Genomic DNA, 62,500 nt, shown 5'->3' on the forward strand with positions numbered 1-62,500 from the left:
TTTCTCTAATTTGGGAGGAAGACTTTCATGTGGAAGATGGGTGCAGGAAATGGCTGGTGTCATCTGTTAGGTCTAATGAGGATTATGGTCATCCGAAAATCTCAGGGCAAGAAGAGCTGACGTTTACACCACACTTGAAAATGGATGAAATAAACGGGTAGAGGGTTGTTTTTTTGAATTACATTTTTTTTTTCATCTTCTTCTCTTGCTTGGTCTCTTCTGAGGAACATCTGCCGAGTCACTCTGAGGCAACGCCAACCCCCTCTGGCACCTACACAATGAGCGAATGATCATGCCATCTTGGTGCCCAAATGGGCATTTCTCCTTTAACAGAGAAAGACGCCCTGAGAGGATGCAATGTGGATGTAATCATCTGTAGGACCTTCCCGGATGGAGCTGCCCAAGTTCGTAACGAGGCATCCCTTGCCAGCGGCTGCGAGGTGGCATCGCGCCCAGCGTCTATGGCGACGTGGCGGGTCTGGGGCGCTGCCAGTCTGGGCACTGCGGCACTCCCGCGCCCGCGCCTATACGCTCACGCAGACAAAAGGACGCCGGAATCGAACAAATCCACCAGAAAGCGCTCAAACAAAAGCAGCGGCAGCCAAAGCAAACAGCCTGCTGTCTGCCTGCCTGCCACCATTTAAGCCAAGACAAAGCCCATGTGTTGGGCTAATTAGCGTTAATTAGCGCGACAGCTGGCTAAGATGGAGGGCGACAGCGTTGGGGATAACATTCGCGCAAAACAAAAGCGGCACGATGCCAGCTTGGCAGCCGAAGGGGGAAGAGCGAACGGGCACGGGCACGTGCCTGCTGCGCTGGCAGAGACTTCCCCCCACAGCGCCAGGCGAGCAGCACCTACTATGCCAACCTCCAGCAGAACGCACTGCGCACCCAGCAGAGCGGCAGCGCCAGTGCAGCGGAGCTCCGCGGAGATGCCAACCCCGCTGGGCATCGCCATGGCATACAAGACCAGCATCCTACACCAGTCTGAGATGGGAGTGATGGCACGAGAGGACGAAGGGGGGGGGGGCAGGGAGAGCAAGGCAGAGAGAGAACGAGGCGAAGGAAGAGGAAGAGGAAGAGGAGGAGGGAGTGTGGGTGACTCAGCAGAAGAGAGGAAGTTGAGGACGACTCCGCAGTGCTCGGGGATTGACTTCTTTTCCTTTCACATTCACAGGGTCGCCACAGGAGGATGTTACATTTACAACTGTGGATCTCATATAGAGCTACGCGCCAACATGCACATGGTATGGCACACACATATATATATTCAATATATATATATATGTATTAGCCACAGACATTATACAGACACACGTACGCACACACACATATACGGGAACAAGCACAAACATATGGAAACATTTACTAATTCGTTATCCACAACAGATGGTGAAATGGATCGTTTTGATCTGTAAGAGATCGCAATCGCGACATCTCACTATCGGACATAGCGACAATGGGCATCAGCTGTTACAACACACACTTGGACGCGCACATACAACACATTCCTTTTGTTTTACCCACACACACACACGCACACACTGCGCCAGACAGGATTACACAGCTGAGGTCGTTATCACTCAGAGGATTAGCGCTGGCATCATCAGGGGGCGTGGGGGTTGGGGGATGGCATCACGCCGCCCCTCGCCCCCCTCTATCGCCACCCTCGTACCCGCCTCTCGCCGGCCCCGCCGCAGACGCGGCTATCCAGAGAGCGGGGCACCCAGCGGGCATCGGCATCAGCATGTTTTGGGTTCAGGACTCAACCCAACCCAACCGGACCGGACCACAGCGGATTACTCAGTTGGCACCTCTGGAGGAGCACCGGGGGGGCAACACTGCCCCTTCAGCCCAACCATACCCCCCACCACCCACCCCCCCGACCCCAGCCGTACCCCCCGCACAGAACCGGCTGTGTTTGACATGGCATCGTCGCCACGGCCACGACTGCTCCCGCTGACGCATAAATAATGCAGGGAAGGAGGGAGGGAGGGATCTGCGGACCGGTGGTCTCCCCCCCCCCCCTCCGCCCCCGACTGCGTTGGCATCCCTCAGCATCGCCCTGGCAGCGCAGGCGGAGACGGCAGCGGCAACCTCGCTCGCGGACCTCGCCAGGCTGGCTAGCCCACACCACAACACCACTGGCTGGACTGTGCAAGCTGGGCTGGGCTCTCTCTTCTGCCTTAAACACAGACACTGTTTGCGCCGCCGTCCTCTGAGGGAGGATTTTTTTTACCCCTCGCCCCTTCATTATTTTTGGGAGGTGAGAGGCGGGCGCGATGCAATTACCGCTACTTAAAAATGCGAACGACCTTCTGAGATGAGAAGCCGGGAGAAATTAGCGATTTAATTTGTCGCCGCGGATTGAACGTGTGTGTGTGCGGATGTGTGTGTGTGTGTGATGGCGGATTGATTTGAAGGAGAATATGTGCGGATATGCTAATGACGGTGTGTTAACGAGATCTGGAGAGCCCGCCTCCTCCAGGGATCTTAATTTCACCCCGTCTTCATTATGCAAATGGATTACAAAAAAGAAAATGGCCACCAGCCAGAGGGCTAAGGCAATTGGAAGGGGTGTGGGGGGGGGGGGGGGGGGCAAGATGGAGGACAGAGAGAGAGAGAGAGAAAGAGAGAGAGAGAGAGAGAGAGAGAGAGAGAGATGATAGTGGATATGACAGGATTCTTCCACTCAAAACCATTCATGAAGATTCTGCTCAAGCCGGAGGCAACGACTGGAGACAGTTCAGGAATTCCATATTACTGGTCTCTCCCTTCTCTGTTCTCTCTCTCTCTCATTTCCAACAGCCCTCGCTACTCCTCACTATGCCCCCCACCACCTGCCCTCATCTCTCCCCTGTGGAACACACCTCGCATCCCCTCTGCCCGCACACCTTCAGACCCTCTGCTCTGGATGTACAGTCGTGAGGAGTATAAGGAGGAAGATGGGCAGAAGGAGAAGGAGCACCACTGTGGGATTTATCGCTCCTCACCGGCAAGATCTGCAACTTATTAAAAGATGGCTAAAGACAACGCCAGTGAGGAGATGGAGATGTGCATGGAGGCTGCACTGGACTGAGGAGCGAGAGACGTTAGAGAGAAGGGAGAGGGGTGGGCAGGTGTGTGTGCGGGGGGAGGGGGGTGGAGGGGGGGCGTAGCTGGGGGGAGCAGGACGGCAGCTAATATCCTGTATGCTTAATCATCAGCCAGCAGGATTGCTATATGCATATTTCATTTGCATCTCATTAAAGTGCCCAGGACCATTTGCACTTGACAGAAGAGGGAGTGAAACAGAGAGAGAGAGAGAGAGAGAGAGAGAGAGAGAGGGTAAAGACAGCAAAAGGAAGGGCGAGGGGAGGAGAGAAGAGACAGTAAGAGGAGAGGGGAGAAAGAGAGGGGGAAATAAAAATAAATGGATAAACACAGACAAGCAGGTGGTTATGAAATAGCGATTGATATGGTGATTGCGCGTCAACATGGCAATGCATCAGCCCAGAATGAGAACATGCAAATAAACACTCCATCCGTCTCCTTCATGCTTGTGCCACGCTCCTCACTCACTCTCTCTCTCTCCCTCTCTCTGTCTCTCTCCCTCTCTCTCTCTCTCTCTCACAGTCGTGCTTGTTGCATGCTTGGAGCACACATACACTTCAAAGTCACCCACTGTGCCAATGCCTGTTTATTTTAGCACCACACAACTGCTTTTTATAGACTGTGTTTAATGAAATGTATGTGTTTGCTAGCCTCCAGTGATTTCTATGCATTGTTTTTTCCTCCTCCTCCTCCTCCCTCTGCTCTGCTCTGCGCGGTGCAGTGTGCACGCTCACACACAGGCTGAGTGTTTGCGTGAGTGCTGGCCCCCGGCTCTGCATTGTGTGTGTGTGTGTGTGTGTGTGTGTGTGTGTGTGTGTGTAGCGGTGATATATGAGAAAATTAGTATGCAGCTCCTGATTTGGGCGGGCTGCTGAGCAGGTTCTAGCCCATTGTCTCTGCATTCTAGAATGTGCCATCTGCCCTCGCGGGGGAACCCACGGCTCTTTTGTGGATAAACAATAGTGGCGTTCCAAACCCCCCAGACACACAAAATCCCCTAAAATCATTAAAATCATTAATCATGGGGGGCGAGATTTAACGCAAACAAAGGGAAACAAAACGCCAAACCCCACTGCAAACACTGCCGTGGTCCTCCGGCCTCACAAAGACCAAAGCAGAGATCGTCCTGTGAGTCCTCTCTCTGCTCCGAAACCCCCAGGAGTCCTGGGTAGCACTTGGACTCCTGATTACCCTGATATCACGCTTTTCTTTCTCCTTTCTTAGAAAAAGAGAGAGAAAGGGAGAGATAGAAATAAAGAGAGAGAGAGAGAGAGAGAGAGAGAGAGGATGGTTGTATAGATAGCTGCTGATGGGGTGGTGGGAGGCCACAATTGTGGGAATAAAGTAGTTGTTTGAGAGAGGGAAGAGTGTGAAAGAAAGACAGAGGAAGAGAGAGCGAGAAGGGGTGAGTGGATTGTTGCTGTTCAGGAGGGAGTGAATATGAGAGGTAGTGAAAGAGAAGATTGTGGCCTGGATACTGTATGTCATGGTCAAACCTTTCCACCTTTTCGACGGTGAGGAGGTAAAGGAGCGTATGAGAAAGAAACAGACGAAGACCTGGGTCAATCGTGAGATTTTGGATGGATGTGTATGTGTGTGTGTGTGTGTGTGTGTGTGTGTGTGTGTGTTTGTGTGAGAGCGAGAGAGCGAGAGAGGTCATCTTGAGCAGTGAGGAGTTGGATGAATATGTACGTGTGTGCATGAGAGAGAGAGAGAGAGAGAGAGAGAGAGAGAGAGAGAGATGAGTGTATGCCCACAAGATGAGGAAGTGTTTGGCATCCTGCCATCTCTCAGCTGATCCTGTGCCTGCCAGCCCCCGCCCACACACACTCAACCTGACAGAGGCATGTAATACACACAGACACACACACACACACACACACTCAACCTGCCATAGGCATGTTACACACACACACATACACACACACACAGTCATTCTGACAGAGGCTTGTTACAAACATAGGAAAGAGAGGGAGGGAGAGAGAGAGAGAGAGAGAGAGAGAGAGAGAGAGAGAGAGAGAGAGAGAGAAAGAGTAATGTTCTTTTCAGAGAAGAGGCCAAAAGTACTTCAGTCAAAAAAAAGTGTGGAGTCCTACCAACTCATGCAGCTCAAGTCTGGGGCAGTTGTGCTTTAATGGTTTCTTAACACACATACAAACAGACACACTGTTGAATCGAATATAAAGTTATTTATCTGTTCTGTTTTGTTTGCGGAGATGAAGAATCTATTAAACCACAACTGCCCAAGTGTGTGTGTGTGTGTAACTGCAGGGGTGGGGGTTGGTTGGTAGTTAGGAAACATGAATATGAGGCGAAACAATATTATACTTTTATGAAAAGTAATTTTTAAATTAACAATTTATACATGACCTTCCACCATCGCAAGCACAATGCACTTACCATATTACAGCGCGATGGGGAAGCCTAATCAAAACGGGCCAAAGCGGCCCGCCGAATATAATAGAACTGTCTGCATCGATTATAGGAGCTGAAAGTGAGATGGCTAATCTCGTTAAAAATCTCAGCCTTAAATTAGAACCCTCAGCAGATTTTTAAAATTGGGCAATCCATCATTCATAATGAGCTCATGACAGAGTGTGTGTGTGTGTGTGTGTGTGTGAGGTAGAGAACGAGTGTGTATGTGTGTGTGTGTGTGTGTGTGTGTGTGTGTGTGGGGGGGGGGGGGTTCCTTCATTATTAGCATACTGCTTTATTTTATGGCTACCTTCCTGTTCAGAGCTGAGCCCTCTCTTCTTTAGTCCTACTGCTTGCTGGACTCCTTTCGTCAGGTTACCTCGGTAACCCAACCATCCTGCTGCTCCCAAGTGGCTTTGGACCTTGTGAAGAATCAGGCAGGTGTCCAGACTGTACTCACCTGATTCTCGTAGGACTGTCTACATCCTTTGAAACCGAACGCAGGTGACTCTCACCCAACTTCACGTTCACATTTCTCTCCACAAATCTGTAGAGAGCCAACAGTGACTAAGAGCCTTCCTCCTCTTGCTGTAGAAATATGGCTGATGCTGACTCTCAAAGCTTTGGGCCTTAGTTTTCTAGCTGTCTCCTTACACCACTGAACTCTAACCCAGAATCCCAGCATAATCCAGCATAACCCAGCATCTTCTTCCTCTCTCCAAATCTGCAGATGGTTCACTAACACACTACTTCATGTCCTCCAGTGTTCTTCTGTGTTAAACTGGAGATGCTCGACTGTCTGTAACTCAGCGAAAGTCCTTCCTTTCTTTCTTTCTCTCTCTGGTGCAGTAGGTAGTAGACTCTGTGAGACTGTAAACGGTTGACCCAGCTAATTTCCCTTCAATTCCCCCAGTGCTGTCTACAGCACCTACACTGAGTTTGTCTTTAGAGCTGCCAATTTCCTGTCCCTCCGTCCGTTACTCTGCCCACTGCACAGTCTATTACAGCTAAATGGACAAAATGGAAGCCATTGCTTCTTCATTTACAGAGAAGATTCTTGTGGCGTGGCGTGGCGTTTTTTTTTCTTCTCCCTCTCCCTCTTTCTCCCTCTCTTCTGTGTTCAGAGTGATTTGTCCAGGAAACTCAAGGTCAACAGACAAAGAGAATAAAAAGAAAATACTCAAGGAATACTCTCTAAAGGCTGACTAAAGATAGTCTTTGATTTGATATTTCTACATGGAAGTTACAAGCATCATGGTATGTAAATGTAAATATATAAAGGGACGGGAAGATAACATAGGGACTTAAATGAGCACGAGTGGTTGAAACCACCTGGTAGGAAGGCACATTTAAATGAAGCATGTGTTTTTGTCTGATGCGCTGGCAAGAATCATCGAGACAGATAAGCTAAGCGAAGCCATTACATTTAAGTCTTTTTTCATGCAAATGAGTTTTGAAAGCATTACATTCACTGCCTCCCTCAACCCACTCGCCTTTTAACGTCTGGCTGGCGTGCTTGTGCGAACACACACACACACACACACACACACACACACACACACTTACCCCTCACTCTTCGCCACCCTGTGTCTCTTTTTGAAAGGGCAGGGGGTCAAAGATTTAGCATAATTTATCATATCTGTGTAAAATATTCGCCAAGGCGACGCGTGGCTCTTTCACGCTCCTGCTGGTCGTCATTAGCATCTCATTACACATGTTACAGCAGAGAGAAGGAGAGGAGCGGAGAGGAGAGGAGGGGGGAGAGGAGGAAAGGGAGGAGAGAGAAGAGAGGACAGCAGAGAGGAGAAGAGAGAGGAGAGGATGAGGAGAAGAAGTGAGGAGAAGAGAGAGAGAAGAGAGGACAGCAGAGAGGAGGATGGGAAAAGAGGAAACGGTGAAAAGGGACAGTGAGAAGAGAGGAGATTTCCCTGGAGATGTTTATCATTCTGTTTGTAAACACAAAACACAACACTGTGGTTGGACTTCAGATTGCTTTAGAGACACTAATATAGCCAAGAGCCAAGATTATTAATGAACAAACACTACAACATGTCATACACACATATATAGGAATGGTATGAGAGTGGATTTCATCTAAAAATCTTGACAGATATGTTTAAGTGTTTCACATGTTGTTTTATCCACTGTGGCTAATAATTCAGGTTCTACCAGGTGCATATAAGGAAAAATAACTATTCTCTATATATTAATGTGATGGCAGCTCCGGTCGAGATTCTGTGTTTTATAAACAAATGAGAGGAGCTGTGAAAAACATGCTGCAGCTGCAGTGCCAGCCTGTTCCATGTTAAATCATGTAAAACCCCCAGGCAGCCATGTTTGTGTGTGTGTGTGTGTGTGTGTGTCTGTGTGTGTGTGTGTGTGTGTGTGTGTGTGTGTGAGTAAAGAGATGTTCGCCTGCTGTGACATGACGCGGCACGACATGTCGTCCCCCAACGCGGACTCGGCTCTCACGATGCCCAGGCGTGCAGGTGGAGCGGGCATTCGCTGAGTGGCGGCCTCTGGCCGGCCCGGCAGTAATAAATATAGACAGCTGTTGGGGTGGCATTTGCACGTGAGGAGAGTGTGTGTGTGTGTGTGTGTGTGTGTGTACGTATGCAGAAGAGGGGCGAGAGAGGTGCGGGAGGGAGAGGAGCGAGAGGGAGAGAGAGAGAGAGAGAGAGGCAAGAGAGGGAGAGAGAGAGAGAGAGGCGAAAGAGGGAGAGAGAGGCGAAAGAGGGAGGCGATGGGCTCTGCACTGATAGATGAGGTAGGCGTTCGGCCATTAAAAAGTCGTTTTGGAGAGAGCGATGGCTGCAAGGAGTGGGTCGCTCTCGGTCCCCCCAGCACACCACATGGGAGAGATGGCCTCCCACACAGAGAGAGAGAGAGAGAGAGAGAGAGAGGCAGGGAGAAAGAGAAAGAGAGAAACCGAGGAGGAAAGAGAGAGAGGGAGAATGAGGGAAAAATAGAGGGGGAGAGAGAGAGGAAGCTGGGGTATAAGAGATGAGAGGTGAGATAGAGCGAAGACTGATATGATGGAGGCTAAAAAAGGAGTGAGGCAAGGAGGGGAGAGAGAGGGAGAGAGACATGCGAATGACTGAGATGGAGGGAAGAAGGGAGTGAGGGAGGGAAAATGAAAAAAGGAGAGAAATGAAGGTGGAGGTGAACGGAGAGGAATGTGAGGAGCGGAGAGGTGAGAGGAGGGAGGAGTGGTGATGAAGCGTTGGAGACAGAAATGGCGCGTGGTATTAGGGGAGAGGGGGACAGAGGCATGACGGAGGAGGAGAGAGTTGATTAGAGGTTTGGATGTCTGTTAGGCTGCTTGTATTTCAGTGTGTGTGTGTGTGTATGTGAGTACACAAATGTCCACAAACAAATGCTGAACCTCTGCACACACACACACACACACACACACACACACACACACACACTGTCTATCCTCTGTTCACAGCATGGCTTTGCAGCAGTGTTTTCGTGAGTGAGATTACGAGTGTAAGAGTGACTGTGTGTGTGTGTGTGTGTGTGTGTGTGTGTGTGTGTGTGTGTGTGTGTGTGTGTGTGTGTGTGTGTAGAGGAAACTGGAAGGTCATTGGTGAAGTGCTCCACTGCATATTATTCACTGCAGTCACAAAAGAAGAGCACAGGCTGCTGGACCAGTTCAGCACTGTGGTACTGTTCCAACAGCAAAACACACAGGCAGAAATACGTGTACATGTGCATATTTCATACACACACAAAGCAAAAAAAAAATGCTTTTGTGACATTTCAAAAACCTGAAAAACACTATTTATCATAAACTACTATTTATCATAAATATATACGAACACATTAGCATTCATATTTGACTGCAGATGATAGCAGGGAGTATGTAATCAAGAGAAAAACAAGACATTATCCAGAAATATTATTATATTGTTGTTAATCCATTTATTAAGGGATTAATCTTGTGCCTTACTCTTTAATTAACGTATGGGAACGCAGCGCACACAAGCACACGAGCAAACACACAAACAAACACACAGACACAAAGGCAGGCTTCCCTGAGTCTGCAGTACGCGTGAGCCACTGAGATGCTGCGTGGAAACGGGGCGCGTGTTCCTTTAAGAGCGGAATGGAGTGGAGCGTCGCCGAGGAGCTCATGAATAAAGATGAGAGTGGGCCTGTGCGCATACATCATAGATCACACATCAGCACAGCCCATCTATCAGGCAGACCTGTCTGCAGACGCGCGGCACACAGCTGAAATTACCTTCTCTAGCCCACCAAATATCATTACCCAACACCCCCCCCCCACACCCCCAAACACACACACACACACACACACACACACAAAACCACACACACACACACACACACACACACACACACTCACCCTCCATCACTCCTCCCATCCCTCCTGAATACTATTACCCCCCCCTAGAACCCCCCCTCGCCCTCTCTTCTGCACTGCAGAATATTAATACTGATGGGGGGGCTGGGGGCTGGGAGGGGGCTGGGGGAGCACAGATGAGAATGAGTCTCCTCTTTCTTTTTTTTCCTCCTCTGCAGCCTTCTGCCTCCTGAATTCAGCCATTTATTCAGCACCTTCTGCTTTGCAGAATAAAACAGGCCCTCTGCCTCTCAGCTTCTTCCTTCCCCTCTTTCTCTCTCTCTCCTTCACTTCCACTCCCCCAGCTCTCCCCCTCCCCTGTTCCAGGATTCTGGCCTGGGTGAAGGGGTTTCTCTAATGGGAATCTGGGCCTGGAAGGTGGCTGTGGAAGCGATAGAGTTAGAAAAAAAAGGGGAAAAGTCAGAAAAAGGAAAAATGGATCGTGCTTGCAGGCGATCAAGGACGAGCGGGCCGGCGATGTGAGGAGAGTAGAGAGTGGGAGAATCTTCTGGAAGCTCCGTATGTATGAAACGCACCACAGCCTTCCTCCTCCTTCTCTCCCTCTCCCCATTTACAGCACAATAAAACCCATTTCATCTCCTGAAGGTCAGGGGAGCTTTGTGTGTGTGTGTGTGTGTGTGCGAGAGAGAGAGCGAGGGTGTGTGTGTGTGTGTGTGTGTGTGTGTGAGAGAGAGAGTGTGTGATTGTGTGTGCGTGTGTGTGTCTCAGCCCTGTGGGTCGCCCCCTTGTCCCCCTCATCCCCCCTCCCCACACACACACCCATATTCCTGGTCCCTGTTCTCCCTCCAAACCTGCTGGCTAAGGAAGATTGTATCTCTCTGATCACATTAAAATAATAAGGTGTACGAAAGAGTGAGAAAGGAGGGGAAAAATCCCTTCCATAATCAAACCGAGTCTCTATCCGCAGGAGAGGGGTAATGTTAATAATATCATCTCCCCTCAAAGGAAACTCATCTCGCTAAATGTCACCGGTTTAATTAATGAGCCCAGGCCGGGTCAGCCCTCAATTCCCTTAATGCCATGCAGCCATGCTGGAATAATTTAGCATGTTAAACGGGGGGAGTCACTTTATACACCAGTACCAACACCAACGCCAGCATCACATCAAACACCCCCCCCACCCACCCACCCACACACGCATCAGCTGATGAGGAAGGGGTGGGGGGCAGTGGCAGCAAGTTCATTCCGTCTTAGAGGTGGACACAAGCATATGTGACATCTAGGAAATGAGAGAGAGAGCGAGAGAGAGAGAAATGAGAGAAAAGAGAGAGAGAGAGAGAAGGAGAGGAAGGGGAAGAGGGACAATGAAGGAGACGGACAGTGAACGGACAAAAAAAGAAAAATGGTGGAGAGAGAAACTGAGAAAATGAATGATAGACTGAGAGAGATGGACAGGAGAGGGAGAAGAAGCGCAGAGACACACCTGTGGGCGATATGGGCCCAGCAGTGAATCTGCTCCTGTTAAATAAAACAGAAGCTCACCAGAGAGCTAACACTCCACGCTTGGTCTCGCCATTCCATGGAGCAATGATACCCCCGCAGAGGCACAACACGTAAGTGTGTGTGTGTGTGTGTGTGAGTGTGTGTGTGTGTGTGTCAGCTTTGATATGGTATAACACATTCCCCGTAATTACTTTCACTCATTAATGGACTCATCAATAAATCATGTTCAGGTGCAAATAAACACAGACACACACACACACACACGCACACACACACACACACCTTACCTAGTCGTAATAAACAGTGTAATCAGCACGTCACTAAATAAATCATAAACAGTCTTACACAAGCTCATACACACACACACACACACACACACACTCTCTTCATGATACAGTAATACACCAACTAATCAGCCACTAAATAAATCAGAAACACGATCGCCCTGACATTCTCCACGTTCCCCCAAAAAACACAACACAACACAAACACACACACACACACACACACACACACACACACACGATGAAGGGTGTGTCATGTGTGTGTGATTAATTCCCTCGGCAGTCCTCGCCTCTGCTGTCTCCTCTCTGACTGATATATGAGCAGTGGCCCTCCACATTTCACCTGGCTTTTATTAAGCACTGATTAAGATGGGGGAATAAGATAAGGGTGTGTGTGTGTGTGTTTATGTGTTAGCGTGTGTCTGAGAGTGTGTGTGAGAGAGAGAGATTTTGTTTCAAAGTAAATTACTTCGCAAGTAAATATCTGCTTTCAATCACACACACCTTCTCTACCTTTCCTATTCTCCCCATTTTCATTTCTGTCTGTCCATCTGTCTTTTTCTTTCCCTCCTCTCCCTCCCCCTCCCTTCGTTCCGGCACACTCTCGATCAGAGGAACAGCCTGATCAAATGGAAGACTGTAGGAAACCAAAGCCATGTTGGAAGGTGAAGCAGCACAGGTAAAACGACTGTGACAGGCCTAACTCAACCTCCGCTCATCAGCACTACCAACAACTGCAACACCCAGGAAGCGAGCCAGAGAAAGAAAGAGAGAGAGAAATAATAGTTAACGAGAGAGAAGAGAGAACACACAGTCCATGAGAGATGGAGAAAAGGAGAGGGAGATAGAGACCCTGGCAGTGAGAAGTGGATAAGAAAAGAACTAAAGAATATGGAAAGGAAGAAAGAGTTAAGACAGGTAAAAGAATCGACAGATAAATAGAGAAAGACGATGAAAGGAAAGAAATGGCATGACATGATTGGTTTAAGTGAGAAGGGAAGAAAAGAAAAGGAAAAAATAGAACTCTGGTTATTTTACAAGTAATGTTACAAGAGTGAGCAAAACAGCCTTGATGAAGGGAACAAACTTCTCACTTATCAAAGACATGTACAGAAACAGTTCATCTCTCTCACACACACACACACACACACACACACACACAAATATAAAATGGTCCCGCATTACTATTGTAAAACTGCCAAGATAAGATTTTTGGATGGATCCCACCTTACATTGAAGAGAAAAAGCACCTCAGTAAACATCAACCAACCTCAGCAGCTTTTCCCACTCACAGAGCCTGCCATACTGTATGAAGGCTACACAGAACCCTTCACACTTCAGGTTACCCTGAGCCTACAAAAACAAGACAACAGCCCATCATCTGCAACAAAACAGACTTTATTGACTAGGGTGTGTTCTTGTGTTATGGTCAGTATGATGGCAAAAAAACCTCAAAAACAAACAAAAAAACAAAAAAATAAACAGAAAGTCACATGTCACAAAGAGGTGTGCATTTACAACATTATTTGGCTATCGCTATGGTTACAGTAACAACCTTTTTTTTCCAGGAATTTTCAGACAGGAGTTGCACATAATGTAGCCCAGGTCGTTAATGCGACATAGGCCTGGGGTGTACCCCCCCTCCCCTCATACACACACAAACACCCCTCACAGCAGAATCAAACATTTAACACTGATTTTCAAACAAACAGACGAGTCATCAAATAAAAATACAATACATCTATGAAAACTGTATTAGTGTGGTATTTGGAATGCAGTCTTCTGTATAAACAATATTTATCATTGGTATTCAACATTGGCTAGTTTCAAAGAAAAACAAACAAACCCAAAAAATAATAGTTATTATTATTTGGAAGGTACATGTCTATTCACAGTCTTTATGCTCTTTTTTTTTTCTTTAAAGATAGCAACGATGGGGGAGGAAAGCAGGTGTGATCACTGTTTTGGAAATGGCATTAAGCTTACTGTTTGTTGTCATTAAAGCTTAGAGAAAAAGCAAATTTCAGCATGCATCTTAGTATCAATACAAAACTACATTAGCAGCAAGTCGTATGTCTTCAAAGATCAGACCTGGAAACCAACCAAATTAAAGAAAGACAGACAGACAGACAGACTGACCGACCAAGAAAATAACTGTTGGTCACAGCAAAGTTAACAAAGAGTTTTTTTTTTTTTAATCTATCTTACAAACTGCAATGGCTCTACACTGGTGCTACCCCATACCACAAGCACTAGGGCTCTTTTGGTTTTTGGTTTTCATGTTATTTCGCAAATGAAGACACTGCTTTTCCTTATAAATAAGCATAAAACAGTGAACTAGCGCAGACTGAGTCATCTAAAATCGTGTTTTCTATTTTGTTAAAAGCAATAACATATCAAGTATAAAGAAGTGTTTTATTTGTTTGCACCATTGGTTAAAGTATTTCGTCTTTGGATCTTCCTTTAAAGCAATACTGTTGTTGTTATCATTATTATCATTATTATTATTATTATTATTATTATTGAAATGATAACTGTATAAACTAATTGGAAATGAGCTACTGATCTGTAACACAGGAGGAGATGTAACTATTTCTTTAAGGGTCAACAACAACAATGACAAATAAAAAGACAAACAAAATCAATAAACATTAGATGGGTGATGAGGCAGTGGACCAAAGAGCTGTAGAGGAAACGTTTCTTTTGTCTTTCAGTCAAGACCTCCTCCTCTCTATCCACCTTTCCCTATCCACCCAGCTAATTGATGGGCCAGTCTTGTGGGGACTCCGAATCCCATCATGCCCTTTTCTGTGGTCCCATCATGCTGAGTGTGACTTTACCTCATCCCCTATTAAAAACACGGTGAAAATTAAATGGCGATGCGTTGAGCTCTAATGTGGCAAAGAGTGACGCTCTGAGCTGCCAAAAGGTGACAGAGCAAGGCTTCAACTAAGTGCATAATTGTAAAATAATCGTGGGAATGTCCCCCGTTCTCCCCTGCCTCATGATGACTAAGTGGAGGCGCACCCTCTCCGCTACACCGTTAGGGAGTAGGTAGTTCTGGCTGTGGCTTTCTAAAGAGCTCTGAGCTGGCTGGAAAAGTGCTACACAAATCAGAGTCGAGTAGCGGCTGGCAAGACGAGGTGAGGGGCAGAAAAGAAAAGGGGGCTGCAGAATGAGTTTTTTTTTTTTTAAAGAAGAGACACTCCTCCCCCTCCTCAGAGTGAGCTAAACGACATCCACTGAAGTGCCTTTTGGAGTTGGACAGTACAAAAGCTAAATATACGGGTTTTCCTTCCTACCAAACAGTTAAAATTCAACAATCTACGCAACACCAAAAATGTTCATACATGTAGCTATCATAAAACACAGAGGCTTTCTTTAAAAAAAAAAAAAAATCAACCATTCAAGTCTGCATTTCTCTTTGTTTTTAGGGTAAAGTTTAAGTCCTACGTCAAAATAAAACCAAAATGCGCACATTTATAAGACTAGTAATGCTTTTCCAACTTTAAGAAAAAATAGGACTTAATATTTCCCTTCTTTTTAACACTTACATTTTAGGCTTAAAACATTTTCTCTTTGTATTTTCAAGAACAGAATTTATACAATGAGTTCCGTACGAGAACCAAGTTACCAGCCGTTGACCTGAGAGGAGACACCATTACAATACATCATTATTTTAGCAAGCCATTGGTACAGTTTTCAAACACTTGGAGGGAGACTGCTTCGTCATGAGTCTGTATGTGTGTGTATGTGTGTGTGTATGTGTGTGTGTATGTGTGTATGTGTGCGTGTGTCTGTATGTATGTGTGTCATCTGTGTGAATGTATGTATGTGTGTCATCTGTGTGAATGTATGTGTATGGATAAGAGTTCTCTCATTCTGAATTATGGCATTAAGTTAATGTGCTATTACATGTACGCTACTCAAAAATTAAGAACACGCTTTGAATCAATTGTTCGTTTGGTGGGGATCCGCTCAGGGAGAGCAGGTTTTTTTTTTTATACAACACTCCAATTTCACTTTAAAAACGTAACTGCATAAGTCTTTGTAGTGTTCATACTGTTAACGGTAGATGGATGATACTCAGCATGTTAAATGGCAAAGAAAAACATTCGACTGACGCATATTATTTTTTGGTTACGAGCATTGGAATTGCAGTTAGTTTTCTTCAGATATCAGTCAGTTTAAACATTTTTTTTTCCTCTTACTGTTAAGTGAACTCGTTCATCTCTTTGTGTTCCTCAAACATCCACTCTCAAAAAGCTTTTACTTCTTTGCAGTAGTTCTTTTTGTCTTCCTTTGTGTCCTTTCCTTGTCTCTCTTTCACATTCCCAGCGAGTCTGTTCCAACACAAGTGAAGTCGCTGCCGTTGCCATTGCCGTCCTGCCGGGAGTTTCCCCCCAGTGGGTCCTCCTCTGGCAGGGTGGGACTCTGTCTCTCCAGGGGCTTCTCCATGGCAGGGGCAGGGGGCATCCCACCATTGGGGTCTGTTGGCATCGAGGAGCGAGCGCTAGAGGGTCTCGCCAAGCTTGAGGTAACCGTTGAAGGCGAGGAGGGAGTTTGGTTGCAGAAGGAGGCCAGGGTACAAGTGGTGTCTGGCGACCCCGATAAAGCTGTCAAGAGGTTGGGCGGGGAACATAGTCTGTCTATGGTGGAGGGGTGGGAGGAGGATGAGGAGGAGGATGGAGGAGTCAGCGTGGACAGAGGGGCAGGCTGTGAGGTAGATGCCATGGCGGAGTCGGGAGCGCAGGTTGCGGTGTGAGGTAACACGTGAGTGGCGTGCTCTTTGGCGTTAAGTCGCTCCGCCGCGCTGCGCTTGTGCTGTGGGGACTCCAAGTGGCGGCAGAGGGCTTCACCGTCATCTGCGTTGAGCGTGACGTCGCAAGCCAAGCAGTCATACAGCCGACCACCTTTCCCCTGCTCTCCACCTTTCACTTTGGGGACGACACCCTCCCGCAGGAGAAGATGCTCATCCATGTTTCTGACTTTAGAAGGTTTGTTACCCAAAGGGGATGACAACCGATCAGATGAAGTGGAGGGGGATGCTTTGCCACAGGAAGGATCTTTGCGCTCCCTAGCTTTCAATGTGTCTTGGGAAGGATGTTTGGAGTCAGCTTTGGCCTGGGATTGGGCTTTTGGTTTCTGCGTCTGCTGCTGCTGGAGCTGCAGGTGCTTCTGCTGTAGGGCCCCTTGGAGGCTCTGTTGGTATTGCTGGTATTGCTGGAGAATGGAGCCTTGGGACAAGCCCATCAGGGCTTGGGACAGGGCAGCTGGACCATAAGGAAACAGGCCCTCCATGCCATATATGGGCTGCAGGTAACCTCCAGGAAGAGCCGCTGGGATCTGAGGGGGGAAGTATGAGGGAAAACCAGGCATGAAGCAAGGCAGGAAAGGGTTAGACAGGAAAGCTGCTGGATCTGCACCACCCCTGGCTGCCTGAAGGGCTTGAAGCTGCGCTGGATCCATCACAAACTCCATGCCAGGTTTTGGAGTGGAGGTTGTTGGGGCGGACGGGTCTTGTTTGTCGGACTTTCGGGGGGTGGATGAGGTGGAGGGGGCAGGGGGTACGGAGGACTTCTCCTTGGCCTTCTCCTTCACACTCTTTTCAGTAGCATTCTCTTTGGGGCGCTCAGGCTGTAGTTCTGGCTGTTTGGTCTTTGCAGTAGAGGTGGCCATGCTGACTTTGGAGTTGGATGGAGTCGATGAAGAGGAAGAGGTGATGGTTGGCTTGGTGGGTAATCCATTGGAGGACACGCTGGGAGACAGACTGCTGGGACCTGCTGCTTGAAAAGATGATGAAAGAGAAAAGAGAGAAATACAACACAGCAAGTTAGATCACAGCATTAAACATAACATAGAAATGGGATTAATATAAACTGTGACATACCTAAATGAGGCGAGTTCAAGCTGCTGGTACTGCAGACTCCTGGCATATTTTGAAGACCAGTGTACATGGATGAGAGGTTTAGAGCCTGGAGTGTGGTGGGGTCAAATCTTTGATGTGGAGCCATACCCAGGACCTCGTTGGCCTTCTTCAGATGGTCCATCTCCTGCTGAGCCATCAGCTGGCGAACCGTACTCGGATCGAAGTAGTCTCGCTCCTTGTCCATTTGACTACCCACTGCTTCTTTCACCTTGGCTACATGCGCGTGGGAAAATACATGGTCACGAACAGAGAGGCAGCTGGTGTACTTGACAGCGCAAAGGGTGCATTCAGTCTTTGGCGCCTCACTCTGGGATAGCTCACCACCAAACTGCTTTGCCAAATTCAGTTTTGCTTTCTTCTCCTTGGCACGGGCATTCTGGAACCACACCTGGACTACCCTCTTGGCCAGCCCAATGTGATTGCCCAGGGCTTCACACTCCAGCATGGTGGGAGTCTTGTAGTCAGTAAAGCTGGCCTTGAGCACCTTCACCTGAAGGTTACTCAGCTGGGTACGGTAACGCTTGGGACCAGATCGCTCAATGTTGTCCCCACACTGGCTCCCAGAGGTTCCAGGGCAGGGGGAAGAGGGGTCTGCAAGGCTGGAACTCTCACTGTAATCCACCATCATCTCGTTGTCATTGAAACTCATGGCAGGACTCACTAAGTCTGAGGACATCAGGTCATCATGGTCATAGGAAAGGGCCCGGTCAGCCATTTGCGCCAGGATGTCACTATTTCTGTGTTTGGACTCAGAGGTGTCTCCACCTTCCTCACCCATGGTAGCATCAGTAATTGATGTGTTTACTGAGGAACAGTCATCGTTGTCGAATTTACTTTGATCATAGGACTGACTGAGAGAGGAACTTGATGGACCATCAAAGTCATCAGATCCTTCCATCTTGATGAACCTCGGGCTGGAGCTGTGATGATGGGACGAATCAGTGCTCTTGTTAGCAGGAGACAGGGCAGCTAGTTGACTGCTCCAGGAGCTAGACAGCTGTAAATTGCCAGACATTTCTGACACATCCATCTTCATTCCTCCTTGATCCGAAAGCATGCCGGACATAGCGAAACTGTAGCCTACGCTTTTGGCCTCATGCCAGTGGCGAGAGCGAATATGGGCATCAAGAGCAGTCTGTGCTTTGAAGAGAGCTCTGCAGAATGGGCATCGACGATGAGCCTGGGCTGGACCCAGTGCTCGAAATTGGCCTTTCCTCTCTCGAGCTCTTGTGTTTTGGAACCACACCTGGACCACCCTCTTTTTGAGGCCCACCTCATTGGATATCTGGTCTAGCATCTTTCGGGTGGGATTGGAGTCCAGCAAGTACTTCTGGTAGAGGACCTCAAGCTGCTCTGGAGTAATGGTTGTCCTCATACGTTTGTCGCGATGCTGTTCATCAACACTGCTCTCCCAGTCCACACTCTCCATGGGGCTGGTGCTGGCCTTCTCCTCAAGCTTCCTCTTCAGGGAATTTATAGTGGCACTGGGCATGGGTGAGGAGGAAATCGAGCTGGTTGGGATCTGTGGGAAGGCGCTGGAGAGAAGCTGACTGGCCAGAAGTGTGTTGCTGGGATCGAACAGCATGAAGGGCATGTCTGTTGGTCGATCGAGGAACTGGGGATGGACAAACTGGTTCTGATTGGCCAGGAGGTGCAGCTGCTGGTGCTCCTGCCAGTGTTCAAATGAGGGGAAACCGAGTTTGCACTGGCCACAGTGGAAGGGAGTAACAGGCTGGGTCAGTCTTGTTTGCTGTGGGGTCTGAGGGCTTGACACAGTGTTGAGACTGGTGCGGGTGCTCTCTGAAGAAGCTGGGCTCGTCTGGGGAACAGAGGGGGAGAGCTGCTGCTGCTGTTTCATGGAGGAGGAGGGTTTGGGACTGCTTGCATGTCCTTTCTCTTTTTCCTCTGCCAACAGCTTGTGATGGTGAGTCTCCAGCTGTGGCTCTTTCTGGTGCAAGGTGGCAGAGCTGCTCTGGTGGGGTTGGGAATGGGAAGGTGCTTCTGCAGTATGAGAAGGCCTCTCTCTGGGGGGTTCAGAGATGCTAGCAGCACTAGCATCATTACTATCAGCAGGTTTCACATTGTGGGTAGAGGTAGACTCAGCAGTGAGGGTTGAACTTGAACAGGACAGGGTTGGGGTATGAGAGGTTGAGGATGCAGAGGAGCTGTAGTATTCATTCCTGAAGTCGTTCGAATCATCATGACTGTCATATCGGGTATCATCATCTTCATCCTTGTAGCACATTTTCTTCTGATGCTTGATGAGGTCAAATATGCGCTGAAAGACCAGGCTGCACTTCTTACACTGGTAGCTAAGGTTGGGAGTCCGAATGTAGCGGTCGTTAGACATCTCTCGTCTTTCGCTGCTCTCTTTGGCACCCTCACCTTGGTTCTCATAGTTCTTGCGAGCCTTTTGGCGAGCATTTTGGAACCACACCACAATGACGCGAGTAGGAAGGCCCAGCAGGTTGGAGAGCTGCTCAAATTCATCATCTTTTGGGTAGGCATTGGCATCAAAGAAATCCTGCAGGACCCTCAGCTGGTAGTCAGTGAAGCGAGTCCTTGAGGACCTCTTGCTACCATAGCATTCATACCTCTGAGGCTCAGGGCTTGGAGGCCTGGAGTCCACCTTAACATCTTCCAGAGTGGTGGTTGGTGGGTTGTTGAAGTTGTAAGGTGAGTCCTTGTTGCGCTGACGTTCTTTAAACAGTGTATTTCGGAACCAGTGCTTGATCACTTTCTGAGGCAGGCCAGACTTGTCCGCCATCTCTTTGATCTGGTCTTCGTTTGGAGAGTTGTTGATGTCAAAGTACTGGCGGAGCACGCCCAGCTGCTCATCAGTGATGCGTGTTCTAGGACGCTTGCCTTGCTGCTGCAACAGGGCCGGACTGAGCTGTTGCTGATAGAGCTGAGCCAGGTCATGGTGGAGACCAACGTCCATGGCTGACATGGAGCCAGGAACCGGGGGAAGTGTTTGTAAGGACATGGGCTGCATCATGAGAGGAGGGAAAAGTGGAAGGTCCACAGGCAAGGAGAGAGGGGGTGGATGTGGGAGGGTGGGTGCTTTTGGCAAAGGTGCAGTGACTGTTGGAGGAGAAACAGTTGGAGTTGAGGGAGCAGAACTTGTGGTTGGTGGCTGCTGTGTTGGCTGGGAGCTGGGAGGTGTGGGTGGCTTTGGGGGAGGTGGTGGTGGTGGAGGAGGTGGAGGAGTAGGGGAAGACTCCGGAGTGAGAGACCTCAAGGGGTACTGCTTGTCATACTGATCCCTGTAGTCTTTGGCAAACTTCTCCAGTGATTCAATAGGAAAAACAGTCTGGTGGACATGCTCTTGATGGCTCTTCAGTATCAGGTTGTTTGAGAACAGCTTTTGACAAGCCACACACTTCAGTTTTCCCTGCAGGGGATCTTCTTCCTTTGAATCAGACTCATTAAGCGTCATAGCTATGTTTTCAGAAAACTTCCTCTGTACCCTCTGCTTGCTCTCATTAAACTGCATGACTAGCTCAAAACCAATGTTCTCCAGCAAAGCCCTCGAGGCATTATCAGAGGCATCATGGGAAATCCTTGGTGGCAGGAAACCTACTTTGAACTCTTTCCCAGAATTCTTTGCCTCTTGACTCTCCCCAGTGTTGCATTTACCACCATCTTGCTTTTCTGTGGGCTTGATATTTGTGCTCTCAGCCTCTTCCTTCCTGTGCTGCTCAGGCACACCAGTCTCATTATGAATTTTAGGTGTCTGAGCATTTCCATCATCCTGATGAGAGATAACGTTGCTGATAGAGTGGGACACAGTTGGAGTCTGTTGCAGAAGAGGTCTTATGAGGTCCTGCTGAGAGGTGCTTGTGCTCGGCTTTTCTTTCTGTGCCACCAACGCCTCACTTGGGCTTGGCCCAAACTGGGAAGCTAAACCTAGACTGGCAGAGTTAGCAAGGTTCAGAGCGGCATTTTTCAGTTCTGCACTCAGCTGGAAGTCCCCACCAGGTATGTAAAAGGGGAATAGCAGCTGCTGTTGCTGCTGGAGTGGGAGGAGAGCTTCCGGTGTCATGGGGAAGTGCTGGAGGAGCGCTGGGTTGAACAGGTGGGACTGGAGGAGTGCTGCCTTCTGCTGCAGCTCCTGCTGGAGATGTACTTGGGCTTGGGCTAGCTGCTGCTGCTGAAGAAGCTTCTGCTGCTGCTGCTGTGCTGTGGAAGCAATGATATCTGCTAACCTCTTCCTCTTAGCCTCGTGACTCTCAGAGACGGAAGAGTGGCTGGCAGTCTGGCCTGCAGCAGCAGAAAGGGCATCACTGCTCTGTTGACCCCCCAAATGAGCATGAGCTGTTGCGCTAAAGGCCGAACTTGTGGCTGTGGCGTATTTCATAGCTGTAGCAGAACTCAGGGAAAAGCTGCTAGAGGATGAGCTAGTGCTAACTGAAGGAGTGTTAGGACTGACAGAAGGGTCTGCTTTGGCTGCACGGGCTTTGGTCTGGTGCAGGACTGACCTCATGTGGATCTCCAGAGTGGAGCTCTGGCTGTAGGCCACATTACAGGTGGAACACTTGAAAGGTTTGTGATCAGTGCTGCTGATGGACTCAGGGACTCCTGCTGTGGAGTCCTGGAGTGAGCGTTTGACTTTGTGGAGGTGAGACACAGAGTTGTAGTGTACCAGCAAGATGTTCTTCTGGGTGAAGGACTCTTTGCACACTGTGCACTTGAAAGGTCGCTGCGGGTCCAGAAACTTCTCCATGGTGAGGTTGGTGGCTTTCCTAAATGGCAGATTCGCACGCTTCATCTCACTCGCCGCATCCTCCTGCTGCACCAGCCCAGAATCACCACCGCTACCGTTGGAGCTCTGTTTTTCCTCCAGGTCAATCTCATCTCCGTCCTTCATGCAATCATCTCCGAACAATGCCTGCTCTTCTCCGAGTGTTGGGTCGCCCATAGCCATGGCGTCCCCGTTCATGAGGAGCCCCCCATAGAGCTGCTGCAACTGGGCCTCACTAAGCTCCAGGTGGCTGGTCTCCAGGTGCTTGCGCAAGGCCTGCAGGCTGCGGAAGCTGCGCTGGCACAGACAGCACATGGTGGCGGCACGAATGGCGTGGTACTGTGAGTGCAGCTGAAGCTTCTCGGGGGTCTTGAACGCCAGACTGCACTGGCCGCATCGGTACTTGTAGACATGGCGGTCCGACACTGGTCCTGGGCTCTTCTGGTTGTTGTGAACCTCGCTGATGTGAGCCTGCAGGGAGGCGGAGGACTTGAGGACTTTGCTGCAACCCTTCTGCCAGCATGGGTAGGCGGCGGTGTTTTCCTTGGTAGACTCTGCATCCTCCAGGGGTGATCTGTGAGGTTTGGGGACCTCAGAGTTTGGCGATTTCCCTTTATCAGGGTCTGCCTTTGAGTCTTCTGTAAAAGAACCAGACATAACCATTTAGACGTAATTTATTTTTACATTTGTAATAGAAAATCATAACAATATTGATTCATATATTGATATAAATATGATACAATATCTTAAACATTTTATTAGTATTATATGAAATAACATCTGTTTTGTTGAAACATTACTCTCTGTGAAAAACATAAATAGCACTATGTAATTATAAGAATGAAAGACAAACCATGTAGTTTCTTTGTGTTATCCGTGCTCGAGTTGGAACCCTCCTTCTCTGGGTTGGGGACTGGCGTAAACATACTGGTGGGTAGCACGTCTGAGGCAATCACCTGACCAGAGAGACCATAAAGGGCTGGTGAGCATTAATTAAACGGCAGTACCTTACAGATGCCATTAGCCCGACGGTAGTAATGTCTGATTTACGGGCTTGTCTCCTGTGCCCTTAGATAGAGAGAAGTCGACGTGCATTAAGCCCGAGCCGGGGCAGGGAAGAGGACCCCTCACAGCCCCTCCAAGATGGGGGTCTCATCTCGGGAGAGGCCCTTCATCAGGGTCAGGGGTCAAGTGTGACAGGAAGCTCTCCACAGTCAATCACAACACGTTTAGTGAAATAAGGATCAAAAAGCCACATCATTTTCACTCTCCTCTCATCCAAGGGGGCTTTTTAAAAAAAAATGGCAAATCAATAAAACCTGCATCCGGTTGCTGAGGGTGACAAAGGGAAGATAGAAAGAGAGAAAATAAAAGAGAGATAGGTAGACAGTGGGAAAGGTAGAGGTACAGATTTTGAACGAGACACAAGACGGGGGTAAAAAGGAGTGGAGTGTGGGGGGGCAGGGGGGTGGCGAGACACACAACAGACTAAAATGGCCGACATTTCCATTACAAAGGGGAGCGTTTCCAGAAGAGGGTTTCATTATGCGTCAGGAGGCAAACACAGGGAGCATCTCAAGGTCAGTTTTAATTTAGAGCACATAATTGGCAAGCACAGTTCATAACGGCAATCACCTAGTCCAGGCTCAGAATTAATGAAGCACAATTATTTTCATGACCCTATCACAGAGAGGAGGAGGCAAGGAGAGGGGGAGAAGAGAGAGAGAGAACAATGTAGAGTGACAGGAGAGAGGGAGTAAGAGAGGGAGGGAAGAGAGAGAGAGAGAGAGGTTGATAGGGGTGAATGAATAGAACAGTCAAGAGGAGGGGATAAAAGAATACTACAATGATGGAAGGAAATAAGAGGTTTTACTTTCAGTACGGTCTGCGGTCGCAATAAAAATACTAGCAATTTAATTTATTCTGTTTTTTTTCCTACTCATTTTTAAAGCCTCTTTGCTTTTTAATTATTTTTTTCTGTCTTGTCTTGTTTGGTTGCTCAATCAAACTTTGAACTTTCGAATTTTGCTTTGCTCTCTGACCAGCATACATCTAACCACAACAAAGTGTCTTAATACAGACTCTGACAGAGAGACAGACACCTTATTACACAGAGTACACATGTACTTGAGCTCTGTGAAAAGTGATGCAAATCCAAACACAAGCAAACGCACACACACAAATACACGAGTACCCCCACACACACACCTGCATGGTTGGTCTTCCAAACCAATTGGAAAAATGATAATGTTCAAAGGAAACAGGAAACACACACACACACACACACACACACACACACACACACACACACACACACACACACTGACCGTGTTGATGAGCTTGTTGGTGCAGTCAGAGGTGACGTTGTGCACCTGCGTCAGGTGTGTGCGCAGCAGTGAGACGCTGCCCAGCGTCTCGCGGCACAGTGGACATCTCAGTGTGGGCTGCAGGGAATGCTGAGTCATCACGTGACCCCGCAGGACGCTTAGGTCCGAGTGGCTGAACCGACAGAATGGGCACTGCAGCATCTGAGCCAAGGGAGAGTCCGAGGAAACAGGACACGTTAAAGTAAATTGCACGCATGGGTCATACTTAACTTAGGGTCTCCTACAGGTAGATCTACAGATGTTCAGGTCACATACAGAATTTCTACTGACACTTTGTTAATAACAATTTATGGTTAAAGTTGTGTGTAGGTGTTGAGTTTGGTTTAAGATGATGTTCATTAGTTCATTTCAGTTCATTTTAAAGACTGAACTTGAATGTCAACAAAGCATGCCTCTGTAAAGTTTCTGTAGGTGGCAGGTAAAGTGTTACAAATGAATGACTAACAGAGAGAGAGAGAGAGAGAGAGAGAGAGAGAGAGAGAGAGAGAGAGGGTGTGTGTGGGTGTGCATGTGCTCTTCAGCAGGCCCTCACTTGTTCAGTGGACGCTGGCTCAGTCCGTGGCTTCTTTGAGGAAGGTGGGCTGTCAGTCACGCTGGCCCGAGAGCTGGGGCGTTTGGGTGGGGGAGAGCCGTCATTATGGTCCCATTCCCCATCCAAGGAGCCTGCAAAGAACAACACAAACTCTTTACTGTGTCTGCAATTTTTCTGAGCACATACACATACTCAGACCCCCCTGCGCACACACACACACACACACACACACACACACACACACACACACACACACACTTATTTTGGTTTGCCACTTTGATACGGGCAGTACTCTGTGAAGGAGCTCACAGTGTGTTAGGTGTGGCAAAACATGTGAAATCATGGAACAAAGCAAATCAAATCAAATGTGAAATTATCTACATACAGTAGGCCACAGTCTCCATCATAACCATCAGGCCTTTACGTTAATGCTTTACTTGTATTATAGCGTACAAGAACAATAGAAGACACACTGAGGGGCTTGATGGATCATACTTTGAGAATAAATAAGATAATCCGCTTTAGACAAATTTATTCTACCAAACAAGTTTAGCTTTAGGGAATTCAGACATACTAATCTTGTGCCAGTCTAACTGCCATACCTAAGACCTTGCCACACAAAGGGTCTCTTTCCCAGAAGCAATAAAACCATATGATATTCATTGTTGTACATAATTTATAACCAGCTGACAAAAACAACATTAAAATGTTAAGACTATTGATGCATTATTCTTCATGTGATAAGACATTGTTTCTGTTTTTTGTTTCACAATGTAAATGGTTGTAACTATGTGATTGTGAAATGTCAAGATCGTGGAAGATTAGAACCATCAGAAAAAACAAACTGAAGGAAGGGATTCCATCCGGTTTACCTCTGAATGGCTAACAGAGAATGCAAGAGACCAGTGCAGATCCACTGCACCAAACACACACGCTCACAGTCACTCACTCACACACACGGTCACTTCATTAACCTGTCTGTTCCCATCAGGACTAATGGACAGGTGATACAGACACTGAGTGCAGTCTTAAGTCCCATTAGGATCGAGTCCACACACACAAGCACACACCCACACCCACACCCACACCCACACCCACACCCACACCCACACCCACACCCACACCCACACACACACACACACACACACACACACACACACACACACACACACACACACACACACACACACACACAAATGCATATAATAGGAAAATGTTAGAAATGTTGATTTTTAAAAGGCCATTGAATGTGTTTGCAAATATCCTACTACCAAACACACCTTAAAACCCTGACACAGCCTCAAACACAAAAGCTGTGTGACAACACTTCTGAAAAACAAGACACCCTCACCCCATGCCTTACCTGAGCCTTGGCTTGTCTTCTTTTCTCCCTCTTTCACAGAGGCTTTGGTCTGCTCCTCCTGCTCTGCGGAGCCCTCAGTCACAGCCTCCACTTCACCCTGGTCTCCTGGAGGGGGGAAAGAGGGGACACAAAACAAAACAAAACTAAATGATTATTTTCTGAATAACAAACAGTTTTTTTGTTCATGCCATCTTTGATGAAAGCCAGTGAATCACACAGAGAAAGCAATACAAAAGGTAATCTGCACTAAGGCTCTTTGCTTTGGTGCTTTTGTGCCGGGAAGCTGCAGGAACATAATTTGACCCATAGGGGTCACCCTCTACATGCATGGATGAGCAGCTTCGAATGAGGATGAGCGGGAGAGGAGAAGTGAGGAGAAATACAAACGGCTTCAAACAACCGTCAGCAGTCACACACGCGCACACACACACACACACACACACACACACACACACACACACACAAAGACAAACATCGCAAACATCACAACACCCTCTGAATGGGATATCAGTCAAAAAGGCTCAGTCAAATAAGTCACAAATTCTGTTTCACCAAAAAAAAAAAAAAAAAGTGTAACAGAATCTCTCCAGTGTTCACACAATGTGAGTGCACGCATACACACACCTTTTCAACTTGACACAGATGTAATTTTCAATCTGTGCACTGGAGATGTTTTAACACACCCTGTCGCCTGACCACTCCTTAGTGTGTTATGCATCTCCACGGTTATGGGGCGATGTGTGTGTGCATTTGTGTTTGTGGGATGGGGTTGATCGGCTGGGGAGAGAAGGGATGGGGTGAGGTGGGGGGGTCTAAAGCTTAGACTTAATAACAAACAGCAGGGGATACTCTCAGCACCCCCCCCCCCCCCCCCAACCATTCTCCATGGCAATTGTACAGAGAGAGAGGGGGGGATAGAGAGAGGGGGAGAAAGAGAGAGAGAGAGAGAGGGAGGGAGGGAGAATAAAAAAAGAGCGAGAGAGCAAAAGAGAGAAGCCTGGCCTCCACAGTAACTCTTAATTTGACCCCCTAGGGCTTACTGGCCACTTCGCCAGAGATAATGCCCAGGAAAGGTCACCCGGGGTCGGGCCGACAGAATCCATTTCAGGGCTGCGTCCCCCATGTCACGCCTCGGCTCTCCGGGCGTCAACGACGCTCATGAAAATAACAAGCGATGTGGCGTATGAATAAACCACCACGGCTTACACACCAAATCATACACACACGGTGTCAGGGCAATTTGGCTTCTCTGACCTTTTGTCGGATGACAAAGTTGAGTCACGCACACACAAAAAAAAAATCCGTCCTTTGCTTTGTTCTTTTACAGACATTTACTACAGTCAGCCTAATTGCATATTACCTAAATGGTAATGTTGCTGCATTCCTCTGTCAAATTGAGTAAGACACACACACACACACACACACACACACACACACACACACATTTCCTTTTTAAGGCAGTAAATGCATTATCTGCAAAACATAAACATTATCTATGTTTAAGACATGATGAAGTAAGTCCTAGCATTTCTTCCACTCTATATCCCAACATGCCATTATAAATGAATAGAAAAGGGAATGAGCTGTCCCATTTTAAGACACAAGAAGATGTGTATGGAAGAATGTTCTAAAGTGTGTGTGTGTGTGTGTGTTTAGTGAGCTTACTGCAGAGTGAGCATTCAGTTGCATCTATGCCTTCTAGGGGTAAACATCATACACAAAAGGCCTCCATGCACACAAAGACCCCTTACACACACACATACACACACGGGAAGGACCAATGCTGCTGTTCTTTCGCCGCCTGTGTTCATGTTCTAACTCTTTAAAAGCGTGTACACACACACATACACACACACACACACACACACACACACACACACACACACAGCTCCAGGCAAAAGGTTTAAACTTCACTGCACAGAAAGAAAAGACAGGGGATGAGGAGCTCTGCTTCAAACTCCATTCTTCTCTCCCCCTCTCTCTCTCTCCCCTCCCTCCCTCTCCCCCTCTTCCCCCTCTCTGCCATTTTGCTTTCTTCACGAAGCAATTGTCCACCTCTGTCTGCCTGCGCAGGAGGGAGGGACGAAGAGAGGGGGAGGGGGAGAAGAGGGGAGTAGAGGGAGAGGGTGGGGAAAGGATGAGAGAAGGAGAAAGAGAGGAGTGTGGAGGGAGGGGGAGAAAGAAAGAAAAAAAAGAAAGAAAGCAAGAAAGAAAGAAAAAAAAACCATCAAGGTTGTCATGGCAGGGCAATCACAGCCAGGTTGAAGTATGTGCAAGTGACTCGGAAAATGAAAGATGGGAAGACAAAGAGATGGCTGAAGAAGGAAAGGGCCATACCGGTATACGCAGACACAAAATCATAAATTAAAGAAAGAAAGATATAGAGAAAGAATAAATGAAGTGAGAATAAAGATATGGAGAGAAGAAAAAGAAAGAGCAAAGAAGAAAAAAAAACAATGACAGAAAGGAATAAGGATGACTGAAACCGGAAAAAAGGAGACAATGGTGGATTCAAAGAAAGAAAGAAAGAACGAAAGAAAGAAAGACAGAAAGCAAGAAAGAACGAAAGAGGGGTATCTTTGCAGGAGCGGTGCTGGAAGCACTGGAGGCGATCTTCGCACCAATTACCCAGACAGGCTATTGATTTTTCATCAGAGCCACACAAGCATGAAACACACAACCTGAAACTGTCAAAGAGCCTTAGCCTACACCTGCTCCGTCTGCAGACAGTAGCCTACATGAAACCACACACACACACACACACACACACACACACACACACACACACACACACACACACACAGACAGTACATGCACCCACACCCACAAAACAAGCCTGTCTGTCTTTGTCTACACACATGCGGTAAACAACACGCGCGCACGCACACACACGCACGCACACGCACGCACGCACGCACGCACACACACAGACACGTGCCAAACACACAAGCTACGCCACAATACTCTCGGCCAGCCAAAGCCTTTTAGGTTTTACATGGGGAGTAATGTGATTATTTTTAAAAAGGTAAGCTTCATATCGCTCCTATTATCATAATAAGGCCTGGCCATTAGCTCCAAAACAGTGGATGTGCTGACGTGGGCATGGAGGGTGTGTGGATGCCCCTGACTGCCCGCCCACTCTACCGTTCACCCCCCCCCCCCGCCTGTCGCATCACTTAGTGATTTGGCTAAAACACAACATGTTAGCTTAATGCTCTCCACCTTAAAATGGTGTTAGCTAAATGAGAGATTAGCTTGAGTGTACTGCTGACTCTACAAACACAAACACACACACACACACACACACACACACACACACACACACACACACACACACACACACACACACACACACACACACACACACACACACACACACACACACACACACACACACACACACACACACACACACACACACACACACACACACACACACACACACACACACACACACACACACAGAGAGAAATGAAAAGGTAAGCATCAACTTTTTCTGGGTCGCACTCAGTGTCAGAGATTAGCTATTAGCAATTAGCGTAATGGAGTACAATGAGCTCTGAGGATGAAGAGTGTTATGGGCTGAGGAGAACACACACACAAACAAGCAGACATGGGAACACACACACAAGAGAGGAAGAGAGGGGGAGAGTGTGTGTGTGAGAAAGAGAGAGAGAGAGAGAGAGAGAGAGAGAGAGAGAGAATGAGGCATTGCTGGGATCTTGAAGAAAACGGCTGACGTTCGACTAATGAACCTGGATGGATAGCTGTCCAGCTTAGCAGAAGTCATGACAGGGCAGTGTAGTCCATTAAATAGAACATAATAGACTCGACACCTTCTCCGCCTCTCAAACCCAAACACACACAAACACATATGCACACAGTGTGTTCAGTGCACCTCACTTCACTGGTAATCTGGCAGATCAGTATGCTAATGCCTGGCACCATTGATCTGGCATTGATTTTAAATTAGGGAATGCCCCGGAGTTCCGACAGGGATCAATAGCCCACTCATTCAGAGCCGCCACCCCGACCGGTCGGAGCTATCGGCGTCTCTGATGTTCCGATCGACTAAAGCCACTGTTTATTTAAGCGTGACCAGCTGGAGAACACTTCTCTCGTGTACACACATGCGTGCGCACACACACACACACACACACACACACACACACACACACCTTATGTCAAGTGTGGCAGGATAACTAAAGAGGCTGTGCTTATATCCACAGACTGAGGGACAAGTGGAGCTCGAGTGTGATCTGTGGCATCTGTTCCTGAACCGTACAGAAGTGGCTACGACCAGAAAAAGAAAAACGGAACACGATTTTGTGTTATGTACTTAATTCATTCATTTCATGGATGATAAAATTGTGAAAATGTAAATTGGACAGGATGTCAGGGAATGTTAAGCCCTGTAATTTGTCAATATGTCTATGCAGAGTAAATACATGTGTGTGTGTGTGTGTGCGTGTGCCTAAGAAAGTCCTTGCAGCTGCTTCCTGTTATCGAAGCCGGGTGTCATCACATGGTACCCACAATGCACTGCAGCACAGATAATAGGCTGTCATTATGTGTTCAAGGCTGCGGCGGAGGCCAAGCGGCCAGCAGAAGCAGTAGGAGCAGCAGCAGCATTCCAGCACGACTGTAACACCTGGCCAGGCGCGGGAAGGCCGGCCTCGACACACACACACACACACACTTTGTAATTATTCTGAAGGTTACTGGAGCCAGGCCAGTGTGTGCGGACGGGTGCTAATTATCTGGAGCTGGGGCCCTCTGTGTGTGATTGGACGAGAGAGCGAGGCAGGATGGACAGGACAGGAGAGGAGAGGAAAGCGGGACTGTCAACAGAGTGTTTACCGAAGATAGCAGACTGGGGGTGAACCTGAGTGTGTGTCAATCAGGGACGGAAAGGACAATGTGTTTACTAGTCTCTCTCTCTCTCTCTCTCTCTCTCACACACACACACACACACACACGGCACATTGACTCACACACACAATTATTACAAGAAGAAAGAGACCAGTCATTAGCCTGGCAGGTCTTCATGCAGTGAGTGGTGTGATGTAAAGAGCTTCCCAGCAACAATCACTAGCACACCTTAACCCCACCAGTGGGATAAGAGAATGGTGCTCGACTGTGACCTCTTATAGATTTGATTGATGAAGGAAACACACACACACAGAGGCAGAACATAAAAGGTGTACATGAACAACAAAAAGAAACAAAAAGAACTAAATGAGATTACAGTGGATCCGCCCCATTTCTCTGGAGTCACTGACATCCTCTCCATCTTCCCTTGGACCAGTGCCTGGTCGAATGAGGCCTCGCTCGCATCCCTGGCCACAGGCTAATTGGTGCGGGTTAATTGGTGATGTTTCATTAACCCGTTGCTCGTTAGCGTCTGAGGTCTTTATCGGCAGCATTGATCAGTGCCCGGCTCTCGTTAGCAGAGACCCCACACACACACCAGCTGATGTAACGAGTGTGAATATTGGCATATCAATTAACACAATCAATACCTGGCAAGCGTCTGCCATTCTCCCTGCCCCCGCCTCTTTCTATTCTCTCTCCACTCACTCTGCCCACCCCCGTCTCTCTCTCCCACCATGCTGGCCCACAGTAAAGGATAATCGGACCGATATTCAGCTCAATTCACCACTTGAGACAATATCCACAAGTCTTTCGGCTTCATGCTGGTTTAAAAGATTATGATAGATTATCCCGTGGTTACATGTTGCAGTCTGATTTTTTTTCCTTTTTTTTTAAGTCCTCAAATCTACTCACAGGACTTCTGTGGTCCAGCGGACGCAGAATCAGAGGCGCATTTATTCGACTTGACAGAATTATTTGGCACATGAGATGGGCTTGATGGCGATGTGAGCTGAAGTGAGCCTCTGGTTTAGTCCTAGACTCATGTTCGGTGTAAGTAACTTATTAGTCATCTGTGCTGTACAACACATCATGTGCTTTCAGCAATGTCTGCATTCAGAAGGGTGTGTCATATCTGAAATAGTTCTTTTTTTTTTACATTTAAACACGTGCATCTGTCTTTGAATTAAAAATGTGTACGTGCCTATGTTTTTCCCCCCCAAACAATTTGGCATTCCTATAAACTTTCTATCCATTTCTTAACTTTTATTGCTGTCTCTGTGTGTATGTGAGTGTGAAGCTGCTATTTCTCTGGGCTGTAAAGTAGGTGGAGGGGGAGCTCGACACGGTCCTCTCTAGTGGACCGGCGTGGGTAGCGGAGAGGGAGTAGCACACAGGTCGCACTATCGAACCCCCAGATCCCTGCGTCTGGAAATCAAGGCCAGCAAGCCAAAGACCCAACTAAACAGGGGGCTGCATTTACAACCACAGCCTCTCCCTCTTCTTGCCCCCCCTGCCCTTTTCTTTCATTTCATCTTTTTTTTCCTAACCTCCATACATCTCATGCGCTCTCCCTCCCCATATCTGTCTCTCCCTCCCCATACACCCCCCCTTCTCTCTCTCTCTCTCTCGACAGGGTTCATGTTTGCAGGTGCTCTGCATTTTAACAAGCAGGAAAAATAACATTCCACAGATAGCTCCTGCTCAGCCTGTCTGCGTGACAAATCTTGCTCCCCCCGGCCCTCCTCTCCCCATTCTCTCCCTTCAGAGTCCCTCATTCTCTCTTTCTCTCTCTCTCGCTCTCTCTATCCATGTACTCCCTCTCTTTCTCTCCCACCCTTCCTGGTCCCTCGCTTTCCTTTTCTCTCTTTCTGGCCCTCTCTCTGCCTCCCTCACATTCTTGCTCTTTCACTCACACTATTCTTTCCTTCAGGATCGGTCACATTTCTCTCTCTCTCACCATTCCCTACCTCCCTCCCTCTCTCTTTCTCTTTTTCTCTCTCTCTCTGTGTGTTCACACAATGGCGCTTCTTTGACAGGATGCCAGCTTGTCTCTCTGGTGGGCTGGTCATTAGTGGCCCTGAATGTGAGAGCTAATTGTCCCGGCCGCACGCTTCTTTTCTTCCGCTCCATATTGGAGCCGCCCCCTGGCTCCCACTCGCTGCCTCTCCCCTCCGCCAGCCCCTCGTTCTCTCCCGCTCCGCTCCATCTTGTTTATCGGTTTAATTCGGCATGTTCACACACTCCCTCTTTGTTGTCTTAAGCAGGCTCCCTGACCTGTCATTAACAGACGCTAATAAAAGGCTTGGCTCAGAGCACGCTGAGGAGCCTAAATTACACCCCTGCCCACATGGGCGCAGTCACATGCCAGCCAAAGACGGTAATTAATGTGAAGTGTGGTGTTAAGTTGGCAAAAAAAAAACAACAAACAAAAACAAAGTGGTAAATCAAACAACGTTTAAACATGTGGATCCCTATGGACTATCTCATTGTAGATATGTACTAGGACAATGAGCGAGAAATGCCCAGTCAAACAGAACATTTCAAAGAGAAAAACTGAGATGAACAACAACAAAAAAGATTGTATAATCTGTATGTGACCGTTTGTGTTTGTGTTTGTGTGTGTGTGTGTGTGTCAGTGTGTGTGTGCGTCTGTCTGTGTTTGTGTGTGTGTGTGTGTGTGTGTGTGTGTGTGTGTGTGTGTGTGTGTGTTTGAGATACTGTAAGTGGACATTCTGTATCTTACCTTCGTCTGGTACTGGGAGCTTCCTAACTGTGAAGATGGCACTAAGCTCCTCCTCTTCCTCTGGCAGACCTCTCTGGATTCGCTGGAAACGCCATAGCCCCTCCCCACGCTGATGGCTGAGCGAATGGGAGTGCTGCACCAGAGAGAGGCTGGATGAAGTGGAGTAGTCACATAGCAGACAGTGGAAGACGCACCCCTCATCCACAGCACCGGTTAACTGCTGAAAATACTGAGAGACAGAGAGACAGAAAGAGGGTTACATTTCAGGAGTGTACAGATGATACTGATATGTGTGAATACTAATCTCTCTCTCACTCTCTAATATTTGCTACAGAGAGAGAGAAGAGAGAAAAGAGAGAGAGAGAGAGAGAAGAGAGAGAGAGAGAGAAGATGAACAGAAAAGACTAGAGAAAGCTGGGAGAAGAAAGGAGACAGGAGTGGAGAAGAGGAGAAGAGAGGAGAAGAAAAGAGGACAGAAGAGGAGAGGTGATGAGAGGACAGGAGAGCTATCCAGAGAAGGAGAGGAGAGAAGAGAGGAGCAGGCTTGTCCTGTTTGACCCTTGCTGAAGTCTAGGTCTCTTTAACACTAAATAATGCAATAACTATTGAACTCCCTTCCCATAACCAAGGCAATGGAATGTAAACAACAGACACATTACAGCTGAGAGGAGGGTAGATCAATGAAGACAGCTCTGCCTCCCATCTCTCTCTCCCCTCCCGCTCTCTCTCTCTCTCTGTGTCCAACTGCCTTCTCTTTCACCCTCCCTCTCTCTTCCTTTCTCTCTCTCTCTCTCTCTGCCTCTCCCCCTCCCTCTCTCTTTCTCTCTCTGCCTCTCCCCCTCCCTCTCTTTTTCTTTTTCGCTTTGTGTGTCTGACTCCATTCGGCTTCTCTATCCTCTCTCTCTCTATCTATCATCCACACTCTTTTCTTTTAGTGTGCACTGGTTTACTGTAAATTCTATTGCAAACAAAGCTTGTGTGTGTGTGTGTGTGTGTGTGTGTGTGTGTGTGTGAGAGAGAAAGAGAGAATGTCTTCTCAGTGTTTACGCATCTCCGTCTCTGCTTAGTCTTCTCAGCACCTTAGACTTAGTGACAAACATGCCATTGGCCTGCGTGTGCATGGTGCGTGTGCTGGTTTCTGAGAGGACTAGGGTGTGTGTGACACTGGGCTCATCTAGCTCCAGCTAGGCCCAGTTGCTGGACACTGGTAAGGGAGTTCACGCAAAAAGGTAAATATCAACAAACTGGATTTCTACTCCCAAAAACCACTCACGATGCTAAGTCTAAGAAGGACCTAAGTTGAACCAATGGGCATCAAACCTAGCGGAACTGGTTGGAAAGCAGCAATGCTAACCAGCGCGCTGTGCTATCAAAAGCCACTCACGAATCACGATGCTAAGTCTAAGAGGGACCTAAGTTGAACCAATGGGCATCAAACCAAGCGCAACTGGTTGGAGAGCAGCAATGCTAACCAGCGCACTGTGCTATCAACGCCTACCTAAACAAATCTGTTATGGGCAAAACAATCCCTGTGGCAGGCGCAGGCTAACCCAGCTGTATGGACAGACAGACCTCCTGAGCGATGAGCTCACCTGCCTTCTGTGGTCACCATCTGCCTCTGCCACAGACCAGTGCCTGTGAAGTGTGCACTGATCAAAGCCAATCAATAAGCCATCAATGCCTGCCTTTTAGTGTGTGTGTGTGTGGGGGGGGCGAACGCGAAGCTGTTGTGACACGATCGGACCACCAAAGCCGGTTCTAATCCAGCGGCACCGGGTTGGGTTTCAGCTTCATAAGGTCAACGAAACACGATCCCAACCTGGTCAAGCCACATTCAAGAGTGGCCCAAAAATAGCCGCCAATAACCTTCTCCGCGATTGGCTGGGCGAGTTGTCATGGCAGTGGAGGAGAAGGCAAGCAGCATGTGCTCTGTGAGGGGAGCAAGTTGACATTTGCGACCAAACAATCTCCCTCTCTTAAGAACTAGCTCAGGTGAACCACTTGTACCTATTCTCAGAACCAGAAAAGCTTTATTATATACCACAGGTGGAGCGGTGGTATTTTCTCTGGTTCATGACTGGTGAAAATACAGAGGTTAGAGCATTTTTTCCCTCCACTGCATTACAGGGATTTTTCAAGGATATCCATGTGACTTTCTCAGCCATCCTTCAATATAGTTCAGTCGTTCTTTCTCGTCAGCTGTACCACTTTAGTTCAATGCCTGTTGGCTATACATCTGAAACTGACCTTCTATGGTTCGCCAGCCAGATGTGCACATGTGTATGTCCTTAACAATTTTGTCTGTTGTGTATGAATAAATGTGTGTTTTCTCTCTCTCTGTGTGTGTGTGTGTGTGTGTGTGTGCCCAGTGAAACCCCACTCCATTTACCTCTGTGCAGTCTAAACTGATTACGGATGTGCTGGACTAATGGAGTGCATTAGCAGCAGGGAAAAAATAACATCCAATCAATCTCAATTACTGCCCACCACCACCTAGGCCTCACAGACCAGGGGCCGGAGTGGCCGACTCCCCCACGCACACCTCCACCTCTCCGGGGTAATCAGTGCCGGGACGGTGGCCCCGTGACCTCTGCCTGGGCCTCACCCAGAGGTGCTCTTGGAGCTGGGGCCTTTCAGAAGCACATCTGTTAATCAGTCACTCTGATCACAGACAGAGACGGCCGGACGAGAGCTGAGGACATTGGGATAGTTGGGGGCATCAGACGCAGTAAAGGAGAGCCCGTGCGTGTGTGTGCGCACGTGTGTGTGTGTGTGTGTGTGTGTGTGTGTGTGTGTGTAGTGAAATGAAAGGGCCAAAGCCTCTGCTGAGCTTCAGGGAGTCTGATCACTTATTTAACACCTGAAAGCCCTTGTTCAACAAGGCCTGTGATATGGGAGATCTGTCCGCTTCTGCTCAAGTATCAGCGGATTACTTTAAATATCAGAGGAACCTTTAAGTCCCTGACACCGTCTCCCCACAGCATCTCAGAGGGGCAATGCATGAGTGAGGGACTGTCTGATACACTGATTCGACACTTACTGATATGGAAGGGCTACATTTGCGCTTTCACATAATATATTTATATGTTTACAGTATGGCTGCCATTCATATTAAGTGCGCAAGCTTATTGTGCATATGTGCATCTTTGTGTTCAGTTATGAGTCATAGAGTGGAGGCTGAGGCTGATCTAAGACTGTGTGTATAAATGCATTTGTACGAGTGTGTGAAATTGAGTGTTTGGTTGTGTGTGTGTGTGTGTGTGTGTGAGGAAGTGAGAGTGTGTGTGTGTGTGTGTGTGTGTGTGTGTGGTCTTACCTTGTAGAGCCTGAGGCTGCTCTCGTGCTGCGAGTTCATGGTGTGCAGCTTGAGCTTCTCCAGACTCGGCGCGTCGTAGGCACAGGCGTTGCAGCGGAGTCGCACCGGGTTGCCCACGTTGACGCTCACGCTGTTCAGCCACCACTCCACCTCCCTCTCCTTCTCCCTCTCGTCCTCTCGCTCCTCGCCGCCGCCGTTGTTGTTGTCGTGGCCGCGGCTGCCACGGCGACGCCGGGCGCGGCCCTCGCGCAGGTGCGCGGCCAGCTGGTATCGCAGCAGGTGCTTGTCCGTCTGGCAGTGCAGCTGGAAGTTGGCGCGCAGCGGCGTGGCGTACTGGCACAGCCGGCAGTGGTGGCTCTCGCCCACCGTGGTGCGCCACTCGGACTCGGGCAGCGAGCGCTGGGCGGCCAGGTGCCGCGCCAGGCCGTCCAGCCCGTCGCACGAGAACTGCTCGCACACGCCGCACTGGAACAGGCTCTGGCCGGCCGGGAGGTCGACGACGCCACCTTGAGACGGGTCGTGGGTGCCCGGGCGCTGGTCGGACGCGGGCACCTCCATCTCCGGCTCCCCGCGGCCCAGCGCCAGTCCGGAGACGTCCTGCGCGGAGAAGATGCTGCGCAGGAACTGGGCGTCGGTGGCCACCGGGTCGGCCTTGGTGCCGAGCGCCAGGTTGAGGCTGCGCGCCTGCGACAGGTAGAACTGGTAGATGTCGGTGTCCGAGGGGGCGGGGGGCAGCGTGGCCGGGACCCCGCCGAGCGCCAGCCGCATGCCCGCGCGGTGCTGCTGCATTTGCGCCAGGTTCTGCTGCAGCAGCAGCATGTTGTGCGTGTGCTTCTCGCTGGTCATGTGGATGCGCAGGTTGCGCGCCACGTTGGTCTCGTAGTCGCACACCTCGCAGCGCCACATGGCCTGGCCCTTGGGCTTGGCGGGCGACGGCGAGCTGCACGTGCCCCCCACCTGGGGCCCCGCCTGGCCCGCGTGCGGCTGCGAGTGGGCGCGCGGCGGCGGGTGCAGGGCGCTGGGCTGCGTGGGGCACGACGGGGCCGAGGACGCCGCCCCGCCTCCCGTGGGCGCGTTCCCGTAGCCCTGGGCGTCGCGTGGCCCGTGGCCGGTCTCGGCGCCGGAGATGGTTCCGCCGTTCTGCAGGTTCTGCATGTTGTGCAGGTGCTTGTCGGACTGCATGTGGATGCTGAGGTTGCCCTTGGTGGTGGTGGAGTACTGGCACACCTGGCAGCGGAAAGGCTTGTAGCCGCAGGTGTAGGTCTCGCCGCGCGCCAGCCGCGGGTGGCTCTGCCCGCTGCTGCAGTAGGGGCACTCCTCGCCATCCGAGTCCGGGTGCTTCTCCTTCATGTGTGCCTCGAGCGTCTGCTGGTACTTGTAGTGCCAGTTGCACTTGGGGCACTTGAGCGTCTTGCAGGAGTTGCGCGAGTGCGAGCCCGCCAGGTAGCCGCCCATGGCGTACGGCGAGCTCTGGGCGCCGCTCTCTCCGACGCCGCTCCCGAAGTCCACCATGCTGCCGCCACCACCGCCGGACCCTCCTCCAGCGCCCAGCTCCTGAGGGGCCTCAGGGGAGCCCGCCGAGGGAGTTCCCTGCCTGGGCAGGGTGTAGGTCAGCCCAGGGTGCTGCTGCTGCTGCTGGTGGTGGTGGAGGTGGTGGTGGTGGTGGGGGTTGTGTGGGTGGCTGGGGTGTTGCAAGCTGCTGCTGCTAGCGGTGGCTCTGTCGGGCGAGCCGTCGTTTGGTTGTGTTGCGTTGGCACTCTCTCCGTTGGCACATTCGTCTCTGGGCGCCGAGGCGGGCGACCCCGTCTTGCCGCTGTCGTCCGCGGGGGAGACCGGCTGGGCACGGGACAGGCAGTTAAAGCTGGTGGGGGGGGCTGCGCTGGGCGTAAAGCTGGTTCCCTCAGCCGCTCCTGCTGGGGTGGAGAGGCTAGGGTCGAGGGTGGGGGTTTGGGTGTGGGCAGGGGTAGCCAGCAAAGGAGATTTGGAAATATCGCTTTGGTTTGCGAGGGCCTCCTCCCTCAGTCCGCCTTTGCTGCTGCTACCGCCGCCACTGCTACCGTTGCCACGACCGCCGGCCTCGGCTAGGTCGCGCTCGTCATCGTCCAAGTCTGAGAGCAACCCCTCATCCCCTTCCTCCTCCTCAAAGTACTCTTCCTCCTCCTCCTCCTCCTCCTCTCTCGCCATCACCCCATCCCTAGTAAAGAGTCCTCTCTCTCCCCCAGTCCCTTGGTCCCCTTCCCCCTCTCGCCTCCTCGACTCAGGCAGGGTTTGGAGCTGCCCCAGAGGGGTGTGGGGGTCTTTGGCAGGCCAGGGAGCTGGGGTGGGGGTGGGGGTTTGGGTTTGGGTGTGAGGGGGGCAGGGGGCGGCAGTGGGGGGAGCCGACCCACTCCCGATTTTTGGTTCCAGGAAGCTAAGGAGGGGCCGGTTGCCGGGGGCTACAGGCTGGATGATGGCGGAGGCGTTCTTGAGGGCGAGCAGGCGCCGCTCGCGGTCGCTCGGGGCGACGCCGTGCTCCCGGGCCGCATGCAGCGAGAAGGAGCGCGCGCAGCCGAACGACAGGCGGCACAGGAAGCACATCAGGATGGGCCGCCGGCCCGGCAGCCCCGAGGCCCGTCCCCCGGACACGTCCGCAGCCTCGGTGAGGAAGTCATCTTTGGGTAGACCATTGCTGGTTGGCTGCTGGCCGTCGTCCTGGCGATGCAAATGGAACACGCTGAAACTGTGCAGGGTGGGTCCAGGCTGCACCGGGGTTTGGATCTGGGTTTGGTTCGGGTTCTGGTTCTGGTTCTGAGAGGGCGGGTGGAACCAGGGCGCCAGGGATGCGGCGATATGGCAGGTGCTGATGGTGAGGGGGGGTTGGGGCGCGGGAGGCGGGGTGGGGGTGTCCCCCTCGGCCTCCCTCTGGCTTAGCTGGTTCAGGTTCTCCACCACAAATGCAGAACCGTCTGGCCGGTACACAATCTCCCCCGCCAGCTCCTCCACATCGCCCTCGTCCTCCTCGTCCTCCTCGAACTCCTCGACCATCTCGTTTTCGTCGTAACAGTCCTCCTCTCCTACATCACTTCCTGCCCCTAAATCTCCTCCCACTTGTCCCGCAAACCCCTGGTCCATTCCATTCACTCCTCCCTCGTCCCTCCTCCTCTCCTCTGCTCCTCCTCCGTTCTCCTCTTCCTCATCCTCCTCCTCCTCCTCAGCTCCTGTGGTGGGCCGCCTCCTCAGGGCCTTCTCGGCTGCTGCGGTGGGGCTCTGGAGGTGCAGCAGGGGAGAGGGGATGAGCGGAGAGAGCGTGCCCAGTGAGAGGGTCTGGTCCTTGGGCAGGAGGAGCAGGCCGGGGTGGGGGAGCCTCCAGGGAGGCTGGGTCTGGGAGCCCTCATGGTCCGTGGAGTCACAGAACTCCATCCTCGTGCCTACACCGCGGGACCATCACACCCTGACCTGGGGAGGACAGAGAGACGGAGAGAAAACATGAATAACACAATAAAAATATATTCATTCAAATACACCTAAAACATACAAATGAAATATCAGGATAGAATAAAGCTATATTCAGTTGAAAATATATAAAATATTTGTTGGTGATAATACGTCATTATGCAACATCATGAAGACTCTTTCAGCTACTACATCCGTAGCATTCCGTGTAGAGCACGGGGGCTGTAAGTGCTTGAGTGATGGCTCTGTTCAGTACAAACAAAGTGCACATCTGATATCCCAGCAATCAATAACATCACCACCACACCGCTTGCATTGATGGAAAGAAAAGTGAGACTTGAGGAATAAGACAGAAGAGGATGAATAGAAAGGAGACAAACAAAGGGAAATGTCTACGGAAGAAAAGGATTGAAAGGAAGAGGGGGGGGGGGGGATCAGCTTTGTTCTACCTGAGTGCACATGTTATTAATATTCCTCTGAAAACAAATACACACAGCTCATTCTCTTTCACACGAGGACAAAAATTATGTGTGTGTGCGTGTTGTGTGTGTGTGTGTGTGTGTGTGTGTGAGTGAGTGAGAGAGAGGGTGTGTGTGCATGTATGCATGCAGGTTACTTTGCCTGTGATCCCTGCACAGAAGAGGTCTCTGACAGAAGTGCGTGTGAGGGGATTAATGGGATGGCTGCAGTTTAATAGGGGCCTGGCTGTGAAAATGCTGTGCCTGGCAAGAGTCCTCTGGTCTATAGGGGTGTATTAGTGCTGGCGATTGGTAGGATAGATAATATGTGTGTGTGTGTGTGTGTGTGTGTGTGTGTGTGTGTGTGTGTGTGTGTGTGTGTGTGTGTGTGTGTGTGTGTGTACATATGCTTCTGTATGGGTGCATTTCCTGTTTTAGGACTTACTGGTACATAATTACGTTGGTGTGTGTGTGTGTGTGTGTGTTTGCACATGCGTGTGTGTGTGTGCATATTAGCATGTACTCTGCACCTCTTAAACTCTCCTATCCTGCACACTCCCCCAGTCCAGACTGTGAGGCTCAGACAGGGGTGTGTGTGTGTGTGTGTGTGTGTGTGTGTGTGAGTGTGTGTAGCGGAGGCTACTGGAGGAGTTAGCTCCCTTATGGGAAAATCAATAGCAGCAATGCTAAGCAACTTACAGGAATCTGCGGCAGGATGCTGCTATTGATACCGAGAAACACTCTGATGTGGCACAGGGGACGTGTTCAATGATTGAACACACACACATACACACACACACACACACACACACACACACACACAGACACACACACACACTCTCTCTCTCTCTCTCTCTCTCTCTTTCTAAAACACACAGACACAGTTCACACACACATTGTTCTCCTCAGGCTAGGATTAGAGGCTTGCCGGCTGAGGTAGCCCTGGAGCCACGCTACTGTGTGTGTGTGTGTGTGTGTGTGTGTGTGTGTGTGTGTGTGTGTGTGTGTGTGTGTGTGCCTGCATGTGTGTGTGTGTGTGTGTGAGGGTTAAAATAACACGGCGGAGTCACGAAAAAGAGCAGATTATTTAGGAGTCAGATCAGGTCAAGAGCTCTTACGCTGAACACTGGTTTTCCTGGAAAAATCAATGATACAGTGCTCTCCACTTCCCTCTTTTCACCCCTCTCTCTCCCTCCCTCCCTCCCACCCTCTCTATCATTTTTTTTTGTTCTGTTCAAGTCTTTTCAACAGATAGGACCCAAGCAGCACATCACTGAGACCCTCTGTGGCCTGCAGACGGTGACGGTAACAGGGGAATCCTCCGAGTCAAAATATAGGGGCTCTCAAACACAACGGGCGCCACGAGCAGGAGTCATCCTCCCGTGGGCTGCTGTGGTCTACTCTCCATCATCAGAGGGCTTTCACTGAGGCACGCACAGGTACAGACGGGCTCCCTCGGCCAATACAATGAGGGGCTGATTGCACTGAATGGAGCAGGAAATGTCATTCAGCCCCGGCTCAGATGAGGGCATATGGAGAGAGGGATCTGCTGAAACGTGGCAGTTTGTCATTTGATCCTCCTGTACCCTGCGCCCTCCTTGTGTTCTGAGTGTGTGTGTGTGTGTGTGTGTATGAGAGAGAGAGAAAGAGATTTCTTATTAATGTTGACATGTGTTTACTATCTTGAAGTATGATTCCTGTATGATGTGTGACTAAGTTAATGTTAATGTGTGCATGTATGAACAGAGAGTGATATGCATGTAAAGAGAGAGAGAGAGAGAGAGAGAGAGAGAGAGAAGGTTGGAAAGAAATGGAAAGATGGAGAGAAAGTATGAGGGTTAGATAGAGATGTGTATAAGGAGAGATGGACAGAGATTGTTATATGGAGATGTCGATAACGTCAGACATAGATTTATCGACAGATCGATAGATTGATCGATAGATAGATAGATAGATAGATAGATAGATAGATGGAGAGACAGACAGACAGACAGAGAGATGGAAAGATAGAGATGTGTATGGGTAGAAATGGAGAGGGGTGGGGGGTAATTAGAGCCAGCTCATTAGTGAAGTGTTAATTACTCATCTCCTGGGGAGGGCTGGGGGGGCAGACAGCAGGAATACCCCATTTCCTTCCAATTAGTAACGAGGGTGTGTGGGGGAGTTGAAGACAGGAGATAAGGTGTGTGTGTGTGTGTGTGTGTGTGTGTGTGTGTGCATGTATGCATGTGTGTGTTTATGAGTGCACTTATGTGTTTTTGTGTGTGCATGTGTATGTTTGTTTGTATGTTTGCATGTGTTTGAGTGTGTGTGTGTGTGTGTGTGTGTGTGTCTTTTGTATGGGTGTGCTACATAGCCAACGGAAGCAGACAACTGCAGAGATTGTGTGTTTGAATAAGCGTGATTAGAGAGTTGCCCGTTAACACACACATTTTTCTCTCTAAACAAGCTATGCTACTATACCAGACAAACACACACACAGACACACACACAGGGTCCCAGGAGATAAAATTTAAACAAGGTCTGTTTGAGTGCATATATTATCAGTGCAAGAGAGCTACTGATGTAATAAGAAAACCTAGAGAGAGAGAGAGAGAGAGAGAGAGAGAGAGAGAGAGAGAGAGAGAGAGAGAGAGAGAGAGAAGAGAGAGGTTGATGCATAAATTATTCCTGATACAAAGATTTTGTAACATCACAACCACAAACCCATACTTTCCCCTCAGGCATTCTGGCACTGATCACAAACACAGAGCCAGGCATACACAGCAGGGAGCATGAGAGTGTGTGTGTGTGCATGTGTATGTGTGTGTGTGTGTGTGTGTGTGTGTGTGTGTGTGTGTGTGTGTGTGTGTGTGTGTGTCTGTGTGTGTGTGTGTGTGTGTGGCTTCATCTGTGTGAATGTATCTGCAATGTGTATGCAACAATAAAAAGTGATTAAACCAAAGAACACACAAACATGGGAATGTGTGCACATGTGCACACAGACACCACACTGAACATCAGAACGAGGATATCCTCCGTGTCGTTAACACACACCACACGTTCGGGTTCTTGCTGTCTGCGGCCGGTGTAATGAACAGATTAACATTTCTGCTTTATTGAGAGCAGTGTATGAGAGACAACCGTACAAATGAACACTGCCCAGGGCGCTGCTCATCACTTCAATTTTTAAACACTACAGGGAGGCTGAGGGCTATTACACCTGGCCAAGTGAAGACAATGCGCCTAGCTGTGCAGGCTATACACATCGTAACGCTGATGAGCTGGGCTTGTGCAGTTCATCAATCTGCGCGCGCGCACACACACACACACACGCACACACACACACACACACCAAAGGAACGTGTGAGGATATTAGTGGTCTCTGTTTACATAAAGTTGCCATCAGCTTCCTCCCCTGTGGTTGCCCCTATGCTTATTTGCCCTCACACAGCCATGCAGTTAACTACAGGTCCAATAGAGCTATAACCACAGTCAATAGCACAAACTAATCCATAACACAAATTGGTCAAACCAATTACATACCAGCTAATGGGATCAATATATCTATATAAGTTGTGTCACATCTATAGCATAATCTAGCTAATAATCAATGCAGTAACCTCAGCAAAGTCACACTGCCATATGTGTGTGTGTGTGTGTATTGGTCTACTCTCTGATAATCCATCCATCCTCTGTGTCACACAACACCGTGTTAACACACAGTGAGCGTAAGCTACTCTGGAGGAGCTGGGCTATTAGTTGGTTGTAGCGTTCTACTGAACAACACATCAATAGTCACACGGGACACCAATTAGTCTGACTTGGCTTCGTACTATGGGCACTTCTTTCTCTCTTTCACAAACACAGACACAGATACACACACACACACACACATCCACTCATTCAGGCCCTCATGGTTAGGGTTGTGGTCATAAACATGTTCTTAATGTTAGCATGATAACTGCATGAAACAGCCAGTCTGATCTGAGGTCCAAATCCTGGATTCCACATGGTGTGCAGGAAACCAAACACCATTACCAAACAAAAGTGTGTATGCGTATATGCAAGTCTGTGTGTGTGTGTGTGTGTGTGTGTGTGTGTGTGTGTGTGTGTGTGTGCATGTGTGTGTGAGGAACAACACAAAGCATCACACTTTCTTGTCCAAGACGATGGATCTTCACAAAGATCCATTTTTGAAAATCGTCTCCGTAGAAGGTGATTGAGTTCATGGTGATGAGTGGACTCATGCTCGTTGGTTTCAGCTGAAAAGCAGCCTTTAGCACTTCTGCTCTGGAGCGAAAAAAAAAAAAAAACCTGTTACCAGCTCACACAGAGTGTTGAGTAATCTGGCAGTGGAGGGGGAAAAGCACCCCATTACTAGTTCACATTCAGCGCAGAGAAAGCCAACATTGTGGAGCACTGCACACATAAGGGAGAAGGGAGAGAGAGGCATGGGGAGAGGGTCCTGACACTGCTATTGTCTCAGAGTTTTAGGCGGCTGCACAGAATGCCTGCGCTAGCGAAAGACACAGAGCAGGGAACACGATCAGGGGCTGGGATGGGAGGTTTGTAAGAGCACAAAAGACACGCTGAACTCGCATCAGAAACTTGACACCTCTCACCCTTCACACAGATTCATTCAACCCCGAGCAACTCTGCATGACCTACATGTCCAAACGCAACGGCTGCCGCCGTCAGCTTCAGAGAGTAAACTTCCCTAAACTCACTACAGTCTGTTGACACCCTCGGACCACATTAGTTAAATAGGAAACTGCTCTTCGTAAGTCTCTGCAGGTCACTGTGTGTGTGGGAAGAGCAGAGTAGCCTAAACAACGGCCAAAATGTGACACTAACCCACACCAGAACTGTCCGGTTCCCGTTTCAGGAAAAAACAAAAGGAGCAGAAATCTAATCACACTGTCACATGCTCTCTTTCTCTCGCTCGGCTTCTTTCTTTCTTTCTCTGCTCTTAGCCCCTATCGGTCCCTCTCTCTCTATCACTCTCTCTCACCCTCTCCACTCCACATGGGGGAAGGGTTGCTAATCATTTACATAATGTGCTTTTCTTTTCCCCTCCTTCGCTCTCTCTCTCTCTCCCTCGCTCGCTCTCCCTCCCTCTCCGCCCCGTGCTCTGTTTGTTCAGCTGTCCGTTCAGCGGATGATCCCGGGCTTTCATCTCTGCCTTTCATCTACCGTCCGCATCACAGGCCCACTGACTGCGAACACACACACACACACACACATACATATACACAACACACACAACACACACCCTGTACTGAGCATGAGCAGACACGCCACACCTGGGATGAGTGTCTACAGGCGCCAGCCAGCGCCATGCTCACTGGCCAGATGCTGGACCCATACTGAGCATATCGCAGACACTACTCATGTGCTAAAACAAGGCTGCACAGATAGAAGACCTGTACTGAGCATGTCCGGAAATCAGTCCCACACTATAGATGTCAGGACACTGGTCGGCGACTGAGCAGAGCAGAGCGCGTTCAGATTCAAGGCCTCTACTGAGCATGTGCAGTGTTTTTGACTGCATCTGGTGTTCATCTTCTATACGGAGCTCAGGTGACAGAGGGAAGATGGCCGGCAGTCAGCAAGCACAAGCAGTGACTGATGTGCTGGGCTGGACTTCACTGAAATGAAGCACAGCGGTTGCGTTTGCCTCTAGGGTGAAGGAAAAGATGGAGTTTGATAGCTAAAGAGACCACACTAGAAGCAGTATAATGGACAAGAACCTACTAGTGTGACCAGCTGGCTTTTAGCCATAGGATTAGAAACATACATCGATGCTTGTAATAAACGTGCCAAGCCATTGAGACAGCTCCTACAGTGGTGTTACAAGAGCATTATAAAGACATTCATAATGAACAAATGAATAATTGAAAACAAGAAAATGTAAACATATCCTCATAAATCCTTCCATAGCACAGTTATGCAAGTTAAGCAACTATCTTTGAAGTACTATGGTGTGAACTACCACAACAGATAGTAATTTAATGTTCATATCGGTTATGGCGGTACAATAAGACTACTGGGGACTAATGTGAGGAAAACCACAAAGGTCCTCAAAAGTCTGTTGTCTGGAGTCTCCCTCTGTCTCTCTCAGTGCGGAGGCACTCGCTTTCCTGCGTCACCCTGGGAAACGAGTAGTGACGTGGGGTCAGAGGTCGGGGTGAGGCGTGACATGAGGGGCCACGGCGACAGATGTCTTCCTGAGTGATGTCACGGCGATCAGCTGTCGGGCCGGGCCGGGCCTTGCTCACTCCACCCTGCCCTGCCATGGGGTCCGCCCTACCGGCCCAACAATGACCTCCAAAACACCAGCCGCCTTCCAGCAGCCTCGCAGATGGAGGCAGGGGGAACAGCAACATATCAGCCGCGTCCATAATTCAGGTCTATGATATTCAATGAATCCCCTTAATTATAACCATATCGCCAACAGTAGATACACTGGTTGCAAAAGATCATGCTAAAGGTTAGTAAGTGTGGTAACATGTTTGAACACAGAGGATGGGAATCATATATGCTTTTTTTTTTTAATGATGACTTTTCCCATGCTCAAACTGCATTTATCACCATTTAAATTTAAACCATAGTTTCTACACGCTGCATCTGTCTGCAAGCTAGTACATGCGCACGCACGCACAGACACACACACACACACACACACCCGCAGGGTGCTCACACACTCAATAATATATGGCCTCTCTCCAAACCTCAAACTACCTTTTAATGCAGTGCTTCACGGCTGAGGCATGTTACAGGCCACAAGTCATGTCAGCCGACAGTTCAGAACGTTTATCACTTTCACACATATAAACACACACACACACACACACACCTCATACAAAACCTACGCTGATGACTTAGATTGGGGAAGGAGGTGGTATTAGTCATTTAATTTTAGCTTCTTGAACACACCACAAAAGCATTCACACACACATGCACGCACACACATACACACACACACACACACACACACATAAGAGTGGATGGATAAAGAGGAGATTGGTGTGTGATCCTGATTATTGATTTTAGCTGGTGGGAGAGGAGTGGGTTTATCAGGTCACTGTTACAGACTAAACGAGTCTTTACTGAGCTTAGGAGACTAAACGTGGGAGAGGGTGAGAGAGAGAGAGATAGAGAGAGAGAAAGAGAGAGAGAGATAGAGAGAGAGAGAGAGACAGAGAGAGGTAGACAAGCAGACAAGGGGGGTTGAGAGCGAGAGAAATTTAATAAATCCAGTGTTGCAGACTTATCATACAAAGCTTCAATTTTCTCCCCTTGAATATTTGCCTCTGTCTATGCGTGTGTGTGTGTGTGTGTGTATGCATGCATGCACACACACACAGGATTGCTTGGTTCAAACATTTAATTTCACATCAAATTAAAATTAAAAGTGAAAGATAATTAATCTTTATATAATGTAAAGAAATTGAAGTCTCTGTCTTCGGAGATGTAATTGGATGGTGTCTGTAGCTTTCTGGCGTGGTGCTGGAGGGGGGGGGGGCTACAGTGTGCCTACCCCAGCGCAGTCACTCCTGCCTGGGTGATCCTCTATAGCATCCCCAGAGCTGTCATTGCTCTGGATCTCTAGTGATATGTGAGCGTGCATGCGGATGTGTGTGTGTGTGTGTGTGTGTGTGTGTGTGTGTGTGTGTGTGTGTGTGATGCCGAGGGCTTCTGATCAATCTTATCTAGCTGACCTGATTGAGTTTTTAATTTAGCCAGGGATCAATAGCGCCAGTCTATTGGTGATGTGTCCCAAAGTCCATTTAACACTGGCAGCCCGGCTATCCTCACATCAGCCGGTAGGAAATGTAAATTAAGGCTGCCATGCTCTATGTCTCTGTCTGCTCTGCTTGCATGCCTGCTCCAGTCTCTGTGTGCGTGTGTGTGTGTGTGTGTGTGTGTGAGAGAGAGAGAGAGAGATAACCGAGCCGAGAACGTCCCTATTCTGTGATTTCATATGACTACAATGAAATAAATCTATATGCAGTTATAAGCGAATACGCACACGCACACACACACACCAGCTTTCCTGCATGGAATATGAATAGCTCATCTTCGCTGCATGTTTAAAACCACATTAATAGACTTTGCGAGCATGTAGTGTGTAACACGCCTTTAAGGAACTGCATAACCAGGCTTGCAGCCGCTTTTTCTGCTGAACACACTGTGTGCTGTAATTAAATATTTGTTTATACAGCAGTTCTCTGGAGGTCCAGCTGCCAGGGGGACTACGCTCTCGCTCTGTCCGCCCCGGACCAGCCCTGAAGGGGTTAAGAGTGGAGGCAACCCCCCCTGGGTCTGGGGCCCTCGGGGCTATTGTTACAGAGAGGCTGAGCTGAAGCACAATCTCCCTCTCTGACTCGCTCGTTCCCTCTCCCTCTCCCTCAAACACACACACACACACACACACACACACACACACACAGAAATGACGCCTAAAATGGCCTCTGAGACTTGGCTTGTCCGCTCATGTTTGGCTCTACCTGATTTAGTTTGCTAATCTCTCTCTCAGATATATAGATTTATACAAACACATAACAAAATTCCCTCTCTGTCTCCCGTCCTCCCCTGCCTCCTCCATTGCCTCCGTACACCGCCCCCTCTGCACCCCAACCCCATCCAGGCTGGGCTGTTAAATATTTGCTGAGGAGTCTCTCTGACAGTGGGTTATATTTTCTCTCTGACAGAACTCAGGAGTAATTTATTCCATCTCAGCGCTCTGTTTAATTTCAGCAGGTTGCTTCATAAAACGACTTCCTTCTGCTGGGCTCTTTTGAAACACTAACCTCTACTTCCCTGTGCAGCACAGACGGCAGGTTTCAGCATTTTTGCACAGATTCCTTCACAGTGCAGACGCATCAACGTATGTTTACAAATAAATGAGGATGTAGCAAACACGTTTAGAAATATCTTCTACACAGAATCAAAAATGAAAAAAGGTTTTTTTTTTATGATTTTTGTGAAATATGTTTATCATTGCTAATTCTGTATATTATGTAAATGTACGTTCCTCATCCTTAGCATATTACATAGACATCATACAATATCCAACACATATTACATATGACATACAATCTTATAGTCAGATGATTTTAAATGCAAATTGTTATTATTGATAGAATTTAATATTATTTAATAATGATATTGATATTATTTATTATTTTTGCTAATAATAATAATAATAATAATAACAATAACAATGAATTATTTTGATATTGTTGCTATTGTTATTAGTATTACATTGTTGCTATTATTCTTAGGAGTATTATTGGCCTAATGTCTCATTTTACAGTCAAAATATTTAAACAACAAGTCAATTGACTCTTTGGGTCAGTTTTGAAAAATGGTGGCGCCATTCAAGCAGCGCTGCTACTGATTCCCCCAGAACAGAACAGAGCAGAACAGAAGCCCTGTGAATGAGCAGGGGGTGCAGGGGAGACAGGGGAGACAAAAAAGATGATCAAGGAGGGAAAGAAAATGGCTTGCACCAAAGTCACAAGCCAGAGCTGCAGCCATTGTTCAAGAGATTAGTGTGTGTGCAGTGCAAGGAGCTCTCGGGTGACTGATCAGTGTGTGTGTGTGTGTGTGTGTGTGTGTGTGTGCCTGTGTGTTGCACGTCTGCTGAACTGACCATTGTGATGATAAGCAGAGAGAGGGAGGGGTGTCAGTGAAGTGGACCAGGCATCTGTAGGCAAAATATCGGACCCTCACACACACACAACATTCTCACACCCTCAATCACAAACACACACATATAAATATAAATATGCTCACACTCACAGGCAACGAAGAAGCAACCCTTTCCATACAAAGAACCACAGCTTAGATTTTATACCTGTCAACACAAGGTACTACTCCCTTAATTTCCCTCTCTTTCAATAATATTATTAAATGATGTCAATGTTATATCAGCAAGACCAAACCTGGAAAAATGAACGCAGGGACAATACATACGGAACATTTTAATACACTTGCATCCCACAATGCATGCACACACACACGCACACACATTCATTCTCACACACACACACACACACACACACGACCGTATTTAAGAGTAAAAATAATTGTTAATTTATAGCCACAATATTTCTTGTGCCATCACAGAAAGAAATTAATTCACATTTATAATCACATTTTTAAATACTAATATAGAGAATCGTTTTTAAGACTATACACACAATAACATGTACACAGTAACATGTAGTACTATACTAAATAGTTGTTTAATATTAGTAGTAACCTTATTATTGAATTAATATATGACATACAGTACATAAGAAGTTATATCTGCATTTCTGTCATTCTAAACAAAATGTGTTTTATATTTTTCCACGAATCTCATGCAGGGGCATTCTGATGACCATATGGTCCTTAAAAGGGCTTTTATTAGTGTTTAGCTCTGGCAGAAAATCACTGACAAAGGCCAAAGCATATCACGCTTGCAACAACAGTCACAAACGCAGGCAGCCATTTTAGCCCTAAACACGCACACATGCACGCACACACACACACTTCTCTCACAAAAACACACACACACTTCTCTCTTTCCCACACACACAAACACACACACACACACACACACACACACACACACACACACACACACACACTTCGTCTCTCTCTCATACACACACCATTCAAAACAATGACATATTGGTCCCCCTTTCTAAGCTGTATGGGCTACACTTGACTGAGCGGGCGAGAATGTGTTAACATTCAAGACTGCTAGGACAACCTGCAGACAATGTGTGACACAAACTGGAGATTCTTCTGACATAAATGTATCCATCTCTTTGCATACCAACACACATCACACAACAGCGTGTAGTTTTGAACACACACACACACACACACACACACACACACACACACACACACACACCAGAGAGAGAGAGAGTACTTCATGCATTCAGTACACTTCTCTATTTTTCTGATACATAGAAGTGTTTAGAAAAAAAAAGAAAAGTAGTGTATTCAAGGATATTTGCATGGCAATTCCCCAAAATGTGTAGGCCTACAACAATACATGTAATCTTATTATGAACAGTCATAACTTTCAACTTTCAACTTGGTGTCTTTGTAGTGAGAACTGTATACTGCATAACGCAAATGCTGAATATCAACATAGTCACAGAGAAGTAGCAAGAGTCTTAGTGAATGCATAGAGAAAAAAAAGAAGGGACTCATTTGATCACTAGGTGACCTCCACTGCTTTGTGTAGGTGACCGGCAGTCCCCAACCCCCAAACATCCCCAGCTCTCTCTCTCCCTCTTCCTCAAATCCCTGGGTTGACCTCTGCTCTGCTTCCATGGCTCTTTGACCTCGTATTCTCGGTCAGTCGCCTGTAGCTAATGCCTTCATGATGTGGCCCTCTGCTCGATCCTCTATCTCTTGCTCCTAAAAATCGTTCTTGTCGCGGCCTTGCTTCGTCTCTGGATTCGCCGTCTGTGCTTTCGCCACCGAGACCAGGACTGCTTGCTAAGAGCTTATGGACACTTCTCAGATACTTCGTGGTCAACAGCTCTGTCCGAAGACCTTGAGACTGCCGTAGTCTACCCTACTATTTCAATGTAGAATAGATACTTTCAAAAAAATAAAACATAGTCCATCCATGTAAAAAGGTAATATGTAGCCTTATAGACGATATGCTAGTGTAGGCTGCTAAGTTTAGTTACAACGTATCCTCTATGGCAATTTTGGATTAAATAGACATCCGAATCTATCTGTAACTACCCACTAAGGATATTTAGGCTACATCACCTTCGCGTCTTAAGGACCAACTGTGGACGGCGCATCATAGACTAGCAAACACACAACATACGCAAACATACGCGCAGAACATTTTTTATGTAATGGTTCAGGACGGAATGAGCAACATGTCAGACCAACTGAGAAAAGGGAAAAGAAACAAGAGTAGCCTATATTCGCGGTGAAGGACCAGAAATCCCGAAGAGAGTCAAGGATGCAAAATATCTGAAGAATTCATAGCACTTGCAACGAGGGCTACTGGGTGAAGATAGAAGTGTGGTCAATTGTAGACTACAGCTCGGAGAAAATACCAGTCTTGACCGAGACAGCAACTCTCCAAGTGAAGGCACAGAATGGAAAGTTGGGGGCTTGCGGCAATGTGCCCACAGCCGTTCACTAAACACCGGACGTCTGCCGACTGTCTATCGGCAATGTATGTGCATTTATCGGCCACGCTCTGGAGCAGTATCCGCTGCATTCGGGCGATTCAAAACCCTTGCGTCAGTAGCCTACAAGGATCCTATGTGCTTCTTCAATTATAAACATAGAATACTACTGTTTTGTAACAACAATCTTTGACAACCGATCTATGCCTGGAGGGAACCTATTGTCTTTTTGATGTTATTTTTACCTGTCAAGCGCCAACCGATGTCAATCGACCACAGACGTAAACACAGGTACGAATCTAACAACGAGGAAACACAACTAACGTTACTTGTTCAAAACAACTTACGGGAGCGTATTATCTGTCTACAACTGGAACTACGAGTAGTGTAACCAGGGTGAAGCCTTTCAAGCAAAACATACAAGCGCAGAGTGTAGCGTCGTAGGAACTTACATTTTTGGCGTCCGCTTTGAAAGCCTTGCTTTATAGTCCAGTAAACAAATGTTTCGCTTACATATCCCATCAAGGTAGTTCCGTTTGGTCAGTTAGCGTGCTCGACGATACGGTGAAGATCATTGTTGTAACGAGGTATATTCCGTTTAAAGCCTTATTTAGGGGGATTTGGTTGTTAAAGCAGGCGACGCGCCTAGTGTTTGTGTGAGGGAGGAGGTGAGAGCGGTTTCTGACGACGGGAGAGAAAAAAACTCTTTGGGTCTTTATTCCTGCTAATTAGTTTCCTGCAAAAAATGGCTGGGATTAATGCACTGCGCATGTGCCTCATTACACAGGCACGACGGGAAGGGCTAATTAGCTACCTCCTGGATCAATAAGATTGGGCGACAGAGAGAGGGGGAGGGAGAGAAAGAGGGAGGGCGCGATAGAGGAGGGAAAAAGTGATGGAATTATTATGAATTTTGATTATGAACGGGTGAATCCGTACTGAGAACCCAAATACGAGGTAAAGTTTAAAGCAGTGTTTGTTTTTAAAGCTCAGACACTCGGAAGGCTCTGTTGCAAACCAAAACGCTTGTGTGTTGTGTAGTTTTAACAGTGAATAGAGTCTACGCCATTCGGACAGTTGTTAAAATATTAGATGAATCCCAGACGCGTGTTGGGTCCCAAAGTGGCAGGTCCACGCCAAAGGAAAAGCATAGAAAGTCACTACCTGGAGACGTAAAAGTTGAACTTACTTCTTCCTAATTATTAGGATGGATCCAGGCAACCCTACCGAAGTGGAAAACACCAATAAGTGATATTATTGTGGAAAGATTGGCTGGCTAAAGGAACTAGCCTGAGTGCATATTCGCCCATAACTATGACGTAAACAAGTGGAGGGAGTGTAGCGCAACGCAATGATATGGTGCTGAAGTGAGACGCACGTGTGTGATACCGTGCGTGTTTGGCGCATAACTGAAATTACAGCGCAGGGATCTCTTACACTGCACCTAAATTAGATATGGCAAAATATATTTCAGTTTAGCCTACCTTGTTTTTTTTCTTTTGTCTATGCTTTAGATGCAAAACAATACGAGTTATCGCTTAATGCATATTAAAACAACACATTTCCCTTTTTCAATCTCACAGCTCATTGGTAATGTTCACTACTCTAATGACTTGATTTAAAATTGAAACCGCTTATGATCAAATTCATATGAAATGAATCTATAATAAAAGGGTTGTTCTAGACGTGACACCTAGGCTGGTGAAATATGTTGTAAATGTTATTTGCCTCTGCATAGACTAGCCTATGATAACAGAAATATTGTGGTATGGTGAAGTTTTGATAGGCTAATCATGTACATTATCGTGGGTTAGATCATGTCATTTTAAAAAAGTAGTTTCAATTTCTCCAATGAATGTGTTTACGTACCTAGTTGTGAGAAGCTGATCAGTGTCTTGTGGCGGGGAAGAAAGGGGCCAACTTGGAAAAAATAATTCTGACAAGAAACAATATCCTAGACTGTTTGCAGAAAGTCCCGCATTTCAACCAATAGGCTACGTTTTTATTTACAATGCGGAATTTAAAAGGGCAAAATTGTTGATAATAAAGCACCTGGTAAAGTAGATAACCCTTAGCTAAGACTACCAAATGTATTTAATATGACGAATATTATCTCTTTAAGAGATGGCAAACAGGGAATTCTTAATCCAACTAAGCCATAGACACCAGAGTGTTCATCCTTGTCACCTTAACGTTCAGGCCAAAATTAATTAGACTGTATGTAAATTAGACTTAAACAGACTACACGAGTTTTGAGGTCAAATACATATCCAGGAGGCAAATGTTTTATATTACTCTATGCATTAACTTTCACTTATGATCCTTTGTGAAAGAACGGTATGTTTTGTTTTTTCCTTTTTGTCAATAATTCATACAAATGCCCGTTTGTTCTTTTATGCAGAAGTTGGAAGATGATAAGGAAAACCAAAACCACTAGCCAACAATGCCATGAAAGTTAGATGTATTGTCCACCCAGATGTTTAAATGGACATGTCCGAGACTCTAGTTGTGCATGGAGTATGCCATTGATCATCAATAGAAGCACATGTATAGATCATCAATAAAGAACACATGTAGTATGGATCGCTTGAGCTCACAGCGGGAGCTTTCATGGAGAAAGAGTTCTTCTCTCTCTCTCTCTCTCTCTCTCTCTCTCTCTCTCTCACTCTGCTGTCCATTAAACATGGTCATTTTCTTAAAACGGTGACTCCTTTCTGCATTCCCCCCTCCACCTCTATATATCTATTGCTCTCTCTCCCTCTCCCTCTCTCTTGCGTGTTTTTGTCATGGTAATTCTATTGTGGGCAGTTGAAAAGAAATGGACAATCTGTCACACACTTCTCGCGTACACTTTTGCTGAAAAAGGCACGGCAAGGTTCCTAATCCGCATTGATGAAATTAACTGGTTTATTGACATCAAGGCAAAACTGATTACTGGTACACACTGGACAAAATATCACGGCAATGGTAAAAATATAAGAATAAACATGAATTGTCAAGACCCAATGGCCTAGAGTGTGTGACCAGAGAACAATAAGGTTATTTGAAATATTTAGAAATATAAAATATGATTTTATTTCTGCATATAGGCAGATTTAAAGCTTTCATGTTAAAATTCAAATAAGACGAATGGACTCATTGCGCATCATGTCAAATTACCAAACAGTTTGGTCAGTTCTGCCTCTATGAACCTATTTCATTTGGTCTTTTTTAGCATCCTATCATAGGCTAACATGTTATTTTAAAACGTTGCGGAACAGTGATGTGTTTTGTCTGATTTGTTTATATTTTGCAGACTGCGTAGGCGTACGTGCACAGTCCTCTATCTGTCTGTCTGTCTATCTATCTATCTATCTATCTGTCTGTCTGTCTGTCTGTCTGTCTGTCTGTCTGTCTGTCTGTCTGTCTGTCTGTCTATGTCTATCTATCTGTTTATCTGTCTGACTGGTTAGTTTGTTTGTCTAAGTATGCAACCTGCCATTTTTATCTATGCTATATGTAAGGTGATTTCTATGAAAGCATCCTCTAAACTATTGTGCTCTATTCATTCTGTATTCTAAAACGGTATGTGGCATATGCCATGTAAACAGTCTATTCAAGAAAAACGTGAATGATTCTTATTATTCCTAGGCAAATAAATTACCACTTTTTGGCCCTCTGAATGGTTAAGACATGTAGGCTGAGTAGAATTAGAAACTGAAATAGTGTCAGGTGATATTCGCTTCTCACAGACTTTTCTTTTCAGAATTTGAAATAGGCCTATAGCTTGCCATCAGTCAGAAATTCTCCTGAGATTTTTGGACGTGACCATATGAGAGAGAAAAAAAGATTCATTATGCGTTTCTGTGACAACACTTTCGTGGTCTGAGTTACTGCCGACAGGTCATATTTGGGGCGGGGGGGGTGGGGGGGTCGTGATTTTTAGGTTTCTCATAAATTCTGAACCGATGGGGTTCCCTTTAGATGCGGAGAAAACGCTAAGAGAAAGAACCGGTGGACCCATGGCGCATGAGCCACACCGGCGAGGTCAAACGCTCAGCCAGCGCCCTCTGACGTCCGTGATGCCTGATGGACAACCGGACGCATGCAAACATTCACCATAGCTGTTTTCAATGGGAGAAAATGGCGTTTCTTGCACAGTAGCAAACATAACCAACGGCGAAAAATGCATATCCTGCCCAAGAGTATATTGCCAGGTGATGATCCTCCAAAAATTAATACACTACATGTCCCTTCATCCTTATTATTTTTTATTTTATTTCTCCACCTCCTCGTCTTCTCTGTTGCCTGTCAGACTATAAACTAATATTTTGGGTATTCATGTAGGCTACTAATCTTTTCAACGTTATCACAATAATTATTGTTATAATCCATGCATGATCATGACATTACATGAAGTTTTTGCATTTCTCAAAAGATGTATAGAATAAACATTCAGAAACTCGAGTGTGTCTTGTAGTGATTGAAGCGAATGGGTGCTGATTGTCAGACGTCTGTGGAGGTGTGGCCGCAGGTCCTTAGGGACAACAGACAGACCGAGCCGGGGGCCACACTGGGATGGAGGATGTCTGCTTGTCTCAGGCCGGGCAAAGCCACCTATGTCCCCGGTGAGTGAACCAAGAGGTGCAGAAAACCGAGCGGCCGGGGAGACTTCCTGTGAGGCCGCGGGGAACAACGGCGTCTCCAGTACACAGCAGGTCCAATATACAAGGGACGCAGAGGTGTAACACGCTAGGGTTTAGGTGACGAGATGTTGGAGTCTGTAAAGCGCTTGAATCCCAAATGTCAAGACCAGTCGCACGAAGCAGGTGCAAACAAAATGCCGGACATAGAATTAATTTAGTGTCATTATTGTTGTTGTCCTCATTATTATCACTATCATCATCATCATCATCATCATCACCATCTTCATATTATTATTATCATCATTATTATTATCAGCACTATTTTGCATTTGCAAATTAACATAATTAATTAGGCAATATCATGACTGTTTTAATTACTCATCAATATACAAATTGCCTAGATCATGTATAGGTTGTGTATAGTCTAATTGTTTTTTTTGTTTGTTTTTTTAGTTATTCGTCAAGTGTGTTTCCCCCCACGAGGTGCATGGAGACTGGTGTTTTGTTGTCTTTTCGCAAAAATAAAGTATGTCTCAGTTAACCCAATTCGGCACATTCTGTTGCAAACCGACATTACATTTCGATAGTGTCGAGAAAGCTAATCAATACATTCTAGCAGGGATCCACAGCGTACTTTTTATTTCCCTGAAAACTTTATTCATGCAGTAGCCAACTCCGGACAGCGATCTGCATAAGGAGAAAGATCAGCGTCTGCAGGTGTCTCCGCTTATCTGGTGCGGGTATCTCATAAAGTCTGATTATTATCATTTTGATATACATGTGAATATTTGCTCAACCCTTTCCCTCTTCCATTTAAAAGCTGCATTAAACCGTTATTGCACTAAGATCTCATTTTAAGGTTATTACTGTATATAACAGTGATTTTTTAATAACAGAAAACGCCTTCAACCTCCTTGGAAATCTATTCGACCCCTGCTGAATATCAACCATTTATTCTTTAAAAATAAAAGAAAACACTTCATTTCGACTCCAGGTGAATCCAAAGAGGAGCGACACTAGGTAGGGTTCAACGATTTGCATGAAGTTAATGCGATGTCCGAGTCTTCATGGAAGGCTTGTAATTGGGGCTTATTTATGCGATACACAGCTTAAGGACACTCACTGGACTGTGGTGGAGATGCAACTTGACAGCGGTGGCGCAGACATCGGGGTGGTTACCGACCTCCACGCGTCACGGGCAGTAACAACAGGCACAAGCGCCCGGGGGACTGTTTTAGAACATGACCTATATAACAATCGTCCAGGCTGGACCGCACAGCCGGGCCATAGTAACCCACATCAACCCACGCGAAAATCAAGGACTGGATAAAACGCAACCGTGTAATCTGACGTGTAGTAGCCTACCAATACCCCCCACCCCAATATACACTAGAATTATTCTGCGCTAAACATTAAGAAACTGGGTTATCATTTCCAACTGCGCGGTCCATTTGCTTGCGCTCTGCGCAGACCCCAGGCTGCACCTGGAGAGGGGAAGGGGAGTAGGCCCGATAGCGAAAGATAGCTCTGATGAACTGCAGGGTTGCTCCTATCTCAGTATGTCATGTTGGTTGAGATCCTCTGAAACTGCCTATACTTAGGCCTATTCTGTAGAGCCATAGCCTAGAAATAACTAGAAGATTTTCCATGAAAGGAACAAATTGGCAGAATGCTCCACATCACACGAGAATCAAGCTCTATGCACTGTATGCATTTAAGGAGATATCACTGGTTGACACTATACATGAAGGAAAATAAAAAATAATTGAATTATCTCTGACCTATCAAAGAAGCTATGAGATTTATTGTCGTGAAAGGCTTGAAAGAAATCTTATGCAAGGTTGTCACATATTGTATGCCATCATTTTGTTGCTGCCTTGTTGTGGTTTGTAAATTCATGGTTCCATATTGCATTTCTCTCCACCTCCAGGAAACTCCATTTCTGAGTGTATTTGGTGTGTAGACTATACCCTCCTTTACTCTCTCTCTCTCTCTCTCTCTCTCTCTCTCTGTGTGTGTGTGTGTGTGTGTGTGTGTGTGTGTGTGCATACCTTGCACCATGGTGAGACCTGTCAGGTTGGAGTCATTTGCCACAGCTCTGAGAATAGTTCAGAACACAAATTCTCGGAAACACGCATACACACACAGACGTACAGTGTGAGTAAGAGAGAGAGAGAGAGAGAGAGAGAGAGAGAGCAATAGAAATCTTTTTCTAGAATATGTAGAAATGAAATAACTGCCTTACACCACACTGAAGGTGAGCATTATGTCCGTAGTAACAGTCTGTGTGCCTTGCATTGCTTTTTGACTGCTCATCATGATGTTATCTGTTTTTATAACAAAACAGAAGACGTTTTGTATGCTTCTCAGGGAGGTTTAAAATTTGCCACAGACATTTACCGACAATAAATCCCCTCTGAAAAAATGTCACACTCAAGGCCGCAATGTAAACGTCCCAGCGTCTGGTCAGCAAAACACATTGCCTGGTAAATACTCTATACCCTCCACACCCCTGGTTAGCCCATAAGCACCCTCCCACACACACAACCACACACAACTTGTATGATAAGTGTTCTAAAATAAATGTTTATAGATAGATCAAATTCAAAAACCGTGGAACAGCAAAATTAGGTCTCAGTTATTTGTCAGTATCACACATATATGCCTTCATTCTCATAAATATGAAAATATTTGGAATGAAGAGTGTGGAAAATGACAGAAATGTAACATATTTGGGAGAAAAGATGCTTCAGGTCAAGCTATACATCTACATGAAAGTAATGTTATACGTATTCTCCAGACAGACAGAGTGGTGTTTTTAACCTAAATGATAAAATCATGATAATATAATTGGTTATCTTTTCTTTCAGGTGTTTCATAATTATGTATGTAGTCACATGTTTATATTTTTTAGGTTTATTTTTATTATATAGTATATTTTGTCATGATATGTGTGATATCCAGGTGAATCGTTGTGCCATATAATTGCAAACATTATGATAACATTGTCATTATTTTGCAAAATTGGCATAATAATAGTTATTGCATGATCATGGTTTGGCCATGTCATTGTGTATAGGTATAGGATGCCGGCAGAGGTGTAGTGGAAAAAATAAGAAGTGGGTAAATTATGTGATCACGGTAAGGTGGACTGCGCCATGCAGTATCGGATTTTTGGTAAAAAGGCATTCAGAATATGTTTGATGATGGTGGAGGTTATTGTCCAATGTTCACAACAATACTAGTGTTATCAAATGGTTCCTAGAGTGTTGATGAGTGTACATGTTGTGCATGAGGATAGTACAGTGTGATTTTTTAGTGTTAAAACGTTGTAATTGGTTAATATACTTTTTTGAATATAAGAATAATAAGAAGTGGATAACCTCTATTTCTGAAATGTCAGAGGTGGATAAACTGTGAATCTACCAGAATCTAGCCTCCACTAGCCCTGGATGCTGAATAGTACTATCACAAGTGGTAAAGTGGTTTATATGCTTATTTATGTGTTAATATTTTTATATATTTTTTGTGAATGCTTTTGCCTAATGTTTTAATATGTTATCTTTTTGTTCTGTGTTTATGTTACATGTGGGGTTATGGTATTGTGTGTATATGTAAGCCATGTTAATACTTATATTAGGTCTGTATGCCCGTATGATAATATATTCACTACAGAGGCATGTACCATTATGGTGAATATGTATATCTGTGGTGAATATGCATATATTCTCAACAAAGTGTGATACTTCTTTCTTTGTGTGAGTAGTGTTGATATTTGAGTGTGTACATTATACATGATTGCATATGTAAATTAAGATGATTAATCTCTCTTTGAGTTTATATAGTATGGTTAGGTACAGTATGCATGTAGCCTATATGGTGTGTTGTGTGTATGGTGTGGTCAAATATATGCATAGTTTGATGTATATGCATGAGTATGAATATGAGTAGTTGCATATGTATATATGAATATGGAGTGTTGTATATTCATCTGGCATGGTTTCCCATGTGTATGGTGTGATATGTATGTAATGTATATGAATTGGCTGCATGCTTAGTTAAGGGTTGAATTTGAATGTATATAATGTGTGTGTTTATATATGTATCTGGTGTGATGTATGCATGTACATGTACATGGCAGTCCTATATGCATATAATGTGGATGTTAATGTATATATAATTGTGTTGTATATGCATGTACGTGGCGATATAGTGTGATGGATATATACCATAAGTACATACATACTGTACATACACACACACACACACACACACACACACACACACACACATATATATATATATATATATATATATTGTATACA

The 62,500-nt window shown here is 47.2% G+C and overlaps 2 protein-coding genes across 2 annotated transcripts; both read right to left on the bottom strand.

The window, feature by feature from the left end:
- Positions 1 to 13,007: 13,007 nt before the first annotated feature.
- LOC134094020 (zinc finger homeobox protein 3-like) lies at positions 13,008 to 39,147 on the bottom strand. Its single transcript, XM_062547379.1, has 8 exons — positions 37,515 to 39,147; positions 34,199 to 34,427; positions 26,581 to 26,685; positions 25,218 to 25,348; positions 24,626 to 24,826; positions 23,152 to 23,254; positions 17,516 to 22,936; positions 13,008 to 17,408 (listed from the first exon to the last, which is right to left on the bottom strand). The coding sequence occupies exons 1-8, from the start codon at positions 39,024 to 39,026 to the stop codon at positions 15,952 to 15,954; spliced, it is 9,159 nt and encodes a 3,052-aa protein (XP_062403363.1). The 5' UTR covers positions 39,027 to 39,147; the 3' UTR covers positions 13,008 to 15,951.
- On the bottom strand, positions 39,125 to 54,213 carry LOC134094490 (zinc finger homeobox protein 3-like). Its single transcript, XM_062548026.1, has 4 exons — positions 54,003 to 54,213; positions 39,902 to 40,949; positions 39,208 to 39,622; positions 39,125 to 39,149 (listed from the first exon to the last, which is right to left on the bottom strand). The coding sequence occupies exons 2-4, from the start codon at positions 40,911 to 40,913 to the stop codon at positions 39,125 to 39,127; spliced, it is 1,452 nt and encodes a 483-aa protein (XP_062404010.1). The 5' UTR covers positions 40,914 to 40,949; positions 54,003 to 54,213.
- Positions 54,214 to 62,500: the final 8,287 nt, after the last annotated feature.

Source organism: Sardina pilchardus, chromosome 10, assembly GCF_963854185.1.
Source record: "Sardina pilchardus chromosome 10, fSarPil1.1, whole genome shotgun sequence".
Classification (NCBI taxonomy): Eukaryota; Metazoa; Chordata; class Actinopteri; order Clupeiformes; family Clupeidae; genus Sardina; species Sardina pilchardus.

Bases quoted from the DNA above. Each gene is read 5' to 3' on its own strand.
- LOC134094020 (XM_062547379.1), bottom strand. From the start codon at position 39,026: ATGGTGGACTTCGGGAGCGGCGTCGGAGAGAGCGGCGCCCAGAGCTCG. The intron at 34,428-37,514 runs GTAAGACCACAC...TCTGTCTCTCAG, and splicing joins GCAGCCTCAGGCTCTACAAG to TATTTTCAGCAGTTAACCGG. The intron at 26,686-34,198 runs GTAAGATACAGA...TCCCCCCTCCAG, and splicing joins GCTCCCAGTACCAGACGAAG to GAGACCAGGGTGAAGTGGAG.
- LOC134094490 (XM_062548026.1), bottom strand. From the start codon at position 40,913: ATGGAGTTCTGTGACTCCACGGACCATGAGGGCTCCCAGACCCAGCCT. The intron at 39,623-39,901 runs GTGGGTCGGCTC...GGTTGCTCTCAG, and splicing joins CCTGGAACCAAAAATCGGGA to ACTTGGACGATGACGAGCGC. The intron at 39,150-39,207 runs GCAACACCCCAG...CACCACCACCAG, and splicing joins ACCGCTAGCAGCAGCAGCTT to CAGCAGCAGCAGCACCCTGG.